Raw genomic sequence first — 72,089 nt, forward strand, 5'->3', positions numbered from 1 at the left:
ATAAATGCATTCTCACCCTACTGGTCCCCTAGCACTCTTGATAGGAATTCTTGGGCCACAATGTAACATTCTGCCTGTCCTGTAAAAAGAAGTGCCTGGTGAATCTACCCAGAAACCCCACATGAAAATCATCTGCTGGGCCCTCGAGGGAACCCCAATTTAAAGGGTGCGCTAGCCACTAGAGCTGTGTCTGACAGAGCATGAGCCCCGAAAGCGTGTCAGCCACACAGAGAGTGGGTCCCATTACCAGCATGTGAGAAAGGCCATGGCCCAAGTCCATCATCTCTACACATCCTTGGTATTCAGGCACCTGTCCCCAGACCTTTGCTGGAAACACTGCCAATGAGGGTACCTGAGGAACAATACAGAACTCTTCTTTCCCATGGCAGGAAAACTGGCTGTTGGAATGGGTGTCCAACCCTCAAAGTAGGAGAAAGTTGCATGGACAATAAGATCATGCACACTCCTGGGGGCTGGCCTGGGCACAAACAGGCATTGTGACCCTCAGCCTGAACATGCTTTCAAACAAGCCCTCTCAGTTGCACTAGCAGGATCCTGCATTGCTTGCCTGGTACGCCCTAGGCCCAAATCCTAACATATGGTGGGATTTTGCAGGGGCCCAGACCCAGAGCTGGTCTCAGGAATCCCTGTTTTGCGGCACCCTTAAGATGGAAAAGAGCACTCTTCCCTTCTTTGAAAAAGACACCAATCTATGGAGAGCCACCAGGATCCTTAGAGAGGAAAAGTCTCCCATGGACCAATGAGACCACACTTGCATTCCCAACCCATAATGGACATGCAATCCAGATAGAAAACCTTGTGCTACTGCCTTTCAATAACCCTATTTACTTTTCCTGACGTGTTTCCCTCTAGGTCTATGCATTGGGCCTGCGACCACAACTCCACTAACCCTAACCCGAATTTTTGTATGCAGCCTTCAGTCCCAAAACCATGGTTCTCATGCCCTCCAGGATGGGGTCTCTGGAGCCACACCACAGGACTGTGCCTGCCATCTGCAAAGAAATCGTGCCCGTCACATTTGCCCAAACCTTCCAGATTAGGAGAAAGCAGCAAGGCCCTAATCTCACCCCTATATCAGTGGCCATTCTGGATGGAAATGCACAGTCTAAAAACATCTGATCAGCTACATCCAGGCAGACAGCCAAGTTAATGTTCCTGAGTCAGAAGATTAAACCTGACATGCCCCTAGGACCACACTGGAACCCTCGATTAGGTTTTCAGGAATCTGTCCTCAGGGGCCTGTTCTGGAATACCAAGCTACGATACACAAGCTCCTGTGGGCCACACAGGAGAACATCTCCTATCCCCAGAAGGAAACCATGCTCTTCGAACTGTGCCAATCCTTCAGGGTAGGAGAATCCTGTATGGCACCTTACCCTCCAGCACATTTGAATATCTCCCTGGTAAAAAAAACCATCATTGTGGCCTTTCTGCAAGACATTCAGTGTCAACTCAAGGCCTTGGTACTTCGTCCCAGAGCCACGAGAACGAACCTGTCAGGTTCCTCAGCTGCAATGCTCAATGGAGGTGTGCGTTCCAGGCATCCATGTGGGAGAGATCTGCTACCCAGACTTTCCACATGGGGAACCCTGGAGCAAACAAAGCAGACTCCGTCTGTCTAGTAGAAGGAAAACTTTCTGTTTGGAGCATCTCACAAGCCTCACAAGTGTGGGAAATCCTACAGGGCCTCTTGACACCACCCCTCCATTTGTTGGTCATCATAGACACAAACTTCAGTGTGTGCAAATATCTGTCATCCGCCCTTACTCATGCCCTGGATATCTCGAATAAGACTGTGCACATTGGAACTGTCTTCCACCTGGCACTGAATAAAACCGTGGCTTGGGTTTACAATTCCATCCTCACCGGAGGAATTCTGGAGCCACAATGCAGCATTCTGTCTTCCCCATAGAAAGAATATGTGTCTGGTGAGACTGCCAGAAAATCCCACATGAGGATCTGTCTGCTCAGCCCTCAAGGGAACCCCAATTTATAGGTACACTGGTCACTACTGCTGTGTCTGACAGAGCCTGAGCCCCGACCTCTTGTCAGCCACCCAGAGAGCCCGGCCCATATCCATCATGTGAGACCAGAGAGGGCCCATGTCCGTCATCTCTGCCCATCCTTAGTATTCAGTCATCTGTCCCCAGACCTTTGCTGGAATCCCTGCCAATGGGGGAACCTGAAGCAAAATAGAAAAATCCTATTTCCCCAAGGCAGGTAACGTGGCTTTTGGGATGGGTTTCCAACCCTCGGAGTGGGAACCAGGTGCATGGCCAAAGAGACCACACTCACTCCTGAGGGCCGCACTGGGGACAAACTGGCATTGTAACCCTCAGCTTGAGCATGCTTTCAAGTGAGCCCTCTCAGTTCCTCCACCAGGCCGCCATTTGTATTCCCGTCCTCCGGAACTCTACGGAAAGCGCTCAGGGAACAAAAGCTCCTGAAAGCAAAGCCGAGCGGATCACTCAGCCTGGCCCCTGGTAAGGGCGGTGCAATTCCGCCTGGAGCAAAGACACTTAAGAATCACTACACCAGGCCCCTCCCTGAGAAGATCAACAAGAAATCCAGCCAAGACCAAGTTTACCTACCAAGGAGTGCAGTTTCAATACCAAGGAGAGCAGCAGAATTCCAGAGGAGGAGAAAAAACCACGGAACTCATGGCTTTCTCCCTGTGATTTTTTAGTCTTGCAGTTAATTTAATTTTTTTCTTTTTCATTTTTTTTCTCTTCTTCTGCTAAATTTTTTTTACTTTTACCCTTTTCTTTTTTAACGTTTTTTAACTAGTTTATCTAATATATATATTTTTTTTCTTTTTTATACTTTTCTTTATTCGTTTCCTTTTTTTAAATTCTTTTTTTTTGAACCTCTTTTTATCCCCAAATCAGAAGAGAACCCAATCTCTTCAATCTTTTTTTTAATTCTTTTTAAAATTCTTGATTGAATTTTTAATTCAATCTCTTTTTTTAATTCTTTTTTTTTCTTTCTTTCTTTTTGAACCTCTTTTTATCCCCAAATCAGAGGAGATCCCAATCAGAAGAGATTGGGAGATCCCAATCAGAGGAGATCCCAATCAGAGGAGATCCCTCACCCAATCGTGATTTGGGATCTCTTCTGATTTGGTTAAAGCATATTTTCCTGGGATTGTTGCCACCCTTTTAGTATTTTACTTGCTCCTTCATATACTCTTAGCTGGACAAAATGACAAGGCGGAAAAATTCACAACAAAAAAAAGAACAAGAGGCAGTATCGAAGGCTAGGGACCTAATCAATACAGACATTGGTAATATGTCAGATCTAGAGTTCAAAATGACAATTCTCAAGGTTCTAGCCGGGCTTGAAAAAGGTATGGAAGATATTAGAGAAACCCTCTCCAGAGATATAAAAGCCCTTTCTGAAGAAATAAAAGAACTAAAATGTAACCAAGTTGAAATCAAAAGCTATTAATGAGGTGCAATCAAAAATGGAGGCTCTCAATGCTAGGATAAATGAGGCAGAAGAAAGAATTAGCGATATAGAAGACCAAATGACAGAGAATAAAGAAGCTGAGCAAAAGAGGGACAAACAGCTACTGGACCATGAGGGGAGAATTCGAGAGATAAGTGACACCATAAGACGAAACAACATTAGAATAATTGGGATTCCAGAAGAAGAAGAAGAAAGAGGGGAGCAGAAGGTATACTGGAGAGAATTATTGGGGAGAATTTCCCCAATATGGCAAAGGGAACGAGCATCAAAATTCAGGAGGTTCAGAGAATGCCCCTCATAATCAATAAGAATAGGCCCACACCCCGTCACCTAATAGTAAAATTTACAAGCCTTAGTGACAAAGAGAAAATCCTGAAAGCAGCCCGGGAAAAGAAGTCTGTAACATACAATGGTAAAAGTATTAGATTGGCAGCTGATTTATCCACAGAGACCTGGCAGGCCAGAAAGAGCTGGCATGATATTTTCAGAGCACTAAACGAGAAAAACATGCAGCCAAGAATACTATATCCAGCTAGGCTATCATTGAAAATAGAAGGAGAGATTAAAAGCTTCCAGGACAAACAAAAACTGAAAGAATTTGCAAACACCAAACCAGCTCTACAGGAAATACTGAAAGGGGTCCTCTAAGCAAAGAGAGAGCCTACAAGTGGTAGATCAGAAAGGAACAGAGACAATATACAGTAACAGTCACCTTACAGGCAATACAATGGCACTAAAATCATATCTCTCAATAGTTACCCTGAATGTTAATGGGCTAAATGCCCCAATCAAAAGACACAGGGTACCAGAATGGATAAAAAAACAAAACCCATCTATATGTTGCCTCCAAGAAACTCATTTTAAGCCCGAAGACACCTCCAGATTTAAAGTGAGGGGGTGGAAAACAATTTAGCATGCTAATGGACATCAGAAAAAAGCAGGAGTGGCAATCCTTATATCAGATCAATTAGATTTTAAGCCAAAGACTATAATAAGAGATGAGGAAGGACACTATATCATACTCAAAGGGTCTGTCCAATAAGAAGATCTAACAATTTTAAATATCTATGCCCCCAATGTGGGAGCAGCCAACTATATAAACCAATTAATAAGAAAATCAAAGAAACACATCAACAATAATACAATAATAGTAGGGGACTTTAACACTCCCCTCACTGAAATGGACAGATCATCCAAGCAAAAGATCAACAGGGAAATAAAGGCCTTAAATGATACACTGGACGAGATGGACATCACAGATATATTCAGAACATTTCATCCCAAAGCAACAGAATACACATTCTTCTCTAGTGCACATGGAACATTCTCCAGAATAGATCACATCCTCGGTCCTAAATCAGGACTCAACCGATATCAAAAGATTGGGATCATTCCCTGCTATTTTCAGACCACAATGCTCTGAAGTTAGAACTCAACCACAAGAGGAAGTTTGGAAAGAACCCCAAAACATGGAGACTACACAGCATCCTTCTAAAGAATGAATGGGTCAACCGGGAAATTAAAGAAGAATTGAAAAAAATCATGGAAACAAATGATAATGAAAATACAACGGTTCAAAATCTGTGGGACACAACAAAGGCAGTCCTGAGAGGAAAATATATACCGGTACAAGCTTTTCTCAAGAAACAAGAAAGGTCTCAGGTACACAACCTAACCCTACACCTAAAGGAGCTGGAGAAAGAACAAGAAAGAAACCCTAAGCCCAGCAGGAGAAGAGAAATCATAAAGATCAGAGCAGAAATCAATGAAATAGAAACCAAAAAAAACAATAGAACAAATCAACGAAACTAGGAGCTGGTTCTTTGAAAGAATTAATAAAATTGATAAACCCCTGGCCAGACTTATCAAAAAGAAAAGAGAAAGGACTCAAATAAATAAAATCATGAATGAAAGAGGAGAGATCAAAACTAAAACCAAAGAAATACAAACTATTATAAGAACATACTATGAGCAACTCTACGCCAACAAATTTGACAATCTGGAAGAAATGGATGCATTCCTAGAAACATATAAGCTACCAAAATTGAACCAGGAAGAAATAGAAAGCCTGAACAGACCCATAACCAGTAAGGAGATTGAAACAGTCATTAAAAGTCTCCAAACAAACAAAAGCCCAGGGCCAGATGGCTTCCCGGGGGAATTCTACCAAACATTTAAAGAAGAACTAATTCCTATTCTCCTGAAACTGTTCCGAAAAATAGAAATGGAAGGAAAACTCCCAAACTCATTTTATGAGGCCAGCATCACCTTGATCCCAAAACCAGACAAGGATCCCATCAAAAAAGAGAGCTATAGACCAATATCCTTGATGAACACAGATGCGAAAATTCTCACCAAAATACTAGCCAATAGGATTCAACAGTACATTAAAAGGATTATTCACCACGACCAAGTGGGATTTATCCCAGGGCTGCAAGGTTGGTTCAACATCCGCAAATCAGTCAACGTGATACAACACATCAATAAAAGAAAGAACAAGAACCATATGATACTCTCAATAGATGCTGAAAAAGCATTTGACAAAGTACAGCATCCCTTCCTGATCAAAACTCTTCAAAGTGTGGGGATAGAGGGCACATACCTCAATATCATCAAAGCCATCTATGAAAAACCCACCGCAAATATCATTCTCAATGGATAAAAACTGAAAGCTTTTCCACTAAGGTCAGGAACACGGCAGGGATGTCCATTATCACCACTGCTATTCAACATAGTACTAGAAGTCCTAGCCTCAGCAATCAGACAGCAAAAGGAAATTAAAGGCATCCAAATCGGCAAAGAAGAAGTCAAATTATCACTCTTCGCACATGATATGATACTCTATGTGGAAAACCCAAAAGACTCCACTCCAAAACTGCTAGAGCTTGTACAGGAATTTAATAAAGTGTCAGGATATAAATCAGTTGCATTTATCTACACCAACAACAAGACAGAAGAAAGAGAAATTAAGGAGTCAATCCCATTTACAATTGCACCCCAAACCATAAAATACCTAGGAATAAACCTAACCAAAGAGGCTAAGAATCTATACTCAGAAAACTATAAAGTACTCATGAAAGAAATTGAGGAAGACACAAAGAAATGGAAAAATGTTCCATGCTCCTGGATTGGAAGAATAAATATTGTGAAAATGTCTATGCTACCTAAAGCAATCTACACATTTAATGCAATTCCTATCAAAGTACCATCCATCTTTTTCTAAGAAATGGAACAAATAATTTTAAAATTTATATGGAACCAGAAAAGACCTCGAATAGCCAAAGGGATATTGAAAAACAAAGCCAAAGTTGGTGGCATCACAATTCCGGACTTCAAGCTCTATTACAAAGCTGTCATCATCAAGACAGCATGGTACTGGCACAAAAACAGACACATAGATCAATGGAACAGAATAGAGAGCCCAGAAACAGACCCTCAACTCTATGGTCAACTAATCTTTGACAAAGCAGGAAAGAATGTCCAATGGAAAAAAGACAGCCTCTTTAATAAATGGTGTTGGGAAAATTGGACAGCCACGTGCAGAAAAATGAAATTGGACCATTTCCTTACACCACACACAAAAATAGATTCAAAATGGATTAAGGACCTCTATGTGAGAAAGGAATCCATCAAAATCCTTGAGGAGAACACAGGCAGCAACCTCTTCGACCTCAGCCGCAGCAACATCTTCCTAGGAACATCGCCAAAGGCAAGGGAAGCAAGGGCAAAAATGAACTATTGGGATATCATCAAGATCAAAAGCTTTTGCACAGCAAAGGAAACAGTTAACAAAATCAAAAGACAACTGACAGAATGGGAGAAGATATTTGCAAACGACATATCAGATAAAGGACTAGTGTCCAAAATCTATAAAGAACTTAACAAACTCAACACCCAAAGAACAAATAATCCAATCAAGAAATGGGCAGAGGACATGAACAGACGTTTCTGCAAAGAAGACATCCAGATGGCCAACAGACACATGAAAAAGTGCTCCATATCACTCGGCATCAGGGAAATACAAATCAAAACCACAATGAGATATCACCTCACACCAGTCAGAACGGCTAAAATCAACAAGTCAGGAAATGACAGATGCTGGCGAGGATGCGGAGAAAGGGGAACCCTCCTACACTGTTGGTGGGAATGCAAGCTGGTGCAACCACTTGGAAAACAGCATGGAGGTTCCTCAAAATGTTGAAAATAGAACTGCCCTATGACCCAGCAATTGCACTACTGGGTATTTACCCTAAAGATACAAACGTAGTGATCCAAAGGGGCACGTGCACCCGAATGTTTATAGCAGCAATGTCCACAATAGCCAAACTATGGAAAGAACCTAGATGTCCATCAACAGATGAATAGATCAAGAAGATGTGGTATATATACACAATGGAATACTATGCAGCCATCAAAAGAAATGAAATCTTGCCATTTGCGACAACATGGATGGAACTAGAGCGTATCATGCTTAGTGAAATAAGTCAAGCGGAGAAAGACAACTATCATATGATCTCCCTGATATGAGGAAGTGGTGATGCAACATGGGGGCTTAAGTGGGTAGGAGAAGAATCCATGAAACAAGATGGGATAGGGAGGGAGGCAAACCATAAGTGACTCTTAATCTCACGAAACAAACTGTGGGTTGCTGGGGGGAGGGGGGTTGGGAGAAGGGGGGTAGGGTTATGGACATTGGGGAGGGTATGTGCTTTTGGGTAAATTGGAAGGGGAGGTGAACCATGAGAGACTATGGACTCTGAAAAACAATCTGAGGGGTTTGAAGTGGCGGGGGGGTGGGAGGTTGGGGTACCAGGTGGTGGGTATTATAGAGGGCACGGCTTGCATGGAGCACTGGGTGTGGTGAAAAAATAATGAATACTGTTTTTCTGAAAATAAATAAATTGGAGAAAAAAAAAGAATTATTAAATCATACCCCATGGTCAAAATTCTATCAATAAATGCAGTCCTACAGATATCACTCATTTCCAAAATTATATAGTTCAGTATATTTTCCCCCTACACACCTTTCCCCCTTCATACATCTGTCATACAGTTAGCTTGTCTTGTCACATTCTGCATTCCATCCTGGGTTCCCATAACCTCCTATAAGACTTTTTATAACTTTGCATACATTTAACTTCACTTTTTGTGCTGAAATTATGGTGCATTTGACAGATGCATAATGTCTTGTATCTACTACAAGATCCACAGTGGAATGAAGAGTAATTTTGCTTCCCTAAAAACGCTTCACCCATTCATTCCTCTCTCCTTACCCTGAACTCCTGGTAAACACTAATTATTCTATTGTTTTTGTAGTTTTGACTTTCCCAGAATGTCATATAGCTGTAATCATATACTATATACCCTTTCCAAACTGGCTTCTTTCACTTACCAGTATCTATTTAAGCTGTGTGTGGGGAGGGGGCTTCATAGTTCACTTATTTTTACTGCTGTCAGTATTCAATTTTATGGATGTACCAAAATTTATCTACTTACCTAATAAAGGACACTTTGGCTGATTCCTTTTTGGGGCAATTATAAGTAAAGCTGCTACAAACATTCATTTGTAACCTTTTATGTGGACATGTTTTAAAATCAGCTGGATAAATACTTAGGAGTATGATTTGGGAACTCTGATAAGAGTTGTATAGTTTCGTAAGAAGTCTCCAAACTATCTTTTAAAGTAGCTTTATTTTTATTTTATTTTTATTATTTTTCATTTCCACAAGCAATGAGAGTTCCTATTGTTATACATCCTTGCCAGAAATTAGCATTGTCAGGTTTTATATTATTTTTTATTTTAGTCACCCTAATAGGTGTGTAGTGGTATCTCCATGTTGCTTTAATGTGAAAATTTCCAATGACAAATGAGACTGAGCCTCTTTTCATATGTTTATTTGCATCAGGATATTTCTTTGGTGAGGTTTCTATTAAGATCATTTGCCCTGTTTTAATTGGCTTGCTCACTTTCTTATTGTTGAGCATTCAAATTATTTAAAAATTCCCCTGAGACTTCTTTCAGCTTCATGGCTTATTTAGAAATACATTGTTTAATTTCCAAATATCTGGAGATCTTCCAGATATCTTCTTTTTATTGATTTCTAATATAATTCTGTATTGATCTGAGAACGTATATTTGGGATCGTGTCTGTTCTTTTAAATTTGATCGTTTGTTTTGTGACCCAGAATATGGCCTACGTTGGTGAATGTTCCATGTGCACATAACAAGGACATGTATTCTTAACTTCTTTGGTGAAGTGATAAATGCCAATTAGGTCAAGATTGATAGTGTTGTTCAGATCATTTATATCCTCACTGATTGTTTTTTATTATTTTTTCTATCCGTAAGTATGAAAGAATGTTGGAGTCACCAGTGATGATTGTGGATTTGTCTATTTGTCCTCTCAGACTCATCAGATTTTGCTTCAAGTACTGGGAAGGGCTGATGTTAGGTAGGTATACCTTTAGGACTTTTAGGTGCACTTGAAGAACTTACTCCTTTAGCATTATGTAATGTTCTACTTTAAGTTTGATAATATTTCTTATTCTGAAGTAAACTTTGACTGAATTTAACATAACAACTTCAGCTGTGGTTCTTTTGTGGGAAAGATAGGTGACACCATGCATGGTACATGCTTTTACTTTTAACCTATCGACGTCTAGTCTACGGCCATACCACCCTGAACGTGCCCGATCTCGTCTGATCTCGGAAGCTAAGCAGGGTCGGGCCTGGTTAGTACTTGGATGGGAAACCTATCGACATCTATATTTAAAGTGAGTCTCCTATAGCCAACATATAACTGAGTCTTGTCTCTGTATCCAACTTAACAATCCTGGCCTTTTAACTGATCTATTTAAAGTGCTTATAGTTATGATTGGATTAAAAGCTACTATCTTGCTAGCTGTTTTTTATTTGCTCTTTTTTCTTTTTTCCTTTGGTTCATTTTCTGCCTTCTCTAAGTTACTAGGCATTTGTATCATTCCGTTTTATCTCTTATTTATACCTCTCTTTTTAACAATGGATAATTAATTTATGAAAATAGTTGATTAAAGCATCTGCATTAGTAACTTCCATCTCTACTCCAGGCTCAATGCAGGCAGAAGTAATGCACTTTACAGTTTCAGAAGGACTGTACAAGTCAAAGATTTTCATCTGGAAATGCTGCCATATCTTAGGTCCTTCGCCACAGGTTTTTTCAGTGATTCCCAGTCTTGGTGGGCATCCAAGCAGTTCTTTCATTTTAAGGTTCTTTCCTTTGCACCTCTGGTCAAGTCAGCACACATCTCCAGGGCACACATCTCTAGGGATTTTATATCGTGGATGGTTACGGGCGATTCTAACTCAGTGAACCACCACCTCTGGTTCCACATGTCTTTCCAGTATCCTTCAAACCATGAATGCCTGGGCGCCTGCGTGGCTCAGTCTGTTGAGTGGCTGCCTTCTGCTCCAGTCCTGATCCCAGGGTTTTGGGACAGAGTCCTGCATCAGGCTCCCTGCTGGGAGAGGCTGCTTCTCCCTCAGTCTTCCCCACTCTGTTTCCTCGCCTCTGCTCCTGCTCTCTCCCTGTGAATTCCTAGAGGAATGTCCTTTGAGAGAGTGGGACTTCTTATACACACATGTCTTCAGCCTCCAGGAACTTCACATTCCCATTCAGCCTTTAGCAATTCATTAAAAATATCTGACTTGGTCTTTTTTTTGGCCTAAAAAGAGTCTGACAATATCTTTCTTGGAAAACGCTTGTCTCTCCCTATATTTCAGGACAGTTGTGTTTGCCCGGCAATCTCAATTCTCTCATGGGTTCAGGAAAAGTCATTAATTTCCAGCTTCTCATTTTTTTCCCCTTCTTTCTCCTGTTGCTTGGGTAGGAGTGATAGTCTGTTCAACACTTTTCATCTTCCAGCTGAATTAAGAAGTCTTCTTCTAGACAGAGGCAACTTGACCCATCTCACATATTTTTCATAAAAGAGTAAGTATATGGTAAAGAGACAAGTTTCTAAAAAGAAAAAAACAACAACAACTTGTTTCCAGTTCCTGCCACGTAATTGATTAACCAGGAGTATGACTTCAAATAAGAAAAATGAACTGATAAGACTCATTAGGCCTGCCCACCACCCCAAAAGGATCAAAATAATATAACCATGTGAAAGTGATCTGAAAAGGAAAGAAAAAAAAAGATATGGGATAAATGCAGAGTATGAGCTTATGTCTTATTCTTTAGTTGAAGGTTATGTATTTAAAAATAAAATAAGTGTTTTACATCTGGCCATATAAAGATTCATTCAGATCAGTTCAGCAACATCATTGACCACCTACTACCTGCCAAACACTGTCGTAATCATTATGTTATCTGAGGAATGAACAGGAGACAATCTGTGCCCTCGAGGAGTTTTTAATCCAGCAAAGAAGACAAATAATGTGCTTAATATGATTTGATTCAATCATTTAATTATAAATATCTGAAACAAGGATCTGCCCATTTCATTTTTAGAAGAAAACTGAATAACACACTATATGAATATAAAAATAATTTTTTACAATCGGATTATTCCACATAGGAACACTGCTTTAAATTAGAAGAAAATGACAACTGATTTCTCAAAATGTCCCTTGATTACAACTTCATTAAGTGGACAAAAACCCTTTTTACAATGACAGGAATATTTTACTCTTTAAATAATTAATTTGTATCTCAGACATTGTAGTAAAATGCTTTACAGAGTTAAAATTTTCATCACCATCTTACTTTAATTAATACTTTAAACAGAAAGATTTTTATTTATTACTTAGGTAGCTCTTTAAATGACTTCTTCTCTTTTTCAGTAAGTCATTTATAATTGAGGGGTTTCCAAAGCTGAACAGTTAGATGCAAAAACATGTGTTCGGAGTTGAGACAGAAATGGCAAATGGCCACATTCTTAAGATCATGTAATTGAGTCAAATAGGGAATTCAATACCTCAGCAGATGACAAGTTCAAGGATGACCCTGTTTTAGCAAAAGCTAAGTTGGAACACATGAAACCATCTGATTTTGAGTTTTCATGTGAATCGTTTTGGAGCACAAGGATTAATGAATGTATGAGAATGTGTCCTTGGATTAGAACGCATTCCTACAGAATGAGAATAAGAAACATGAGAAATATTAAAAAGAAAACAAATACAGCATTGTTAATTTCTTATTATGTGACTAAAAGACTTGAAGCAAAGGATTTGTGTGACTTCAGTGGTAGGTTACTTTCCCACAATGCACCTGCATGCAAAAGACAACTGTAAATAGTGTATGATTCTGTTCAGAGTCAGAAATATTCACATGCTGCCACCAAACATAGCTCAGTCTTCTGCATACAACTGCTGGGTTTGTCCTCTGGAACTAACAAGATTAAAAATTCAAATCTGCTTGTGCTTTGAACTAAAAGTAGAATTATCTAAAAACAGATATCTATATCTATGCATATAGATATATTAAAGACATAAACTGCACAATTTGGGAGGATTTTGGATTGTTAACAAATGTCTGAGATTAACTTAACTGTGTAATTTAAAACTCAATTGGTACATGGAAGACTCTGCCTTCAGTTCATGTGGATTATGTCACCAAATGTAATAATAGATTATGAGCTAAATAAATAATACAAGTAATTTAGATCCTACTCTGTTTATAACAAAGACAAGTAAAAAGTCTGTGAAAATTGTGAACTTTTCTATGGTTCTGGGTCAACCTGAACAAGAGTACCAGCTGTTCTATTAGATAATGTCTTGGATAAAGTCACTCCTGAATGAAATTTTTCACACTTTGTAGTAATAATGCATCACTATTGAAATGAAAAAAAAATGATGGCAAATATCTGAGATAGTTCAGAAATGAATTCTCTTCCATGACTGAATTTATCTTCTAAGCCAGCAAAGAATTAATAAGCATTTTGCCAAACTCCATGATTCTGCAACAGTTTACAAAATTAACAACACAGTATTGGTACAGTGAGAACATGTATCCAAAGTGTGAGAGGAGTTTATCTACTGTGATTTTATCTACTGTGATCTTACCTCCCACTTTCAGAATAAATAAAAATAAATGAAGAGCTTCTTTTAAGTTTCAGAACTATTTGACAATATCTTAGAAAAATTAGGGAGGTCACCCAAAACAGGCTGATTCGGGAATCGTTTCTTGTCCCTTCTTCTGAAAGCATCATTCTTTCATCTTCCAAACATGTATCAATTGGTGAGTGAGAAGAAAGGAAGAATACTCTTAGCCATGATGAAAACACAGGTGAGAATGTTAATGAATTTATTCTGCCAGCACCTGCTCTTACAGTAGTAATGACATTTTAAAATATGTATTTTGTGCACCAAAACATGCTTGTGCAGCCAAAACATGCTTACCAGTTGAAATGGTTAGATATATAAATGAGAGGTTATTTTTAGATTTTCTTTTTATACTGCAGATTTTCTTTTTAGATGGTATCAAATCACAAAATAGTTTGTAAATGTCCTTCAGCCAAGTCATAATGATTGCTGGGGTCGAAGTAGCATCGTTGAAGTTTTGCTAACAGTAAATCATGTTCTTTATTCGAACTATGGCTTTACCATGATTTGAATTATGCCAGAATTCTGTTCTAGGCCATTTGAAATCAAACATGAAAATATTAATTTCTTGCAACCAAGACATCTCATACCACAATATGATATGCATGGCTACTATACAGTAATAGCCGAGCAACATTTTTTAAGCAGAGAGCAGTTAGTGTTCTTTTCCGAGGCAGATGTTTTCCAGATTTGCTATTGTCATTCATTAAGAAAGTAAGAAGTCTGTGAGTTATGATAATGTGAGGTACGATATTATATATGCCATCTCATCCATAAAACACCACAGATTTTCTCGGCTAATTCTTTCTTTTGCTTGCTTTAATTGGTTCAGTATGACTGTTTTTCCGTTAGTGTAGAAATACTTATTTTGTCTGTGTGACAAAATATACTCAGAGAAAATAGGTAGGTAATGGGAATGTTGGTAAAATGGAAAGGAAGTAGATATTTTAGCTAACATGACTCACTATGTATTTAAAAATTATCCTGGTTTAAAGTAATTATAAAGGGAAATAATTCTGTGTATTTTATGAGATATTTAGCTCATATAATTTAATTTGGTGAACAATGTGTATATTTTAAGGAATTCAAAGCACTGTACAAACACTAGCCAATGAGCACTTCCATTTAAGAGAATAAAGGAGGTCTTGCTGTGTCCATAGTTTACTGGAGTAAACACAGTTCGCATGGCTTAATAGTGACAATGAAGTACTTAATGAGATAGAACAAAACTTGATTTTTTTCTCTCCTAGAAATTGAGTTTAATGCCTGAATTATCAGAAAAATAATGTGGTAATATACCACTGGCTGACTATAATTTTCAACCCAATATATGCCTTCTTAAAGCAATGTCCTTACCTAGATTGATCTTAAAATTTAAAGATAATAAGATTATAATACCTTGTTTAATAATCTATTGTGGATCTGATTGATAATACCACCAATTTAAAAATTATAATAATTCACCATCTTTCTTTGTTTCATTTCTTCCAAATATTTGAGTTGAAATATCCTTACTAAAAATAGAGATTTTCAATAATTACTATTAAAAATATACCTTCTAAAAATTTATTGAATCTATAGAGGTCATTAAGTGGTGGGAGAGGTTTCTATTTTCCCACAGAAGTGGAGCATGATATCTGTGCAGGGCTCCCAGCTGGCCTGCTGCTCAGAAGAGAAATTGCAAACCCACATTCCAGATTGCCTCAATATTGCAACATGAGATGACTGAATGAGGTAAAAACATAAATATCTTAAGAGATGATCAATGAAAATAAAATGATGACTATTTTACCAAACTTTCAATGGGAAGCCTTTAAAAGGACTATCTTTTTCAACCAACTGAACAATGATGGCAAGACCCATATACCACTCATAACACTTCAGTAATAGTATGCAAAACACTGAAAGAACATTAGGCTTTATCATGCAGAAGACTCATAATTCATTAACAACACCTCCTACACATAACTTTCAGCAGCAGCACTTAGAAATTTATATACCAAATGCAGACTTGGCTGAGGGTATAAATAACAATGGCTCCCAGAGTTTAGTAATTCCAAGTATGAGTATTATGCAGGTCTCTCCTTTTTTCCATTATACTAGACCCATAAAATTTATTTCCATCTCAGACAGCCAGCATGTACGGCCAATTTGTTATGATTATAATGACATAAAGAGAGGAGGGGGGGTAATAGCTCAAGTCAAGGGACTTCGAAAATGTAGAACAACCCCCTTTGCCCTGACGTCAATACCAAGGGAATTCTGATGCTGACTGGGGATCCCAGATGTCACGGATGAGATTTCCATGCAGATGAATTGTTGCGCTCTCAAGTGGCTTTTCTAATGCCCTTCAATGACACCCGATGCTGAACTGTACTCAGCCCCGATCTGAGTGTAGTTTGTGGCAAGGGCTATGGTGAACTGAGAAAGGCCATGCTGAAAAAGAACGGAAGCCCTCAACACAGATGCTGAATTTGTTACCTTTTGGTGACACTGGTCCTCTACAAAATAAATGATTCTGGCCCAGGCAGATTGATATTATCTGTAACAATCTACGATAATGTTAGCTCTGGAACCAAGAAGAGGCAGCTAGAGTTCATGAATTAACTTGTGACCACCCAAAATTCCTCCACACAGTGAGAGTTAATGGATGCACACAAAATCTCAGCATACTTAATCATCTGTCACAATTGAGAGAGATTCCTTGGCAGAAAGAAAACATATAATCAAAAGATAAATCCAACCACAACTTAGTGAATAACTACTAAGTACCAAACATTGTCCTAGGACACCTCACACAAATTACTTCACTTGATTCTCAATGTCTATGAGAAAAGTTTTATTATTCCCTATTTTACAAGTAACCTCAGTAATCACAGCTAGGGAACAATGAAGCTCTTCTTAGACAGGTTTGTCCAACCCTAAAGCTGGAGCTCTTCCCACTGCTATCCCACCTTGTGGTAGATTAAAGACGGCCACAGATACCTTCCTACTCTTTGTCATTGAAACATGGAGTCTAATTGTCTAATTCCTTTCCCCCAGAAGCTGAGTTGGCCTCAGTAACTTACTTGACCAATAAAATGAGGTGAAAAGGCCATTGTTTGACTTCTGGGTCTAGGTTATAAGAAGCCTTGCAGCTTACATCCAAGACCTCTTGGGGCTATAACTCGTGAAGTCTCCAGCCACTGTGAAAGAATACATAAAGGAACTGAGAGACTAAATGGGAAGGGGTCCCAATTGAAACCAGCCTTCCAGTCACCCCACCAAGATGTCAGACATAAACCATCTTGACCTGCCCCAACCAGGCCAGCCAACGGTTGGACATCTCCAACTGACCCTGGTTGATGCCTTGTAAAGAAGAGGAGTCATCCAGCAGATCCCCAAATTCCTGACAGACAACATTATCAAATATGATAAGATGATGTTGCTATATAAGCGCAAAGTTTTGGGGTGGCTCATTACACAGCAATAAATAACTGCAAGAAGATTTCTTCTCTGTTATTACCATGCTGTGAACCTAATGACAGTCTTGGGTAAGAAAAATAACCTAATATTATTGAAAAAATAGAATATTCTCCTGATCTTCGATAGACAGAATATGATTCTTTGTTTTCTTATTCAGGTTGGGATATACCTGGGTAATTAAAGAGAAAAAAGGAAGAAGAGGAGAAAAGAAACATGTTACACACATGAGGTACCAAAGAGAAAGTATATTTGGATTCTTTTGACTTTAGGTGATGGAAATCTTAATTAAAATGCTTTAAACAAAAACAAAGGGAAGTACAGAATGTATTGGCCCATGTAAGTGAAAATTGTAGTAGAATGTTGATCTTGGCTGTGTCTGATTAAGATGCTCAAAAATATAATAAAAAATAGGTTTCTCCCTCTTTCAGACTAGTATTTTCCTCTGGAAAATATTTTTTCCTCTTGGCTGCCTTTATTCTGAAGCCAACTCCTTCCTCATGGTGACAAGATGGTCAACAGTAGCTCTAAGTTTATATTATACCATCTCAGCTACGAACTCTCCAGCAAAGGGAATCCTCATTTGTAAGAGGTCCAGGAAAGGGTTGCCATTTGCCTAGATTAGACCACATGCCCTCCACTGAATCAGTTCCTGTGGTCATGGAAATGAAATGTTCTGTCTGGTCAGGTTTTAGTCAGCAGATTATCCATTAGCATTGGGGGTAGATCAACTGCATTTTTACCAGATGGACTGAGAGTATTGCTTCCCAAAGGATCCCTGTGTATTATTTCTATCATAAGGACTGGAGGGTAAATACTACAGAGAAGAAAATGCACCTTCCAAAGGGCAGTGAGAAGGAAATACCTATTCCCTTTTCACATAATTAAAATCATGTTAATGACTTGACTTTATCTTGATTATCTAAAGCATAGCTATAATTTAATATTTGAACAAAATTGCTTTAAACAAAATTATGATCTTCATCTCCACCACATCCATTTTGGTTTTCCCTCTCCTCTTTAAGAACACATTCTCCCTGTTCCCCAGAGTACTCAGTGGTCTTATGCTGCTCTCTGGTAGCCCATGGCCTCTCACCCTGCTGGCAAGTGGCCCGTTTTCTGAACCTAATCTTTCTAAGAACTAGACAACTGCCATCAACTAGTTGAGCCAGTCACCGACTTGTTCTTGGCTCCTTCATACTGTAAAATGAAGGGACTGGGCAAGTAGCTTTTAATGTAACTTATTTAAACAATTTCCTCAGACTTTTCAATAAGACAAACTCTATAATAGCAAACCCTAATCCATCTGCATATCTCATTGCCCTCCTTGGATGAGAGGAGGGGACTCTCTTTCTCTCTCATAAATCTATTGAGTGGCAAACTTCCAGTCTCTTCTTCACTTTGGAGAGAGATGATAACACTCCCAAACTCCTTCTCCCTTTTCTTGTCCCTCCCTTCAGGTGGGAGAGGTGCTAATCTGTTTGGTGGGAGCCTTTTTCCAAGCTTGATGAGATCACAGATCACTGCTCATCTGTGGCATGACATCTAGTTCTCCTTGACAGATCTGTACTCATGCAGTGAGATCCCTCTCCTACTCTGATGCAAGCCATAGCACTTCCTGCCTCTCAGTAAAAAAAACCCACTTCCAGAGAGCCTGTTCCACTCAGGAGGGATGCTTGCCATTCTCTCTGCATCCCAGTCCCTCCGGCCCTCCAGAAGCAGTCTGTGAACTTTCAGTAAGTAGACTGGAAGACTCTGCAGCAGACTCAGCTCTCTTTGCAAATACAGAGTTTTTTTATTTGGGTGAGGTAGGAGGGGACCTGACCTTGGCCTCAGGTCTGAGCCACATCCTCCAATCTAGGTTTCCCAGAGCCATGACTTTAATTCACTACTTCTCTGCCTCAAATGATGATACTTTGGACTCTCACTTTGCTAGCGATTCTTCTCTCCACAGGTGAGAACCTCACAGGGAGAAGTAATTTTTAGCTCTCGTCTCATGCATTCTTATCATTTCGTTCTCAGACTGCCTTAGGGTGCTGCCAGGCAGGGGCTGTTCATTTCATTTTACAGCCAAGAAAATAGAGATTTAGAAAGTTAAGTGACTCATTCACGGCCTAGTGAGTTAGTGGCAGAATGCAACTAAGACGAAAAGAATCTCAGAGTCAGAGGCACTAACATTCTCCCAGAAGAATAACTCAATCAGCAGTTACCACCTACCCCTTGTACCACTCTAGCAAGAAACTTTTATGAAAACTTAAGAATTCTAATCTGTATGTACTATACTGGGTATAGGCAAAAAGAAAATCATGGAGATAACCAAGTATCATAATGTCAGGTGCATGATTTAATTGCTAAGCTACTGTAACACTGTGACCATGCAGATCACAAAAATAACACATTGCAGATGTTTTATCCATGTAGATCTGAGCAAACATTATGGAACTCCATGCCATGGTGAATATGTGTAAGTGTATTGGTTCTGTTGTTTTTAAGAACCTCATTGGATAGGATATTGGATATCATTAGAGATTATGCAGGCCTGAAAGCCTGTCAAATTGAGGCAGTATATGCACCTGCAGCCAGCCGTCCACCGCCACAGCCGTTCTGGCAGCTGTCTGTGTTCCCACCCTCCCCCACATAACTGGGAATATCAAGCCACATACAACTATGTCTGCCGATGCACAAAGAAGAAACAAGGTGACAGAGAGTAAATGGGAAAACCTTAGCGACCTCACTACTTCTAATACTAAACCAAGATATTCTGAACCCTGTAAAGCGAAGTAATGAAATATTTTTGGAAATGATACACTGAACGTATTTGGTATAGGAGTGGACTCTTTCAAGAGGAAAATTTTCCCACAATCTCATTATCTCAAATTAGTATCTAAGTATATCTCTGAATGTTAAGCAAAAGAGGTGGAGAAAGAACTAACAGAAGACTATTCTCTAGTATTCCCTGTCCTATACTAGGAAGTGGTATGAGGTTAAAAAGAAAAAAAAAAAAACCCAACAAAACCTATTTCTACTATTTCTTGGTTTCATAAGTAGTTTTTTAATTTTACTTTATGTGGGGGGGTGCAGAGAAAGAAAAATCTTGGATATTTTGTATGACATCTGGGTTGCTTTGTTCTGGGTTTACAATAAAGTAAGGGGCAGTAAAAATAAATTCCACAGTCCGTGGTTGCAACCAGGTTATAGAAGGAATAAGAGAATTCTGGAAAGCATGATGAGCACCTACCATAGACTAGGTCTGTGATTGTGTTTGGTCATCATTCCAGAATGTAGGTGCTCATCATGCTTTTGCTGAAAGAATGAACTTAAATTAACCGGGTTCATTACAGATTTATTGATTGAATGTCTGCTGAATGACTAATGTTACTTGGTGGAAGTGGTAGACTCGTGCTTATATGTAAAAGTATTTGGGAGATAAAAATATAAGAAGCTAAATATTTTCTGTTTGCTTTTATACACCTATGGATTTTTAAGATTTTATTTATTTGACAGAGAGAGGTCACAAGTAGGCAGAGAGGCAGGCAGAGAGAGAGGAGGAAGCAGGCTCCCTGCTGAGCAGAGAGCCCGATGCGAGACTCGATCCCAGGACCCTGAGATCATGACCTGAGCCGAAGGCAGCGGCTCAACCCACTGAGCCACCCAGGCGCCCCCCTATGGATCGTTTTATAAAAGTATTAGAGAACATCAAGTTGTCATCATCGTAGATGCAAATAGCTAAGCCCATCTCTTCCTCTAAGTAGCTTTCCCTCTTGGATAGGAGGAATAATCTTTCAACCACCAGATCCTACACCAGATCCTCTCAAGAGAATGATTCAGTTCTTGTCATGGAAAGTGTCACCACAGAGAAGTGACTGAGGAAGATGGAGAAGTAAAAACGCAGATGCCCAGGAGGAGTGTATTTACTTATGAGGCTGTGTTAAACAAGCAATGTGAAGAAAATATTTTGAATCCCAAAAACTAGCTGTTCTTTGGGTTCCACTGCTCTGTCTGATTCTTGCACCAAGGGGAGCTGAAAACTTCAGAAAATACTGAATGTGAATTCCTCAACATATGTGGTACCTATTAACATTCTCCTTCTTACATATGAACAGGAGAACTGGTACTTAATTTATTGAACCTGTAATTGGATCTAATGATATACATAATGCATATCAAAATTCAGTGGGAAAGGGGATGATGTCAGCAAAAATGACAAATTAAGGACCTTCAAAAATTCTCCGCTCCATAAAAGCAATGAGAAAACTCATCAAAATTGTCAGAGTCAATATTTTCAGAATACTAGAAATTAACCAAAGGCTCCCAGCAAGCTTGGTAGTAGTTTTTAAAGAAAAACAGCTGAATCTTGGTAAGAATAGTGTGATTTGTGCCATGTTAATTTGTCCTATTCCCATACCTCCTCTCTAATTCTACAGTAGCCTTGAAAATGAACAGCTCAATACCACAGTGAAAACTGCTGTGGGAAGAAAAATGTGGTGGGGCTCCTTTAAAGCTTCATTGTAAGAGAACTGTGATTATTTTACCTGTTAGCTCCTGGAAGACACTAACTGAAAAGATATCTTTATTTAACCTGACTCAGAGGTCACTTGGTGCAAAAAGTCTCTTCTCCAGGCACATTGTCAAAAACAATTATAGGCAATTGTTTAACTCTGAACCTAAAGTAGTAAATAGGAGTGGGGGGAAATAATAGGCTAATCAAAAATTTAAAAGGGAAAATCTGGGGAATGAGAATTTCACAGGGGCTTTGAAAAGCTCTGAGCTATTTTTGGGAATTAAAAAACTCACAAACACAGATAGATCTGTGCACATTCCCAAACTGTGCACATGATTAGGAAACATCTGAAAGGCCTAAACTCTCACCTCTAGCTGACCTAGAGGTTCTGTGCAAGCAGAAAGTGAAGGCCAAGGCAAAATTGTAAATTATCTGACTAAGCATTGAAATAGTTTTCCAACACACAGAGAAAGCCCCCCAGCAAAGACAGGGAGAGTTAATGGTTCATGCATTTAAGTAAATCTCTGTACAACTATTAGTGGACCACTCTGCTAACCAAGTGTAAACTTAGGTGGTCACACATGAATTCACAGAACTGGTACAGAAAGGTCACTAAATAGACAAAAACGACATGACAACAGTGAAACCTGGCAAGGAGGAAGAATTTGATTTCCAAAATTGCCACATTGTATTATTTTAAACTTTCACTTGCTTGCAAAAAATTATGAGGCACGAATTGCATGGAGTACTGGGTGTGGTGAAAAAAAATAATGAATACTGTTTTTCTGAAAATAAATAAATTGGAAAAAAAATTATGAGGCAGCACCAGTTTGCATTCCCACCAACAGTGTAGAGGGTTCCCTTTTCTCCACATCCTTGTCAACATCTGTTGTTTCCTGAGTTGTTAATTTTAGCCATTCTAACTGGTGTGAGGTGGTATCTCATTGTGGTTTTAATTTGTATTTCCCTGATGATGAGTGATGAGCATTTTTTTTTCATGTGTCTGTTAGCCAGTTCTATGTCCTCTTTGGAGAAATGTCTGTTCATGTATTCTGCCCATTTCTTGACTGGACTTTCTGTTTTTTGGGTGTTGAGTTTGATAAGTTCTTTACAGACTTTGAGTACTAGCCCTTTAACTGATATGTCCTTTACAATTATTTTCTCCCATTCTGTAGGTTGCCTTTTAGTTGATCATTTCCTTTGCTGCATAGAAGCTTTTTTATTTTGATGAAGTCTCAATAGTTCATTTTTGCTTTTGTTTCCCTTTCCTCTGGAGATGTGTCTAGTAAGAAGTTGCTCCAGCTGAGGCTGAAGAGGTTGCTGCTTGTGTTCTCCTCTAGTATTTTGATGAATTCCTTTATCAAATTTAGGTCTTGCATCCATTTTGAATTTATTTTTGTGGGTGATGTAATAAAGTGATCCAGTTTCATTCTTTGAATGTTGTTGTACAGTTTTCCCAACACCATTTGTTGAGGAGACTGTTTTTTTTTTTTTTATGTTGGATATTCCTGATTTGTCAAAGACAAGTTGGCCATAGAATTAAGAGTCCATTTCTGAGTTCTCTATTTTGTTCCATTGATCTATGTGTCTGTTTTTGTGCCAGTACCATACTGTCTTGATGATTACAGCTTTGTAATACAGCTTGAAGTCTGGAATTGTGATGCCTCCAGCTTTGGTTTTCTTTTTCAGGATCGCTTTTGCTGTTTGGGGTCTTTTCTGTTTTCATACAAATAAGGCTAAAACAGAAGTACCCTATGACCAAGCAATGATACTAGTAGGCATTTATCCAAAAGATAAAAAAAACAGTGATTTGAAGGGTACACGAACACCAATGTTTACAGCAGCAATGTCCACAGTAACCAAAACATAGAAAGAGCCCAAATGTCCATGAAGTGATGAATGGATAAAGAAGATGTGGCATATATATATATATATACACAATGAGATATTACTCAGCCACCAAAAATAATGAAATCTTGCCATTTGCCACAACATGGGACAGAAGTAGAATGAATAAGTCAGTCAGAGAAAGAAAAATACTGTATGATTTCACTCATATGTGGAACTTGAGAAATGAAACTGATGAAGATAGGGGAAAGGAAGAAAAAATAAGATAAACATGGAGTGAGACGAACCATAATAGACTCTTAACTACAGGGAACAAACTGAGGGTTGCTGGAGGGGAATGGGGCAGGGATAGGGTAATGGGGTGATGGGCATTAAGGAGAGCACCTGATATAATGAGCACTGAATGTTATATGCAACTGATGATCACTAAATACTACCCCTGAAACTAAAAATCATCATCACTGTCATCATGACTATGAGGCATGCAGAGAAGGAATAAAGTATGGCCCATACAAGGAGAGGAAAAATCTACCAGGGAGGGAGGGAGAAATCACAAGTAGGCAGAGAGGCAGGCAGAGAGAGAGGGGAAAGCAGACTCTCCGCTGAGCAGAGAGCCCGATGCAGGACTTGATCTCAGGACCCTGAGATCATGACCCGAGCCAAAGGCAGAGGCTTAGCCCACTGAGCCACCCAGGAGCCCATATTAACTATTTTAAATATGTGCAAAAAACTTTAGTCTAAAGGCCAAAGAAAATATGAGAATGATGTCTCACCAAATAAAGAATGCCAATAGGAACAGAAATTATAAAAAGAAAGCAAAGGAAATTCTGGAATTGAAAAATACATGAATTAAAATGAAAAATTCACTACAGTAATTTCAACAGGAGATTTGAGCAACCAAAAGAAAGAATCTAAAACAGGGTCCCAAAATACATGAAGCAGAAACTCTAAGAATTAAAGCAGTAGTTATCATATTTAACAATAATAGTTGGAACTTTAATATCTCATTTCTAATAATAGGACTAGAAAGAAAATCAATCAAAAAAAATAGAATACTTGAACAATACTATAAACGTCACAGACTTCACAGACATCTATAGAACTCTGCATACAACAATAGCAGAATACACAGTCTTCTCAAGTGCACACAGAACATTCTCCAGTATAGAACATAGGTTACATCATAAAAGAAGTCTCAATAAACTTAAAAGGATTGAAATAATAGAAATTGTCTCTCCAGAAATAGAAGGACATTTGAGAATTCAAAAATATTTAGAAATTAAGCAATACACACCTTTAAAAAAAAGTAAAAGAAGGGGTGCCTGTATTGTTCAGTGGGTTAAGTCTCTGCCTTCAGCTCGGGTCATGATCTAAGGGTCCTGGGATCGAGCCCCACATCGGGCTCTCTGCTCAGCAAGGAGCCTGCTTCCTCCTCTCTCTCTCTCTGCCTGCCTTTCTGCCTACTTGTGATCTCTGTCTGTCAAATAAATAAATAAATAAAATCTTAAAAAAAGAAGAGTAAAAGAAGAATCACAAAGGAAATTAGAAAATGTTATACTTACATATGATGTGATACACATAACACATAATAAATAAATACCTATGGGGGGGAAAAACTGAAGACACAACAAACCAAAACATAAGGAATACAACTAACAACAGTGCTTGAAGGAAATTTATATCTGTTGTATTAATCAGGGTCCTCCAGAGGAACAAAGCCAATAGGATATATATAGGAGGAGATTTATTACAGGAAATGGCTCACAGGATTACAGAGGCTAAAAAGTTCCCGGGTCTGACATCTGCAAGATGGAGAATCAGAAAAGCTAGTGTTATAATTCAGCCTGAATCTGAAGACCTAAGATAGAGGCCAGCTCATGTACAAAGGCAAGAGAAGACAGATACCTCAACTCAAGCAGAGAAAGTGAATCTGCCCTTACTCTACCTTTTTGTTCTCCATTCACCGAAAGGATTGGATGATGCCTGTCCATGTTGGTGAAGGAAATGTTTTTTTATGCAGTCTACTGATTCAAATACTAACCTGGAGATACCTTCCCAGACATGACCAGAAAAAAATGTTTTCCCAGCTATCTGGGAATCCTTAAGTTCAAACTGATACATAAAATTATCTACCATGCCTGTAAATGCCTATATTAGGAAAAAAAAAAAACTTCAAACCAGTAATATAACCTTCCACCTTAAGAAACTAAAAAAGAATAAACTATACTAAATACAAGCAGAAGGAAGAAAACAATGATTAATATGGAAATAAATAAAACAAAATAAAAAATAGTCAACAAAATAAAAACTTGGTGCTTTGAAAAAATCAACAAAATTAAACATTTACCTAGAATGACTGAAAAGAAGGGACAACACTCAAGTTACTCAAATCAGGAATTAAAGAGGGAACAATACTACTAACTTTATAACATGATAAAAAAGGAATTAAAAGGGAATGCTATGGACAACTGTATGCCAACAAATTAGGTAATCTAGATAAACAAATTCAGCTAAAGACACAGACTATCAAACTGCCTCAAGAAGAAATAAAATTTTAGGGGCACCTGGGTGACTCAGTCAGTTAAGCATCTGTCTTTGGCTTGGGCCAAGATCTCAGGGTCCTGGGATCAAGCCCCACATCGGGCTCCCAGCTCAGCAGGGAGCCTGCTTCTGCCTCTCCCCCTGCTCTCTCTGTCTCTCTCTCTCTCTGTCTCTCTCAAATGAATAAATGAAAAAGGTCTTTAAAATAAAAGAAGAAATAAAATTTCTGAATAGATCTGTAGCAAGAGACTGAATTAGTAGTCAAAATATTTTCCAAAGAGAAATTTTCCAAAGAGAAAAGCCAATGAATTCACTGATGAATTCTGTTAAGCATTTAAAGAATAATTAACAATAATCCTTCACAAACTCTCAAAACACAGAAGAGGAGAGAATCCTTCCTAACTCATTCTGTAATGCCAGTATTATCCTGATACCAAAAACAGAAAGTATAATAAAGAAAAATATCTCTTATGAATACACAAATATCCTTAGTAAAATACAGCAAACCAAATCCAGCAACATATAAAAAAGGATAATGCATCATGACCAACTGGGATTTATCCCAACAATGTAAGGTTGGCTTAATATCCCAAGGTCAGTTAATGTAATATATCAATTTTCAATAGAATAAAGTATAAAACCACCAATCATCTCGATAGCTGCAGAAAAAGCATTTTGCAAAATCCAACACCACTTCAGGATGAAACATTAAATAAACTAGGAATAGATATGTACTTCCTTTTTCCCCAAGTTTTTATTTAAACCTCAGTTAACATACAGTGTAATATTAGTTTCAGGTATAGAATTCAGTGATTCATCACTTAGACACATCACCCAGTGCTCGTCACAAGTGCTTCCTCAATAACCATCACCCATTTAACCCATCCCTCTGCCTTCCTCCTTTCCAGCAACCCTCGGTTTGTTCTGTATAGTTGAGAGTCTGTTTTCGGGTTTCCCTCTCTCTCTTTTTTTCCCCCTATGTCCATCTGTTTTGCTTCTTAAATTTCACATATGAATTCAATAGGGGAAAGAACTGTTTTTTCAACAAATGTTGCTGGAATAAGTGGATATCCACATGAAGAAGAAGAAGAAGAGGAGGAGGAGAAGGAGGAAGAGGAGGAGGAGGATGAAGGAGAACAGGAAGAAGAAGAAGAGGAAGAGGAAGAGGAGGAAGAAGAAGAAGAAGAAGAAGAAAAAGAAGTAGCAGTAGTAGTTAAATCCTTACCTCACACCACACACAAAAATAACTGAAAACCAACCACATAAAATCTAAAACTATAAAACTCTTAGAATAAAATTCAGAGGTAAATCTTTGTAACCACAGATTAGACAAACATTTCTTAGACATGATACTCAAAGCCTCACAAAGAAAAAAAACATAACTAGACTTTGTCAAAGTTAGAAACTCTTGTGCTTTAAAGGACACTATCACATGAAAAAACAACCCACAGAATTGGAGAAAATATTTCCAAATCATATATTTATCCAAAATAAATAAAGTAAACTTATAATTCAGTAAGAAGACCAACAATCTGATTTAAAAATGGACAAAGAACTCAAATAGCTATTTCTCCAAAGAAGACACATGGATGGCCAACAAGTACATAAGAAGATGCTGAACATCACTAGTCATTAGGGAAATGCAAATCAAAACCACAATGAGACATCACTTCACAAGCACTAGGATGAATATAATCAAAACAAAAACCAGTAAAATGTATTGGTGAGGATGAGAAATTGGAAACTTTCTATATTGCTTCTGTAAATATAAAATGGTATAGCTGCTTTGGAATACAATATGATAGATTCTCAAAAAGTTAAATATAGACTTACTATATGACTCAGCATTTCCACTCTGCAATATATACCCAAGACACTTGAAACCATGTTCATACAAACCTTCTACACAAACTTTCATAGGATCATTATTCCTAATAGCCAAAAAATGGAAACAAACCAAATGTCCATCCATTGATGAATAGATAAGCAAAATTTGGTATGTAAAGACAATGGAATATTATCTAGCCATATAAAAATGAAATACTATTATATGTTAAACATGGATAAACCTTGAAAAACATCATACTTAGTGAAATAAACCAGGCCACAAATATGTGTGGTTTATAATTTGCATAGATGATTCCATTTATGTAATAATGTCAAGAATAGGCAAATAAACAGAGACAGAAAGATTAGTGACTTCCAGGATGTAGGGAGTGACTTCTAATTGTTACAGGATTTCATTTAGGGATGATAAAAACGGCTGGTAGATTCATAATGGTAATGTTTGTACAACTTTGTGAATGTACTAAAAATCACGGAATTGGACATTTGTAAAGACTGAATTTTGTGGTATGAGAATTATAATTCTATTAAAGGAAAATATTCAGTGGTTATAATCATCCAAGCAATGTGAGAAAAATTTCCAATTAAAATTTATATTTTTCAACCAAGTTGCCTAATATTAAAAGCAAATATCAAGTCAATGTGTTGATATTTTATAGTTACTTGGGACATTTTCCTCCCTGGCTAGATTAAGTTTTCCATGACATCTAAAGTAAGGACTTTTAGTCCTTTCAGGAACTATGAGATTCACTATTTCTTCATAATTTAAATATTCCAAATTTAAGCACAGAGTGTCTAGCATATTATTCTGCTTACTGAATTTTCTAGGATTAGCATTCTTTATCCAAAAGCAGTTTATGCAATGTAGGCTAGCAGGCTAGAGATAGAGGGAAGAAGTGGAGTTCAAGTCTGAAGGCAATCTCCTGGCAGAACTCACTATTCCTCTGGTGAGGTCAGTCTTTTTCTATTAAGACAGTCATCGGATTAGATAAGTCCTACTCACAATACAGAGAATAATCTGTTTTAATCAAAATCTACTGATTTAAATGTTAAGCTCACCTAAAAAAAAAAAAAAAACCAACAAAACGAAACAAAACAAAACAAAACAAAAACTTTCACAAAGACATCTAAAACAATGTTTGACTAAATATCTGCATATTGTGGCTTAGCCAAGCTGACATATAAAATTTCGTCATGGGCATAATATGGTAAGCGTGCTAGGCTCCTGTTCTGGAATTCTGAGTTCCCCTTCAACTATCTCTGTTATTCTCAGAAGGGACTTCACCTCTCTAAACCTCAACACCTTTATTGTAAAATGTGAGGAGATATTGAAATTATGTATGCAGAATAATAAGAGTTGTGGGGGGCCAATCTGACCTACCCTTTCTTTCCCCCCCCCTTAAACTGTATATCACATGCCAGTGAGATTTTTTTCGCATTGTACTCTGTCATTGACACCCTCAAGACTTGTTCAACAGAGTGTTACTTCATTTTTGTAAATCCTTCCCTCTTCACTTAACCCCAAAGGAAAAAAATTATAAGTATACCTTCATTTTGTCTCTCTCTTGCATACCATGCATCTCCAACTATAGAACCTTCATCTAAATGTCTATAAGTATCTCCCCTAAACACCATGTTCCTAAATTGCCTCACTACCTCATCAAAACCTAATGAACCTATTAATGGTTGATTCTTGCAAGTTCTTGTTACAAAGGATGTAAACAGGCAATCTTGTTATCAAGATTCAATTATTTCTACTGAAAACCACTATGTATCAACTACTATGTAGATTACTTCACAGTTGTTAATGGATATAAATGCTCATCAGCCAACCTCATTAAGGCTCCTTACACTCCCTTGAAATAATTTTCCTTACACTTAGTCAGAGCTTTCTTAAGGTCTCTAAAATGGTTACTTCTCACATTACTCACTTTTGTTCATCTGGATACCTCATGCCTACTCATCTATTTGAAGTTAATAACCTGAATTTATACTCTACTGAGAAGACGGAGACCATCCAGAAATAACCTCTTAAATTTCCCATTACTAATTTCTACTGATCTACTGTCGCACCCCACATTATTTTTTACAAAATTTTTATTTATTTATTAATGAGAGACAGAGAAAGAGAGAGAAGCAGAGGCAGAGGGAGAAGCAGGCTCCTCGCTGAGCAGGGAGCCCAATGTAGGACTTGATCCCAAAACCCCCGGGAACATGACCTGAGCTGAAGGCAGATGTTTAACCATCTGAGCCACTCAGGCATGCCCCACCAAATGATTTTTTAAAAAGATTCATTTATTTGAGAGAGAGAGAGAGCATGTGCGTGGAGTAGTGGGGCAGAAGGAGAACAGGGGGCAGTTCCAAGCAGACCCTGCACTGAGCATGGAGCCCCATAGAATGTTTGATCCCATAACCCCAAGATCACGACCCAAGATGAAACCAAGATTCTGAAGTCCAACTGACTGCACCACCCAAGTGCCCCACATCCCACATTATTTTCATCTCATTTTAGGCAGAGGGGCATATTTCTTGTTTTTCAAAGCCAACCTCTGCCCCCATTCTTTCCACCTCCTCTGGGAACTTGGCCTATCACCATTCCCTTCTGTTTCTCATATTGTTTTAGTATCTGTAATTTCTTCCTCAAAATACAACCCTACTTAAGCAACTCTCATCCTTAAAAACAAAAGGAAAATAGTTTCCACCTAAGATGTAACTCCAAAAGCTTCCACTTGTAGCCAAAATAGTTAAGACTCACCCTTCCACCTGAAACAACCACAAAACAACAAAAGCACAAGAAATAGAGGTTCTCGAAACATTGGTACAAGGCGGTGAAGGTCAGTGGACCCCAAGAGATGGGAAACAAATAAACCAAGCCCTGAAATTGTGATGGTTGCCCCAGCTATTGCCATGATGGAGGGCTAGAGGCTGAGGAGCAGAAAGGGAGAACCCAGGAAGAGTCCCTGAATGAAGACAGAACTGGGATTGCAGAGAACAAGGCAGCTAGAATTTATAGAACAGAGTACCAGGAAGAAGGGGGCCATGCACCTGGGTGGCTCAGTAGGTTAAACATCTGCCTTCAGCTCAGGTCATGATCTCCGGGTCCTGGGATCAGGTCCCACATTGGGCTCCCTGTTTAGCAGGGAGTCTGCTTCTCCCTCTACCCTTCCCTCCTGCTTGTGATCTCTCTTTCCCTTACTCTCTCTCAAGTAAATAAATAAAATTTTGAAAGAAAGAAAAGAAAAAAAAAAGAAAAGAAGAAAGCAAGGAAGGAAGGAAGGTAGGAAGGAAGAAGGAAGGGGCCACCCAGGGAGAGAATTTCGAGACCTGCAGAGGGTACCCCTGGAGGAGTCAGCTGATTGGGAAGAGCATATGAAGAAACAACCAGAGGTTGAAGGAAGAACCACCAAAAAAGATTAAAGGGAGAAGTGCCAGGTATACACACAGGGCCAGGAACAAGACCTGCTCCAGCTGGACTGGAAAATATCAAGATTCACAGGGCATTGGGTTGAGTGCTCATAAAATTCCTGCCCCAGTAGGGGGAGTGGGTTAGCCCTAAGATGAGCACTGCTCTGCTTCCTTTTACCAGTCTCAAAAGAAAGCCCAAAAAGGATTACACCATTTCCAAGTTAACTTAACTGAATCCCAGAACAAAGATGGACAGTCTTCATGGGAATACAAAGATATCCAGCACCCAACAGGGAAAATGGACAATGTCTGGCATCCAAACTAAAGTTACCAGGCATGTGAAGAAGCAGAAAAGTGTGACCCATAATTAAGACACAAAAACAACTGAAAATGACCTAGTCAGAGAGCCAGCATGCTGGTTGGGCCTGCTTCGCTTTGCCTCCTTAGAGGCTGCACCCACCAAGATGGAACCGTGCTCCAGCAACCTAATTTAAGTAGGGACCCAGGATAGTCTCCTGCCTCACATGGAACAGTTATTTTCCTCTTATCTGCAGAGGTACTCAGCTCTGAGATGCTCCTGCCTGAAGGAGACTCCGAAAAACTGCTGGGAGCTTCAACGCTAATCAACATTCCAGTTTCTGTTCCAGTCCTGGCCCACACAGGTGTTGATTGGTCTTGCTTTTGAACATGGCTATGTCTTTCTAGTCTTCTACTTTTTGTATCTTTTAAAAAATATTTTATTTATTTTTTTGTCAGAGCACAAGCAGAGGGAGCAGCAGACTCCCCACTGGGCAGAAATTCCGTTGTGGGACTCAATCCCAGGACTCTGGGATCATGCATGACCTGAGCTGAGGGCAGACACCTAACCGACTGAACTACCCATGCATCCCTATGTTTTATGTCTTAACTCTTACGACTATGAGTTTGGAGCACAAGGGAAACTTCAAAATGTGATCTTACCATACATCTCAACTAGGAATCTGCATTCATTCTGTCCTGAAACTCCTCCCCTGCTTTTCAGCGATGTTATTTTCTTTTGCTTTTCTTCTCACTTCTCGGATTACCATATTTCTTTCTGTGAATCCTCCTTCTCTGCTCACCCATTAAACTTTAAAGGGCTCCATTCTCTCCTTAGTCTATGATAAAAAGTTTAATCTGAGGTTTCAAAGGTCTGTGATCCCCTGAAAGTTTATAAAAATTCTGAGTTTTTTTTTTCAATCAGGAATAAAAGTTACAAATGGTATTTAAAGCTAGATGGCATTTTTATAAGAAGAAATCTTGTGGCTGGGATGTTTATAATAAATCAAATTCTTCAGTTATTTAGAATTAACCCTGGGGTTGTGGCAAGTATAATATATGAAAAGTAGATAGATGCATAAGGAAAACAGGAAATATTACTTAGAAGTTCACTCAGTTAATGAGAAATGTAATAGGCTTTCTGCAAGTGTTGATAGTAGGGTAAAGTACATAGGAATAAACTGAGTTGGTTAGATGAAGGGCAAATTATAGGTTGAGTGTGCCCCTCCCATAAATTATGGGTGAAAGTTAAACTGTGTTCACGTCTTTGTGGAGGTTCTCAACCATCACATGTTTAGGTAGTGCCCTTCCAAAGCTGCCTGACATTGGGGATGTCCAGATGAACAAGACGGTCTCTGCCTCCACCGGGTTTAGAGTTTAGCCTTTCATTCTCCTTTTAATTCTGTCTTCCCTAAAGGAAGTTGCCTGAATGTAGCAATCTAGGAAGGAATGGGGGCAGGGTGATGAAACAAGGCAGGAGGGTACCTGACATGGTTCTCTTTTCAACATCTTTAGGGAGTGCTGCTTGAGAATCAAACCTAAAGAAGAATGTAGCAGGATGGGTTTTTCCCCTGCAAGCTAATTGGCTCATTATCCTTGCTAATTGGGCAGAGCAGCACAAATAAGCCAACATTGGTGCGGGGGATGGTAGGGGGAGATTAAGAAAAAGTGGGCACATTTCCTAAAACACCTCCCTGTTCTCTGATCATCTATGAGAGCCCATTTTAGAATTGGAGGTCACGAGGGGCTTGGGGCTTAGGGAAACAGAGTTTGTATGTAAATAAGCAAGGCCCCTCTTTTACAGAAGAGTTGATTAAGGGTCTGGTTGACAAAGTGTACAGAATCCCTGCTCTCTGACACCACAAGTATCTATTACATGAGAACTTCCTTCTGGCGCCAGGAGGCATTTAGTTTTCACTTGGGTGTTCTACAGAGGATGAGGCACTAGGAGCGGTGATGGGAGTGGAAGGTGGGAGGGTTACTAAAATGAAAGCAGCTCTGAGTAGGGCAATGACACTATTGGGAGAGGGTGTACAAAAAAAAATGGGAGGGTAGGAGAGAGCATGGAGACAATATATGTGCTGCCAGAGAGAACAAGGATGGGAAAAAGAACATAATAACTAACCTTGAATAATGTTCTGCCGTTTCCAGGGGCGCCTGAACACTGGGCAGTCTCTGCAAGGTGGGCTATACAGGGAGAAACAGCTCCGAGGTGAGCAAGCAGCCCAAGACCACTCCACTGATGGATGCAGAATCTTCTAATGTCCATAGCGAAGAGGCACTCTTTCCAGTACAGGTCACATGGCAGGATGTTATTCTCTCCTAGGCGAACTCCACAATTAACAAGGCTTGGGACCACATACTGGAGACCAGAGCTGTGTGCTACACTTCAAGGGATGTTTTGGTAATGGAATATTTTCACACTTCCAACGAACCGCCAATAAACACTAAGAAAAATCTGGCATAGACATTTCTTAGCTTCTGCTTAAAAGTGAATGGCTATCTCAAGGGATTTTTTTTTTTTTTTAAACTAGTTTGCCCTTCAGAATGTTCCAAAGCAGTGAGGCCCAGGGAGTCTGCAAACAGGCCTCCTCCTTTGGAGGCCTTCATCACAGGGCTTTTTCTCTGGGAGCTGGTGTGCTTTAACTCTGCCAATGGAGTAGTCAAAGTCCTTTGCAGGAGATACACAGCGTTCCAGTGGCAGAAGAGTACACTTCGGTATCGGCTACCTAGAAACCACAGATACTGCTTTAAAAACAAAACAAAACTTTTCCTAAACCCACTTGCATTTTCACTTATCAAAACAATCCAAGAGGATTTTTTTTTTTTCTTCCCTCCTGACTGGCAGAGAAAATCTGGCCTCTGAATCTTATCACTTCCCCCGCCCCCTTTTTTCATTCTTAACCCAGACTTTTCAACCCTGAGCGTCCACAAACCGGATGTGTCCAGGCCGTGGCCTCTCTACACGCTAAGGTCTCCTGGGGCTCCAACGAGGCAAAACGCTTGCCGCAACTTTTGGATAAATAAACCAGCAGTGGAGGACTGGTCGTGTGGAGGGTATCAGAGAACTACTGCCATCCATTCCGAGTGTTCCCACAGGCGCCGACCGCGGAGCCGGCGGCATCCAACTGCCGGGGGCTCCTTTCCTTCCAGGGTTGGGAGTGTGGGGACATCCTGGACGACCCGGGACAAAGGCTGCGGAGGGCCTGGAGCTGGGCCCCTGGCTTCGTGCAAGAGAAGAAAGGCAGGCCAGGGCCTGGCGTAAGGGTGACCTCCCCTGCCTCCAAGTGACACCTCCCCCCGCCACGTGACCCACCTGCCACGTGATCTGCCCAGCACGTGACTCGTGCACGCTATTACCTGATCCGTCGCATCCCGGGTCTAGGCGTCCTTCTCCTTAAGTTCTGCTGGTTCGAGGGACCAAAGAGCTAGGCCACGCAGCTCAGGGTGACGTCCCCAGGGTGAGGAATCAAGTTAACGCTTCTCCAGGGCTAAGGCTTCTGTTACAAAGAGGGGCAGAAATCCCAACCGGAAGCGTTTCTCAGCGTGTTCTAGGGTTGAGTGGGTGAGACGAGGTTGAGTACACGCATCGAGGTGCCGGGAAGATGGGAGGAGTAAGGGGGAAGGTACCTACCGTCACCTGTGCTCCCCACTTTACCATGCTTTTTCCCTCAGAGTGTGTCTTCTGAGGGGAGTTGGTCTCACTAACACGGGCCACGGCAAACAGTAGACAATGTATAGTTGCAAAATGAATCCCTACAGTTTCCAAAAGAAAATAATGTGAGCTACATAGGTAATTCCAACTTTTTTAGTAGCTGCATTATAAAAACAGAAAGAAATGGCTGAAATTAGTTTTAATAACATTTCTTTTAACCCAGTATATCCGAAATGTTATCATTTTTTGATACAATTTTAAAAACCTATCTCATTTTACTAATGAGATAATTTGATATTCTCTTATTCACACTGTCTCCAATATCTGGTGCATATTATATACTGCTGTACATCACTAGCCACATTTCAAGTTCTTGTAGCTTTATGTGACTAGTGGGTCCCAACAGTGGCCAGCTGGACACTCTTTATTTTTCTAGATCAAAGGTATGGACAGTTTCTTCAGCCAACCAGATAGTTCAGGGTATCAGGAAACTTTAGTTAGCTACCACCAGGAAAGTCACATGGGGAGGGCTCTATCTGTTCAAATGCATTCCCACAATAACCATATCTTAAGCATTTACTTAGTAATGTTTTGGCTTGGTATTCACAGAACGTGGATGAAACCCCTGCTCTTCCTAAACCCTAAACCCACCTGACCTATCCAGCTTCAGACTTCCTCAATTAGTACTTACAGCAGAGTCTGAAGGGGCAGTAGCCAGAAATGGCTTACTTTCCATGTCTGTAATTATTAGCCCACCTCATTCTTCCTTTTTAGAAAATCTGAATTTTGGGTATTTTTAATATTATAAAATATTTCAAATATTTAAATATTGCATTTTAAAATATTTTATCATATTAAGTGCCTTTTCTGTGTTACATCTGAGTGTGCTTTCACAGATGCTGCAATCTCATTTAATCTTTTCATTAGCCCTGATTTTGGAATTTTATCCCACTTTTCAAATAGGGAAAGTGAAGATTGGAGAAGTGCTCTGACTTTATGGTAAGAGAACTTGGAGAAAGAAAAGGTTTCTAATGCAGGCCCATCCATTTTCGCTCAGTGAGGTCTCTTATAAGACCTTTGGGAAATGTCAGGCGATGGGCTTATGTCCTTCAAACTGTAGACGTGTGCAATTAAGGCAAATGAAACATCCTGGTTGCCATCCAAAACCCAGAACAAGTCCTGCGGCACAAATCTGGGTCAGTTCCCAATCTGATACTTAGCTGTGTGATGTTGGGAGAAACAATTCACAGTAATAAAAATTACTGGCATTTATCGATCTTCTGCGTTTGGGGCTCTGGCCCAAGCAATTGCTTATATACATACATCCTCTTCCTTATGAGGCAGATAACTCATTTTATAGATTAGGAATCTGGGCCTCAGAAAAAGTAAATTGCCAAAGGTCATACAGCCAATAAGCAGGAAGACCAGGATTGCAAGACATTATTAAATGTATTAATGTTTATTTTGTAGTGTAACTTTAAGCCCACCCACTCCCTACTGCATACTTAAAAAGCACATCTTAAAGAACTTCAAGGCCATTAATGGATACCATAAACAACTGTATATTCATGCTACAAATCTAAAAGCTTGCAACGCATGGACAGATAGGAATTGTTCTCAATATGCTTTAAAAAAATACAAAACTAAAACCTTTATTATTCATTTGCAATGTATGGTAACTTGCCAAAACAATTCAAACAGCCAAGCTCTCAGAAGAGATAAGTATACTTGTACAGTTCAGCTCATAGGGCTGTTGCATTGAGAGAGAAGGAAAAGGAAAGGCATGTTCAAAGTGTAAAGAGGTGACAAATGTCAGATATTGCAAACATGTTTAAAGCAAACTACAGTTATATACTAATATGAAATGTATTTGATGATACACTAATCTTCATCGGGAGTCTGCACCTTGAAAAAAGAGTAAAAGAATGAAAATATAACTAAAAAGACATGGAAGGAAAGGAAAGATGAAAGAAAGATAAAAGAAAATAATGAAGAGACCTGTCTTTCCTGAAGGAGAACAGAGGGAGGGAGGGGAGAAAGAAGAGAGATACAGAGGAAGGGAAAAGAATGGAAAGAAGGAAAAATAGAGCATCAAAAGAAAAGAACATAAAGGAAAAAGCTATGAAAAAGAAATAAGCATGAACTGTTGGGGTCAGTCAGTTCCTTAAGAAAAAGAAACTGGCCATGACCTGATTAGCGTTGAGGCTGGGTTCAGTTTTTTTGTGACTGTTTAGAGAAAATCTAGCACTTTCCCCACCATTAATCTTTTCTAAAGAAAGACTTTGTTCTGCACCTGTATAAACAATCCAGATTTTTAAAACCTATATGCCAGCCTCTAATGTGTGAGACTATGTATTTATACTGATAGATTCAAGTCATCAATGGATGATGCAGAAAGCTAGCCTGAGATCTCCTTTTTACATCTTTCTGCTCCCCCTCCTCATTTTTTTCTTCCCTCCTTCTCCTGGTGCACCTAAAGTCAAGTTCAAGTTCAAGCACTCCTATAAAGAACTCCATACTCAGTCCTATACTCCCTGCCTTTTCCCATCCCAGAGAGAACTGAAAATGAGGGGTATTCTTACTCAACTGATCCCAAAAGGAGCCCCTCCCCCATCTCTCAACAAAATGACAAAATACACAGGAAGAAAACCTCTGCAAATGAGGGTGACCGGGAAGGGGTATGTGAAACATCCCCCATGAGGGCGGGCTGGCCTGGGAGACTAAGGTGGAACGCTGCCTGAGTGATGAAGTCAGCCGGGGCCAGCCACCTGTTGTGGCACTTCAAGCAGGAAGCTGGGAGCATTTGTTCTGCTGAGGAGCTAGTGGAGGGAAGCTGGCCCCATGGCTTCTGCACTCTGTCCTGGGCTGACTGCACATTTGTTTCCTTGCACTTTGCTGGGTTTGGGAACCTACGAGCTTTAGGGGAAGGACAAGTAAACACATTAGCAGGGTGTAAAGATTGTTTCCTCATTGTAAAACAGAGGAATTATACCCCAACCTCATAGCCATTGATTATTTTGTTGTTTTCTTTTAATTCCTCACTGGGCAGTCATAAGGTGCCTAGCCCTGTGCCTGGCACATAGCAGGCACTCAATACCTGGCCAGTGGTGTCTGCCTCCAACATGAAGTACCATCCCTCGATGAGGTACTGCAAAGATCCTTTGGGTTAGAAAATGAGACCACAGTTTCCTTTTGTTTCCTTTGGGGCTGAGGGGAGAGGGCTTATTTTTGGTTGACATAGGACACCTTAGTTCTGGATGCTGTTTTGTCATTTTTATTTTAGAAGATTGTGCTGAGTTAGCATTCTGCATCCTGGAGTGTGCTCTTCAACACACAATCTAAAATAGTAATTAATTCCCTAGACTATAACTCAAAGAATTGGGGCAAGATCCTCTATCTAATGCGTTGTGGTATTAAAAACAAAATCAAGCATGAAATTCCCAAGACATTGGTAAACAGCAAATGTAACAGCTTGGGTGTGTGTCGGGGGAGGCGTGTCGCGACTGAAATATGGAGGAGCCAGGGATGCTAAACGTGGAGTTCAAGTCCATATTCTACTTACCAGCCTGAAGATTTGGGGTCCTTTACTTAAATACCTATCTCTGCGTTTTAGCTTGAAGTTCTGCAAAGTGGAGGTAACATTTAAGTCACAGATGTTGTTTGAAAATGGAACGAACCAGTGTAGTAAAACTTGTTTTATAAATCATAAAGCCATATTATAGGGAAAAGAGGAAGAGGAAAATGGGAGGTTCGTTAATTGTGGCGGATTGCTCGGTGTCATTTGCTTGTTTTGCTTTTACGCTTTTGTCGGACAAGCCTTGTGTAGGCCGTCATACATTACGCGTTTTGAACTTGGGAAATATAGTTCCGCTGAAAAGATGGGGAGAGAAGCAGAGGTCGCGATCCCGGGGTTTCTAAGTGTCTGGCAATCTTCGCCCTGGCTAAGACTAGTTGGGGGTGGAAGTAGAGTGGGTATGAACAAGGTCCCCTCCTTCACTCTCCCGACGCACGCTCATCTCTCACTGACAATCTGAGGGTCCGACGGACCTGGGGCCCCAAACCTCAGTGGGGAGAGACTTCCCCTTCCCCGCCCCCACCAACAGATCCCGACCGCAGAAAAGCGGTCCCCACCCCTTCCACGCCCCCGCCCCACCTCTTGCCCCCCTTTCCAACTCCCTCTGCTTGGCCCGGGTGGTTTGTTCCGAGGAGTACAAATAAATAGCCCTGTCAAAAGGCGCAGCTCGGGGCAGAGCGCGCAGAGCCTGGGCGGGGGCGCCCACTTCTCCGCTGCGCTCTCCTAGGTCAGCGGCAGGGCTCGCTCCCGCGGCCCCGGGCTTCCTACCCAGGTCTCGAGTCTTCCTCGGAGTTCGGCCCGGCCCCCGCCTCCGCCAGAGGGAGCGGAAGGCCGAGACCATTAGGTCGGCCTGGGGGCGGAAGGCGGGCGCGCGTGGGCGTGGGGGACGCAGTGATGTCCACCGGCTCGGTGAGCGACCCCGAGGAGATGGAGTTGCGGGGGCTGCAGCGGGGGTACCCGGTCCCCGCCTCCAAGAGGCCGTCCCTTCGCGGCGCCGAGGGCAGCTACATCTCTCCCAGTGACAACTCGTCCGCGGAGGAGGAAGACCCCGATGGCGAGGAAGAGCGGTGTGTCCTGGGCGCGGCCGGCGGCGCGGAAGGCTGCAAGAGGAAGCGGCCGCGTGTGGCTGGGGGCGGCGGCGGCAAGAAGCCCCTCCCGCCCAAGGGCTCGGCCGCCGACTGCAAGCAGTCGCAGCGGAACGCAGCCAACGCCCGCGAGCGCGCCCGGATGCGCGTGCTGAGCAAAGCCTTCTCCAGGCTCAAGACCAGCCTGCCTTGGGTGCCCCCCGACACTAAGCTTTCGAAGCTGGATACGCTCCGGCTGGCTTCCAGTTACATCGCGCACCTGCGGCAGCTGCTGCAGGAGGACCGCTACGAGAACGGCTACGTGCACCCGGTGAACCTGGTAGGGGCACCCGCGCGAGGCCCGCGGCGAGAGGCCGGGATATGCTCGGGGAGTTCCCGGGCACTGGCACAGTCAGCCGGCGGGGGAGGAACCTGTAAAGGGGGTTCTGGAATGGGTGGTGAGGAGTCCAGTTAATTTTCTTAAAACCAGGGGAAGGGCCAAGCCTCTTTCTCGAAGAACTTTCCACCCTTCGGTGTTTTCTTCATTCTGATCATTGTACGTGGTACTTTGCCCCGTGGCATCTCTTGGCTAATATCCTACGTGCGGGGTGTGTCTGGGTTCCATCTGCATCCACTACCCGGTTGCAGATCAAATGGCAGATCTCTCTCGCCCAGCTTTTTCCAGCTAAGAGTCTGACCTGCTCGATTTAACAAGCCCTATTTTCTGAAGGGAAGGAGGAAAGGCCCGAGCTCTATTTAAAAGCCTTTGGATTTTTAAAAAGGTTCTTGCAGAATATGAAAGGTTTCCCCAAAAGGGATTTGTCTGGAAAGTCCCTCTCCGACCTGCCAATTTTCCTGGCTTGAGAAAGAACCTATTCCAGTTCCTACTCGGAATGGAAGGCTGAGTGTGTGTGTGTGTGTGTGTGTGTGTGTGTGTGTTGGGGGGAAGGGAATTAAACAGACGAAATCCCAAACTCATGCAAGTTTCACCGAATCATCCTGAGGGCAAAGACCAGAAGGAAGCATGGACAGACGTCTCATGTCTCACACAATCAAAATTCAGAAAAATTAGAATCCTAATTTAGAGGGAGGACACCCAAATTCCCAGAACACTGATAAAATCTGAGCTACTAAAAGCCAGGGATATTCCAGGGGTCACTTAGGAGAACGGTTTCGGTTTGAGACAGTACTTGCTCCTTCAGTATCTGACGCTCTTTTGGATTTTACAGACATGGCCTTTCGTGGTGTCAGGACGACCCGACTCGGACACCAAAGAAGTTTCGGCAGCCAACAGATTATGTGGGACCACCGCTTAGATCGAACACAGTTGCTGGGATTATTGTTGAAGCGTCTGTGTTTGGGGGCGGAGAGAAAGGAGCGTGAGAACCGCATCCCCCGCTCCCGCCAGGGAATGCGGGGAAAGTTCCATCGGATTCTCCTAAATTCTCCTAGACAGCTCCCCACCCGAACTGAGAACACGACACATGGCGGGTGTCGGGATCTGTGCCCGAAGGGTTGGCCGCGCGGCTGTCATCGCAGGACGCTGAGGGCTGCGGCTGCTGCGGATCCCCGGGAGGACAGTTTGCCTCTCCAAAAAGAGCTTCCTTCTGTCAGTACAGCGCGGAACCAGATCCACCCTCGGACTTTAGCTGTAGACTAACCCGGCGCCAAACCACCTAGGAGTTAGTTTCTCGACGGAGCCAGATCTCTGTCTATGACGGCACGGCTCTGCACAGCATAGGCGCGTGCTAGGTTAGGCGATGCTTACTTAGAACGTGCTCAGGACGATTGGCTTTAAAGACAGCAGTGTTCGCGGGAGACCAACATAGGGGCGTGTTTTAAATTGCAAAGACGGGAGAGTGGCGTACTTGGGCCAGGTTTGTACCCCCACAGGGCAGCAGCCTCCTAGATGAAGGGGCTGCCCTCTGCACAGGGAGAGATGGAGACACGCTTTCAGGGACCACCCGGCCCGGGTTTGCCGGGAGCGCTCTGGGCGGTTCTGCCTCCTCGTGGCGGTCAAGGCCTTCTCTCCCCCCAGGCTCCCGCCCCTTCCTAGCCGGGCTTCTGTCTGTGCTCCTACCACCTCCCAGTCTAGACTTGAGCCTCCCACCCCCGCGCGCCCCCCCCTCAATCAAGCTCGGGTCTTCTTGGGGTCTCCGTCCAGTTCTTCCTCCACACCTCTTTGCAGCACCCCTCCTCCGGCTCCCGACCACCCCCAGCCGGCCTCCCCTACCCAAGCTCTGGTGGCCTCCTCCTGCAGCACAGCCTCCCCGTGCCCACGTTCTTCCTTGCTGGAGGAGTGCGCTGGGTGGTCCGCTGAGCGGGTTGGGTACCTAAGGACCCGGCTCAGGGGACATACGCCGCTGTCCCGAGGCTTCTCTATCACAATACTAGCAAATGTAAATAAATTTATTTTTGTATGAATAAAAAAAGGCATTGTGAAATCTGAGTGGCCCTGGGCGCTGTCCGAATGTGGTCTTTGTTGCCCTTTACCTAGTTTGGTACGGAAGTTCATTTAGAGGCGCCTTCTTGGCCCCAGACTGGGATTGGTTCTTTCTCGGCCGAACAGAGCTGATCCCATTGGGATCACTGTATTTCCAAATGTAACTCTCATTACTTTCTATTCTTCTGATTCTTCTGGAGGCCAGGGTTCCTGGAAGGCAAGAACCCAAGGCTTAGTGTGCCTGAAGAGTCTTTTGGGGCCGAGGCCACGTTGAGATTTATATGCTCGCTCTACAAAGTAATATAGGTGCGCGTCTTACATTTACACACACACACACACACACACACACACACACACACACACGATGCTTTCGCTCACATAAAGCACACTCCAGACCTTACAATTCCAAGTTTTTCAGGAACCCCTACAGCCCACACACCATTTTGGGGGTGACTCTCAGGTCTAATAGGCAGAATAAAATTATAATACAAGCGGCAAGTTGTGTTTCAGTTGAGCTTCTTTTTTGTTGTTGTTTTTCAAATAATGTTTATATAGCGTTTTTAACTTATACCACCTCATTTTCCTTGTTGTTTTCTTCCATTTTCACTGCAATTTTCTTGGGAAGTAATAACCTGGGAAATCATCATATGGTTTTTTAAAAATGCCCTTTTTTAAAAGCTGCATTCCATGTGTAGCACATTTAGAAAATTTGTGAAAGTGTGAAGGATAAAACTACCTAAACATCTGCCCAATTTGGGGTGTGTTCGTTATTTTATAAAATCAAAAGGCAGTTTTCTTGACCAGAAAGAGAAAATACAGCTGGAGTTTAGGAGGTGAGAGGGAGGTGGGGGGTGGGGGGAGTGTGATTTCCTGTTTTGAACTAAACTAAACCAAAACTCTGGAGAACTGCTTTCTGAGACCATTTTCTTAGGCTTTCTTCATAGGAGGAAGATCTGGCCCTTGGGATCTAATCTTCATGAGCAGAAGTGGGCTCAGGGCTAAGCTACTTGGTTTTTGTGGCATCAGAGTCTCCCTGGTAAAAACAAACTTGGGGGTAACTAGTGACAGGAAACCCTAGTGTGTTGGTTTAAAGGCACTTAGCTCCCCTAATAAGTTCTGGGTGGCCGGCTTATTGGGGGTGTGTTGTCTCCTGGAGGTCAGCTCTCAGACTATGTCTTTCCCAAAGCTTCCATCAAATGTGATCTTTTTCAAGGGAAGGATGCAGTGTAGTATGTTATTAAGGTGAACCGAATGTCTACAGAACCCCACCTGAAAGTGAATCTCTGCTGCCCACAGGCTAGTGGCCATGTGCAACCCCTTTCAGCCTCAGTTTTAGTATCTACAAAATGGGAGTAGTAATAGTTCCTCCCTGGGAAAATTGCCATCAGGCTAAATGTGATAATATTTAAGCAACCCTTCTGGTAGGCAGTAAGCAGCACCCTAAATGTTGACTCCTATAAAATGGGAGAGACATGTTTTGATGAAGGGGGCACTTTATGCATGTGAGGTATTTCAGGACTCCAGTCTTTAAGATTGGGGTGGCCCAGGTTTAAAATGCCTGGGTTAGAATGTAAAATAGAAGTATCCCGCAAAAGCAGACCAGACAAAGGAGGGGGAGATGACTATATTTGTAGTAAGTACAGATAAGGAGAAACATTTGGTGAAACAAAAAAATTATTGGGCAAATTTTCATAAGTAAAAAAAATATTTAAATACTTCTTTGTATAATTATATCCTCTTAGGGCACTGCAGGGGTCAATGTTCCTGCCCCTGCTTTGTCCCCACTCCCCAAACTGAAGTGGCTCTCTTCACTGAGTCCCACATGCAGAGGCTTGTATCCTGAAAACTCATTTTTATTGCTACTTTATAATCCTATAATTTGTAAAGAAGAAAAAAAATTTTTACAAGTTATTTTCGCTCCCCAGTTTTTGTAAAGAGTCCAATGTCAAGAATTATGAGATTTAAAAAGAAGAAGAAAAAACGAGGCCAATTTCTAGTAAGTTTCAGTGAATCCAGGTAAATTGCTCAAGCTTCTGGGCAAAGGTAGCTCTTGGGAAAGGCTGGAAGCACCTTGACCCAGCCTTTTCTTGATTAACCATGACCATCATGCATGCTGAGAGGTAGAAAGGCATCCCATTCCTTATTTTCTTTTTCCTCCATTTTCCTGTAGGAATTTGGGTTGAAGAAATAGGAGTTGGGGTTGAGAACAGAGGAGGTTAAGAAAAAAAAGAAAGTCTCTCTTTTAGTTATTTCAATTTGATTACACTGCTGTATGAGAGAAGTGGAGGGGGAAAAAGTCCAAGAAATATAATGTAAAAGGTACTGAATAGCAAATAAAAATGAGTAAATTGAAAAAGACTCTTCAGGTGGCTTTTTGAGAGACAAAGCATTATTATTAGTGATACTGACTCAATCAAAGAGAACAAAAAATCCCCTTTCACAGGCTCTTCCTAAGATGAATATTTTAAAAGAAATGCTTTCAGCACTGTAATCTTGAAACACTTGGGCGTTTCTCTTGGTTGTGGAGTTGAATTGATTTTGTGCGTATTTTTTTGCACTGGGCTTCTAGTTACAACTTCCCTTGAGCCCAATGGCTTTTTCAACAGATAGTGACATTTACCATCACAATTTACAAAAGAGATTTTTTAAATAGGTACAGGTTTTTCCCCCCATGATAAATGCTTCATAAGAAAAAAAAAAAAAGTCTCCCTTCCATAAAAAGAACTGAATGTTACACATCTTATTTTAATAGGTGATAGGTAAATAGTAGCTTGGCTACTAATTTTGAAAAAAAATTAAAGTAATAGCTGAGAAAGTCAGTTTAGCAATGTTTGGAAGAGAAAAAACACAATTTTCAAAATATTTTAGTTATTTATTTGACACAAAGAGAGAGAGAGCACAAACAGGGAAGCAGCAGGCAGAGGGAGAGGGAGAAGCAGGCTCCCCACTGAGTAAGGAGCCTCATGTGGGCTTGATCCCAGGGTCCTGGGATTATGACCTGAGCTGAAGGCAGATGCTTAACCACCTGAGCCACCCAGGTGCCCCGGAAAAACATATAAATTAATAACTGACTTCTTACTGCCAAGCATCTGACTTCTGGAAAAAGTCTCTAGAAGTTACAGGCTAGCTCTTTGTAACTGAGAACATAGCCACTTTCCTTGACACTTCTGCTTACCCACTGAGGGCACCCCATGCTTCCTTGTTGCCCTCACCACCCACATTCATCTCCTCTTCTCTTTTGACCTTTGCATTATTTTTCCTTTCTTTCCCACTACAGTGATAGGTGAATCTATGATGCTAAAAAGGTCTACAAAGTCGCCAAAACCTGAAATCCACCCATAATCATGTAAACACTGGTACTACGGTAGGAGTTATAGCCAGTGATCTCAGCCCTTGCTAGTTCCATTATCACTAAGACAGGTTATGGACCAATGTCGGGATCCTTCACTGCTCATGGTAAAGAGCATTGTGGAGCAGTTACGAGCAGTGACTTTCTGTTTCGTGAAAATATGGTATCTGTATTTACTATGTCTTTTGGCAGTAGAAATGGAGAAGGGTGGGGGCAAGGAGCAAGAGGTTTTTGTGTTTTACTTTTCCTTGTGTGTTAAGAGTTTATACATTATTTTTGGAATTAAAAAAAAAACTTGTATTTTTAAAGATTGCAAAACTATGAGTCAGATGTAGCCGGTTGTAGTCTAGTCCCACAATTCTGCAGCTCGGGCACTTTACCACTGTCTTGTGAGACAAGAACAGTATATCTTACCCCACAGAAAACGGATTAAATGAGATAGTTCTACCGGGCACTTGAGAAATGCTCCATAAATGCTAATTTTTAAAAATTGCCATCTCAATTTTCCTTCTTTCCTCTAACAGTAGTTCAGGTATCCTTATTCCTCAGCTGCAAATTTGTCTCACCATTCCCCTTTGCCACTGTTGTCACCTTCCTTTTGTATGCCACATGTAATTTTCCTAATTTTATTTTATTTTTTTGCCACTAAGGAGACATTTTCATTGAATTTCCTCTTGGAAAATAGAGATCATAACACTCAGCATCAAAAATCATCTATGGGATAAAAAAAATAAACTCAGGTAGTGCACGATAGACCAATGGATTTTGATGTAATAGAGTACAAAAATTTCATTGATAATGATTTCAGATTCTACTCTGCAGCCCACGTTTCAGAAATTACACTTGTAGAGTCTTAGCGTAATATCAATGAATATCCACATGAACTGAAATTGTCATTAATAAGCTTCTTTTCTTCACAACTCCCTGTCAGTGTGAGGCTGGATTTTCTTCATATTCTTTAACCAAAACAACATACCACAACAGATTCATGCAGAAGGCAGGAGTGAGAATACAGCTGTCTTCTATTTAAGTCAGACATTGAAGACATTTGCAAACATATAAAATATTGCCACTCCTCATTAAAATGTGTTGGAGGTCATAGCTATTTTTCATTAGAAATATGTTTCGTACATTCACATGTAATTAGTTTATTGTTTTTTAAGTGAATTAAAAATGTTTTCTCTTGGTTTTGATTTCAAATTCAGTAAATACCAGCAGATATAAACTGTTTAAACAAAAGCTTTTTGGGTCTTTAGTAACTTTTTTAAAGTGTAAAGAGACCAAAGACAAGAAAAAAATCCAGAACCACTGGCCTGGGTAATTCCTCAGTTCCTTTTCCTTGACAGGATTCCGTGTGTTCTTGATCATGTGGCAATCTCAGCAGGACAGCAGCAAGTAGGTCATGTCAAGGTTGGATACAGGAACCAACATTTGATCAGAAAGATTTGTTAGATGGTTAGGATGGCGATGACCGAGACGGGCCATGCCATGCAACTGGAGCCTCGTCAGGTGAATCAGCAGGGCCAATGCTTGAACTGGTGTCATATAGGCTGCTCCCAGGATTTCTGGACCCTTTTCTGAACCCTTTTCTACCTTTCTGCCCCATTCTCAACTCTTTTAGGCCCCAGTGTTTTGTTTTGTTTTTAAAGATTTTATTTATTTATTTATTTGACAGAGATCACAAGTAGGCAGAGAGGCAGGCAGAGAGAGAGGAAGGGACACAGGCTTCCTGCTGAGTGGAGAGCCTGATGTGGGGCTGGATCCCAGGATCCTGGGATCATGACCTGAGCTGAAGGCAGAGGCTTTAACCCACTGAGCCACCCAGGCGCCCCAGACCCCTGTGTTTTAAGCCTTTGTAGCCTCAGGGCTGGATCTGGCATTCAAATGAAAGGGAAAATGATGCCCCAAATTTGTGACTGCAAAATCCCATTTCTTTCGTCCATATATTCATATTCACTGAGGGCTAGGTTAGAATCTTAGCTGGATCCTTGGCTAGATTAGAATCATTGTTCTAGTGAAGAAATTTATTTGAGGAAACCCGGGAATCATTTCCACGGATCATCAATAGTCTTTTATCTCCAAGTTTGCCAATCGGCAGACAAATATATTTATTCATGATAATATCAGCTAACTCACACAGGCGCAGCCCTGAAGTAGCTGAACGCCTCGATGCGCAAAATCTGAGTACAAAAGAAACAAAAACAAACCAACAATAACGAAAACGCTGGGAATCCTCAAATTCTTTGGAAGCAAACATCTTCAAATGCAAAGAAAGGATCCCATAAAATAAATAGTTCAGCCACATGAGGTCTAAGGGATTTGGATGGTCTTTAAGGAAACTGTTCCAAGAGCTAGGAAGTAGGGAGTGTCCTTGTGCAAAAATGACCCAAACTTCTTCAGCTAAATTCAGTTAAGGAACCTCTAAATCACAAAGGGCAGAGCTCTAAGAGGTGGAAGCCAAGGCTTTTGGTGCCTGAGGGGGACGAGGTGGCTAAACCACCTGGAGAAAAGGAGAGAGCTGCACAGGGAAGAAAGACCATCCTTTAACATTTATGAAACCCGTACACTGCTAGATGCAGGCTGTATGTTTTATCCTCAACAGAACAATTTAGATATTTCTTACCTGACACTATCCCACTGGCTGTTTCTGTGCACAAAACTCTCTGGAAATCTCTACCTTTTACGTGCTTTCATTACAGGTTTTCCCTCCACTTGTGGTGAAGAAATAGGCTGAGCTATTCTTCTCTTTTTCTGGCTCAGTCAACCTCGAGTCATACCATTACTTTGGAGACTTGGGCAGGGATGTATTTGACTCTATTCGAATAGAGGGACCCGGCACCAAAGATGGTTCCCAATGAACCAGGCCTCCATCATCCGTGTTTTTGTGTAGCGCTGGTCCTGTGATTTGCTCTAAACAGTGGTAGGTAGCAGAAGTGACTGGCAGATCCAGGTCTAAGCCTTAAGGACTAGAAGCTTCTGTTTTTCCTTATTTGGGATTCTGAGCTTCCATGTAAGAAGTCCAACAATCCAGAAGAGACCACATGAAAGAAAAGCCCTGGGACTACACACAGGAGAACGAGGGAGCCCAGCTGACAGAGAGAACTGAGGCCCCAGATGGATGATCCCGGAGGAGCCATTATGGCCAGCTGTGGACGTGTCTTAGTGGAGAGTGAAGAAGTGATTGAGAACAGCTGGCAAGGGTGAGCCATCCCTTCTAGCCCTGTCCGAAATCCTGACCCTCAGACTCCTGAGGGATGATAATATTTTTTGTCATTTTTAAAAAAGATTTTATTTATTTATTTATTTGACAGACAGAGATCACAAGTAGGCAGAGAGGCAGGCAGAGAGAGAGGGGGAAGCAGGCTCCCCGCCGAGCAGAGAGCCCGCTGTGGGGCTCGATCCCAGGACCCTGGGACCATGACCCGAGATGAAGGCAGAGGCTTTAACCCACTGAGCCACCCAGGCACCCTATTTTTTAAGCCACTAAATTTGGGATAGTTTTTTCCTCAACAGTAGATAACCAAAACATCTTGTCAAGTAAATTTTCACCTCAGATATTTATCCAAGGAACTCGCTGATCATCTGTTATGAGCCAGGACAGTGTTGGATGAAACGAAGTTGCCCTGCCTCAAGGTGCTCTAAAGGAAGACATGGACAGATGCACCAAAAATTGAACTATAGTCTGCCAAGCACCATGAGAGAAGGTGGTGCTCTGGGAGGATGGGCAGAAAACACACACCCTTGGAGAGCCGCAGAAGGCTTCCCAGAGAGCTGACAGAGGAGGTGGTCCCGGAAGAGCACTGGGCAAACCAAGAGGAGGGCTTACCAGAAAGAACAATAAACAATATTAGCCTGGTGACTGGTGTTAACATCTAGTTTTGATGAAGTTCTAGAACCTAGGTGAGGTTCGGTGGGCTGAGGTCCAGAGACGATGACCAAGAAAGAATTCTTGAGACATATTTGGTGCAAAATGGTGGTTTATTAGAGCACGGGGACAGGACCCGTGGGCAGGAAGAGCTGCTGCCCAGGGCTGTGAGGGATGGCAGGTTATGTACCCTGCCGTTGGGGGAAGGTGAGGGGAAGGAAGGTTTCAATGGAGTTTTCATATGCTAAAGAGGGCCTGCAAGGTGCCTGGAGGAGGCCTTGCCCTTGTGGCTTGATCAACTGAGGGGGAGCGGATGGCGAGGGGTGTGCAAGGAGCCAGCAAAAAACAAAAAAAAAAACAAAGCAAAGGCTTGGTCTTCAGCCAGCCTCGTGCTCCCTCATCAGTATGGCGGTGAGGAGCATGGAATTCTACCACGAGTTTTGGACCAGTGTGGGGGAAAGAGAAGATGGACTTTCATGAGTGATTGAAAATCACTGAGCCTCCATTTGCTCATTTGTAGGATGATGATATAACAGAATGTCCCTGATGGGATTGTGGTGACGGAAGGTGATGGTGGATGGCCATCCTTTAGCCCAGTGCCTGGCATGGTATGTAGTCAACAAATATTGGTTGATTAGTATCCATGTCCACATCAGCATCGCCTTGAGATGATCCCTTGTTCCCCTGGCATGATTTGAGAAAGCGCTAAGGAACACATCCCTGATGATTTTGAGTCCCTTACTTTTCCTTACATCTGAGCCTTGAACGGGGACTCTGTCTCCGCTCTCCTCTCAAGTGTTTCGTATGTTCAGAATTTTTCATTCTTCAAGGTACTGATGTAAACGACAAGCCACACATCAAGCTCGTACTGGAGTGTGAGAAGAGATTGTTGCAGTCTATTTGCACGGTCCGGACAGCTGGATAGAAAATGCGTAGATTGATTCTGTGGCCACAGGAAGATGGCGGAGTTGAAAACAGCCCCGAGGAGATGCTCTGATTCAGATGAGCCCACAGGACGCCCTCATGCTTTTCATTCCCCTGTGATCTGTCCCAGAACTGCTGCTCTGCAGGGAAATTTAAGACCCTGTGACCAGGACTGTCCAGGATTAGAATTCATAGACTCTGAGTTTCCCCTTGGCATCCAGCCCACCCAATCTGAAGGACACCAGCAGATAAGAATTTGGCACCATGACAGGGACTTCATGCAGCTGCTTTCCATGGGTACCAGCCAAGCGCTTGGGAGCCTATGGGGGGTGACAAGTAGACCTTTCTGAGGACCGGACTTGTTGGGTGGCCCTGGGTATTCACTTGCTCTTCCAACGTTGGTTTCTCACCTAAAATGAGACACCTGAATTAGAAGAAACCTTAAGACCTTTCCATTTCTAAAATGCTCCTTTTCTTAAGGGTCTTCCAAGCAGCAGCGATAACTCCTGCTATTGTTGTAAATTACAGATAGGGAGGCTTAAAGCCTGAGCAGAGGGACAAAGTCAACCTGTTAAATGTTTTAGATGAGGTCAAGCCCTTCAGGTGTCCCCGGACTTATTACACAGAATGGGGCTATTTCCATGTGATTTTAGTGTTGACCATACACTTCACCACACACCCTTCACTTCTATTATAAGTGCTCTGTTCACCATGGTACAAAAAACCCCTTCTCTCTCTCTCTCTCTTTTTAAGATTTTATATATTTATTTGACAGAGAGAGAGAGGGAACACAAGCAGGGGGAGTCAGAGAGGGAGAAGCTGGTTTCCCACTGAGCAGGGAGCCCGATGCGGGGCTCCGTCCCAGGACCCCTCCTGAACTGAAGGCAGATGCTTAACGAGTGAGCCACCCAGGTGTGCCTCAAAAAGGCTTCTTTAGGAACTAGAGAAATCAAATAAGCACAGCCATGTTGGTATTTAAGCTCTTTCCTTCTAAAGGCAGATACTCACTAGCATTAAAGAATGGTGAAACAAGATTTGTCAGAACCTCTTTTAAAAAAAAAAGATTTTATTTATTTATTTGTCAGAAAGAGAGAGAGAAAGCACAAGCAGAGCGCAAGGCAGACAAAAGGAGAAGCAGGCTCTCCGCTGAGCAGGGAGCCCAATGTGGGGCTCGATCCCAGGACCCTGAGGTCAGGACCTGAGCCAAAGACAGAGGCTTAACGACTGAGCCGCCCAGGTACCGTCCTATCAGAACTTATAATAAACATTCTATGATTGTGTTTAATTTGACCCAGAATAAAAATTAAGTTTGGAAAACATCATATCCAAATAAAAGAATCCCTCAGCAAAATACTTAACAAACGAACAATCAAAGAAGATGGCTTTTTGAGGGGTGGGGGGTAACTCTTAGAAGTCTCGGTGGGAAGTAACAAAATTTGGGGGAAAAAATTTGGTCTATTGTTTCAAGAACCTAGCAGTTTTTTCCCCCTTTTTCCTTTTTCCATGATTTCTCAAAATGTACTGTTGGTGCTTTAGAATCATCTCCTTTAAGCCTTTTGCATATCTTGAGACTTGATTCATCTGAGACTAGGTTTTAAAAGACTCCTGGCTGGTGGTGGGCAGGATGGGTAGAAGGCAGCAGGAGGACCTGGGCTGGCCAGACAAGACCGACGGAGAGCCCAGGTTGAGATAGTGATGGGGTTACAGGGTTGCATTCAAGAGACACGTTACTGCTAGCATCAGATGGACTGTGTTATACACTGGAAGTGGGTGATGAATGACAGAAAGAAATTCACATTGACTACAGGGTTTCTAACTTGGGCCAGACAGTGAACGCCAAAGTCATCATGAGTCATCATTTATCACTAAAGTTTAAAAGGGCAAGTTGAAAAGAGTACAGAATTTAGAAACTTTGCCATTCATTCAGGAACTCCACTGTCCTTTGGCTTAAGGGGATTCTTACCAAATTTTGTCTCATTATAGGGGTTCAGATTCGAAGGGGATACACTAATAACTAAAAGCTCAGAGACAAGGGCTATTTGACTCAGAGAACAAAGGGTGGAAACAATGTCCTTGCTGGGTCTTGCGTGAGCATGCCTTTTTTTTTTTTTCCTGTCGTTGGAGTACAGATGTCTTCAGAAGGGGAATTGTGGATTTTCATTTTTTATCTTTATGAAATTATCACCTCCATATGTCTGGTACAAAGCAAGTACTCAGTAAATATTTAACAAATTATTCTTAACAGAAAATAATCATCACTCTACTTTGGCTTCAATTCTGTTTCTGTTGTGAAATGATGATGATTTTGGAAAGTCCATTCTCCGGAGCAACCTGAGATAGTCATCACAGACAAGCAGGACGCTGGTATAATGAGTTACTGCTGTTTTACCAACTATGCTAATTCCTGCTACACACAGGCATGTCAGCTCTGCGCAGAATCTGGTGGTTCTCAGGATCTCTCAGACTGAAAACATGAATGAGTACAGTAAAGGACAAAAGCTTTCGAATTGCAAGAAACAAGTTAATACTGTTAGCATGCTGAGTCTCATGCTATACACTTTACAGGTCATGGTCTTTGAAATCACCCATTAGACCATTAGTAGTTCTGCTACTCTTTTAATTTACAGATAGAAACACAGGCTCGTAAAGCTCTTTTGGGACTTGCTGAGCACCCCAGAGGGCCCTAGCTCGTCGACTCAGAGTTTAAACCTGGTTCTCTCAAAGACAAATACCATATCATTTCACTCATGTGGAATTTAAGAAACAAAGCAGATGAACATAGGGGAAGGGAAGGAAAAATAAAGATGAAGACAGAGAGGGAGGCAAACCATAAGAGACACTTACCTACAAGAAACTGAGGGTTGCTGGAGGGGCGGTGGGTGGGGGAATGGGGGAATGGGTGTTGGGCATTAAGGAGGGCACTTGAATGAACACCAAGTGTTACAGGCAACTGATGAATCCCTAAATTCTACTTCTGAAACTAGTAATACACTCTATGTTAGTTCAGTTGAATTTAAATAAAAAATGTAACACACACACAAACCTGATTCTCTCTAATTGGTAGAGTTAGGGTTTAAACCTTGTTCTCTCTAGCTCAGAATCCTAACCCTTAACCAATCCTAATCTAGCACTTCCCCAAAGACTTTTTCCAGGTAGAAAGGAGGCCGGTGGGAAAATGGCACTCCCCAACAAGGATGCTCTCGCTTGGGATGTTAACTTGGGGTAATAGATGAGACACAGAGTTACATCTGGTTCTGAGTGCTCAAAATGGTATGGAAGTGACGAAGGAAGCCATGATCTGTCTGCTTGGGTGGCAGTACCAGTCAAAACAACTCAGAGAAAGTCACTTGTCCTCTATAAAGAGCTCCTTTCTTTTTGGTCTTGTTTTCCTCTTTAGCTCCTGATGATGATGACTGGAAAAATGCCAAATGTATATGTGCTGAGCTAAAAAAGCCTCACCTGGGATTTTTCTCTCACAGGATTACATATCCTGGAGAGCCCTGCAGTGGAGACAGGAAGTGGCCAAGAAAAAAAAAGCTGGAGGGGGAAAAAAAGAGGAGGGGAGAGGCACAAAAAGCCAGGACTGTGGGCTGTTCTCACCACAAGTGTCATCCCATGATTCCCATGATCGACCAACCGATCAGTTTTAGATATGTGTGATGGATACTTGGTTCACTGAGTTGAGAAAGAGACAACTTTCCACTAGAACAGGTAATTCGCTATTTTCCATCTTCAAAAGGACAGGGCAAGAGACAGTATGTCTGAATTCAGACATGGGAGAATTAAGGTAGACTTAATGAAATTGCCTGATAGAGAGTTTTTCTGATGACCTGGGATTCGGGGGTAGGACTTTGTAGAATTAGGGAGGAACCTGTGGTATAGATTTCATAGACTCAGAAAGCCCTAACATTTTAGATCCAAAAGGTGTCTCATGAATAATCAACTTTGTGTTCGTCCTAGTAGGCTAGCAATAATGAAAAAGAAAGATGAATCTAAGTGCCTATTGGGATTACCTGTCTATGGGTTGCTATGCAACAATTACAAACTGTAGTCTACAAACTGCATAACTTCATTGGAAAGGTTTATGATATGAGCATGAGAGCAAATTACAATTATAGTAATGATAGTCAAAACCAAAATAATCTACTCATTTTACAGATAAGGAAAGTGAAGCTGGATCTTCAGAAACTGGATATGGCTTTTCATCTATCTGGGATTAGAAAGAGACTCTGCTTGAAAATTTGGCTTTCATCCTTATCATTCAAGGTCATTTCCTATCTGTCTTTGACCAGCTGGTTTGTCTTCCCTTCCCTTTCATCCTTCTTCCTATGGCTTCTTCCCTGAACTGCAGAATCAATTCTACTTCATTTATATTCCTAAACATTTTATATATGTCTTCATTTTAAAAAATCTTTTAAAAATAGATGCCCAAGAATGCAAAGGTAGTTTTAACAGAAACAAATAACAAATCAATCCATGTAATATGCTACATTATAACAATGAAGGAAAAAAATCCACATTCCACATGACCACCTCAGCTGACACACAAAAAGTCATTGACAAAATCCAACAACCTTTCATGATAAATGTATAAATTCAGATGTATATATTCAGAAAACTAGAAAAAGAAGGGAACTCCCTCAACATCATGAAGTGTGTTTATGAAGAACCCTCAGCTAACATTAAACACCATGGTGAAAGACTGAGCTTTCCCCTGAGATCAGGACAAGACAAAGATGACACTTTTACCTCTGCTATTCATCATTGTACTGAAAGTTCTAGCCAGAGAAATTAGATAAGAAAAACAAATAAAAGCCATTTAAATTGGCATGGAAGACTTAAAGCTATCTCCACTTGAAGATGACATGATTCTATATATCCATGAAAGAATCTACAAGAATCCACAAAAAACTACAAGAGCTAAGAATATAGTTCAGCAAAGTTGCAAGGTACAAGAGGAACACATAAAAGTCACTTGTGTTTCTAGATACCAGAAATGAATGATCTGAAAAAAACTATTTTTTCTGTTTTCTATTTACAATATCATCCAAAAGTTTAAAGCACCCAGGAATAAGGTCAACCAAGAGGGAGAAAGACTTGTAAGCTGAAAACTATAAAACACTAAATAAATGGAAAGACATCCTGTGTTTGTGTGTTCATGAATTGGAAAACTTAATACTGTTAAGATGTTGATACAACATAAAGTAATTTATATTCAATCCATCTCTATAAAAATTCCAATGGACTTCTGTGCAGAAATAGAGAAGCCAAACCTTAAATTCACACAAATTTTCAAGGGACCTGGACCAGTCAAACAATCTTCAAAAGAAGAACCAAGTGGGAGGACTTACATTTTCCAATATCAAAACTTACCACAAAGTTACAGCAATGAAAACAGTGTAGTGCTAGCATGAGGCTATACTTATAGACCAATGGATTAGAATTGAAAATCCAGAAATAAACCTATACATCTATGGCTAATTGATTTTGACAAGGATGCCAAGACCATTCAATGGAGAAGAGTGATATTGGGACAACTGGATAACCACAGGCAAAAGAATGAAGTTGGGTCCCTACCCCACACCATATACAAAATACATGAACGATTTAAACATACTTGCAAAAAGCATTAAACTTTAAGAAGAGTAAATCTTCATGGCATTGGATTTGACAGTGGATGTAACATCTAAAGCAAGGGTAACAAAAAAATAGTTACATTAGGCTTCATCAGAATTACAAACCTTTGTACATCAAATAATATTATTAAGAAAGTGAAAAGATAACCTAAAGAATAGGAGAAGACATTTTTAAGAATGAGCAAAGGACTTGAATAGATATTTCTACAAAGAAGGTATACAAATTGATCACCAAACATATGAACAGATGCTGAACATCATTAGTTATTGGGGAAATCCAAATCCAAACCACAATGAGGTACCACTTCACACCCACTAGAATGGTAATAATAATAATAATAAGGACAATGACAACAACAAGTGTTGGTGAGAATGTGAAGAAATTGTAACCCTCCTACACTGCTGGTGGAACTGTAAAAGTGTTCAGCTGGTGTGAAAAAGTTTTATAGTTTCTTAAAAAAAGACAAAATAAGACAGAATTATCACACAGCCCCCAGAATTATCAATCCATTTTACGATTGAAAATAGGTACTCAAACAAGTCCCTGCACCCAAATGTTTATAGCAGCACTGGTCACCATAGCCCAAAACTGGAAACAACCCAGACACCCTCAGTGGATCAACTAACGGTGGCATATTCATCCAGTAGAATATTCTTCAACCATAAAAATGGAATGAATGCCACGGTGTGGATGAACCTTGAAAACATTCTGCTAAGTGCAAGAAACCAGACACAGAAGACTCACATATTGTATGATTCAATTTATATGAAATATCCAGGAGAAATCAGTCCATCGCACAAAATGTAGGTTGGTTGCTTGCCAGGGGCTGGGGAGAAGAGAAATGGGAGAAATGGCTTAAAACGGGTTTTCCTTTAGGTTGATGGAAATGTTTTGGAACTAGGTAGAGATGGTGGTTACAAAACATTGTCAGTGCACTAAACGCCACTAAATTATTCACTTTAAAATGGCTCATTTTATGCCACGTGAATTCCACCTCAAAACAATGATTTACAACAGAAAGTATTATGTGTTACCCAGCATAAAAAAGTAAGAGTGATTTTAAAGTCAGCTTCAAGGGTAGTAAATACATTTGTCAATGGACGTTTCCGCACTATATTATTTGCTTACATAACCACTGTTTCTGTTATTTTGGGAACTCTCTGCTGCTCCAGTTCTTACCACAAGATTCAATCGTAAAAATAATTGATTGGAAGGAAGCCAAACGTCTGAACTCCGGGCGACAGGGCCCTGACCTGAAAGGACGAGCTTGGCGCGCCATCTGGTGGTCAGTATCTGAGTAGCAGCCGGTACATATTAACCCCTGAGGTTAATTTCTTGCCTTTAATTAAAGTTCAGGTGCTTTTGGTCACTGGCCTTGAATACAATGATCAGGGTTAAGGCCTTATTTTAAAGTCCTCGAGTTATAAAATAACAAATACTCTGTCGTATCTTGGGTGCCCTAGGAGAAGCAGAAAGCTTACGGACTGACGCCTTGCTAGGACAGCATTCCTGGAGGGAAAGGATGAGTGAGTCTGAGAAGGAGGTAGAGCAAACCCGAGCAGGTGCGTTTCCACGCTGGCCACAGTTTTAAAAGACCAGCAGGACGTCCTCAGAAAGGCCGCAGGAGTTACAGTGTTCCCACGTGGTGGTGGTGCCCGTGGGGGTCCCGTGCAGGGCTGGAGGGAATTTCCTGCTTCCTGCTATCTTCTCCCTTTCCTCATCGTCGGGGCCTCCCACAGAGGGTCTCCTCCATGCTTGCGCTGGTCTCCAGGTGTGCGCAACCCCGCCCTCTTCCGAAGTCCGTGTCCTCCACGATGACATCTTCCACTCCCAAACCCTGTGATGCCCTCCTGGCTTCATGGTTCCCTCCATAAAGGCAGCCACAGGGCGCGATAGGTTTCCTTCCTTGGAGATGGAGCCTTTTCCTCTGCAGCCTTCAAGAAAGCAGCTGGTGGAAGGGGTCTTTCTAAAGACATAACCTTGCTGGAAGGAATCCCAAACTTCCCTGTGCACGTGTCTACATCATGCACCTTTCTCTCCTCGCCCAGCAGGGCCGCCGTTTCTTCTGTCTGGGAGCCATCTGTGGATTCTCAGATCCTGGTAGCAATTCTGCAACACTGTCAACACTACAGCTCTTCTAGAAAGAAGCTCTAGGAAGTTACCTACAGCTGTTCTACTTACTAATGAGACACAGATGTGTAGCTAGCCCTGGTGCCTTGCCATTGTCTCATATTTGCAAGCGATGTTATAATTCTTGGAGGACTTTTGGGGAGAAGTGGTTAGTTCCAGGAAGGGCCAAAGATGATCCATTTACTTTGAGTCTCCAAGTGTCCTGTGTGAGGTAAGTGGGAAAAATTATAATTATCTCCATTTTCCTGTGTTTAAAGAGAAAACACATTCTAGGGCAATTCGGTGTTCTGTTCGCTTTTTCCAACTTGGCTCTTCACTCCAGCGAAATAATAATATTGTGGATGAAAAAAAAAGCACAGAAAGGAAAATTTTTTAAAAACGTTTTAATTAATATGAGGATAGGTGAAATTGTGGTCACCGGAGATGAACACCCATTCAAGTCTGAGTCTATGCTTCCTCCTTGTGGTCAATGGTAGTATCGCAGGACTGGGGCCAGTTGGTGAGAAGGAAATGTAGTTTTTTGGGGAATCTCCTTGAAGGTCCTATGGTTGTTGTTGGCACATATTTTAATTCTTTCATTATGGCTTCACATCCCTAAACTTTCAGATTCCATTCCAGTGAAATGGAGTGAATGTGAGAGTCTCCTTGAGAGAGTTGCTGTGAGCAGATAAAGCATGAAGAAAGCTCCCTGAGGGGCTGGAGGTAAGCACAAAGGGTTAATGCCCTCAGGGGCTAAACTAGAAGAACCTGGACTAACACTCGAAACCTAAAAGGTTGTAACTGAATTCATCCAAATCTTATTCTAATTTATTTGACTGTGTTAAAAATGCACACATCCTATGGATTTTAAAATCTTTTCAAACTAGAAGGAACACATCTAAACATTGTGATTTTTATTGCTAATTTTTTAGGGAAAAGAGCCCTTCAGTAATCATTTTGAAGTTTCTGTCTTTGAATTTAAACAATTTTAAATTTTTCCTTCTGTTGTAATCTGGAGTCCTGCCTCCCAGATTTTTTGGACTTCCCAGAAGAAGAAATTAACAAAGAAAACAAAACGAAACCCGATAGGGTTGTCCATTCTAATTTCACCAGATCAGCCATTTAAAAAATTCAGTTTCTAACTATCCTCCTGATTTAAAAAGAGCAAGAGCATTTTAACACTCGGGAAAAAAAAAAAAAAAGTAGGAAGGATGTTATTTCAAAAGGAAAGGTAGTGCTTTCAGTTGGGGAACTTACCGCCCTTTTTTTCCTCTCGCTCTGATGGCCATCAGGACATTTCCCCACAGGTGGTCGGCAGCCGTGGGTGACCATTTAGAAACCACTGAGTGAAGGCAGAAGCCAGGTGAATTGGGTTATTTTCCATGTTCACCAAAACTAAGGCCGTGTGGATATGTGACAGTGTACAGAGTAAATGTGGGAGTAGTCAAAGTTTTCTCCCTCCTCGTACCTCAGTTTGCATTGCCGTGGTGATGAGCAGTCCACAGGTCTCTGGGTATCTTTCTGTATAACTCTGCCAGGCCAGAGGTCTCCTTAGACTTCAAAAACACAAAACACTCTTGGTATTTCTCCCTCTTCCTTGACCACTTTCTGTTAGCTTGTTTTGCAGACTCACCCTCTTCTACCTGTTTCTGCCCACTGGTACCCAGAGCCCAATTTAACTCCTAGGATGATCCTTGGAAGGCAGGAGGAGTTCATCACACTCATGCTAAAGATTTTTCTCTAAGCTAAGAATCAATTAGCCTGCATTTGCCCTCATGTGTTATCACAGCCACACTCTGGTGTCGTAATTGCCCTCCCTTGGATGGGCTTGAGTTGGCAGATGTCAGTCTCTGTGTGCGGTGGGGTCCTAGGAATGACATCAGGCAGAGCAGGCCCGAGGCTGCCGCCTTCTTTACTCTGTTCATGAAATCACCTCAGCTTTGTTTCTGTGGACAAGCACACTGTTTTCCGTTCTTACTGTTTTAGCTTCATTGTTTCTCACATGTTCCACTGATAATCTGTTTAGTCTCTGCTTGTACAGTTGTATCTTTTTATCCCTGACTCGTAACTTTGCGTGTGTATCCATTTAGCATTAAACTGGCAAAATTAAAATCAGCTTGTAAGTTTTCAGTTGTGGGCCCTAACTCGATTAATGTTGGACTATCCAACTATCGGGTATGAGATTATATTGGTTTCTTGAATTTGTTTCCCTGTTTGGGAGACCGAAAGAGAATGTTCCCAGGGAAGACTCAGATAGCTCAGCAGCTCCAAAGAGTAACAGAAAACAGAAGGGGCCAAATATATAACACTTCCAATATTTGAAATGGCCTGCTCAAAAAAAAAAAAAAATCCTAGGCAATGAGAATATAGTTGGCTTTTTGATAGAATATATTTGTTTCCTAGGAATGTTACAGATTATTGCAAATGTAGTGGCTTCAAAAACCAGAAATTCATTTATCTCTTACAGTTCTACAGGCTAGAATTCCAATTCAAGGTGTCAGGCCTTTGTGTTTTTCCTCCAAAAGCTTTTATTTTTTAAAAAAGATTTTATTTCTTTATTGGACAGAGAGACAGCACGAGAACAAGTAGGCAGAGGCAAGCAGAGAGGGAGTGGGAAGCAGGTTCCCTGGAGCAGAGAGCCCATGTGGCCTTGATCCCAGGACCCTGAGATCATGACCCAAGCCAAGGGGAGAGGGTTAACCCACTGAGCCACCCAGATGCCCCTCCTCCAAAAGCTTTCTGAGAGGACACTTCCTTGCCTCTTTGAGTTTCTGGTAGCTCATAGCGTTCTAGGCTCTGCCTGCATGGACACACACATGCCTCTCCCCTTCTGTGCCTTCTCATTTGTCTCTTCTAGGGCACTAAGAATTGGATTTAGGGCCCACCTGGATAACTCCGGATGATCTCATTTTGAGATCTTTAACTACATCTACAAAGATCCTTTTCTCAAGTAAGGTCACATTTGCAGATTTCAGGGAGCAGAATATGGATATATCTTTTGGGGGCACATCATTTAACCTATTGCACTGGGCCTCAAGTTCCAGGATACCAAGGAGTCTGGTTGTTGCTTCAGTTGCCTTTTTAGTCTTCCTTTGAAGCTTCCTTTATAAGCCCTTCCGTCATCAGAAATTACCCCACAGTTTCTTTTACTGTTGTACCCTCCAGCTTGCCTGATTTGGCTGGGGTTAGAGATGTCGGATTTCTTGGCATAGACAATACATTTTCTGGGTGGTCTCCAAACAAGCTGTCTGAACATGATCTTAATGCCTGATCTGTTCCCATTACTGAGCAACTGTATGGTGACAGGCAGGCAGCGCAGGTCCCGTGCTCATGATATCATTGTTTGGAGCGTCAGAAGCTGCATTTATACAGAGACCTGAAAAGTGAATGCTGCGGGTTCATGTTTTAATCTAACATAAATCATGAGCTTAGTTTCCAAAAGATCCTTTATTAGTTATGAGTTTTACAAATATCTCTGCCTCATCTGAGGATTGCTCCTTCCGCTTTAAGGATTGATGTCTTCTGATGATCAGAAGTTAGAATTTTAAGATAAGTGAACTTGTGCAGCATGCAGTGATTTCTAGAAGGCACAGAAGCAAAATTGGAGCTGATTTTTTCTTTTTTAAATGTTTTATTTATTTATTTGACAGAGAGAGATACAGCGAGAGAGGGGACACACACAGAAGGAGTGGGAGAGGGAGAAGCAGGCTTGCCGCAGAGCAGGGAGCCTGTTGCAGGGCTCGATCTCAGGACCCTGGGATCAGGACCTGAGCTGAGGGCAGACTCTCACTGACTGAACCACCCAGCCACCCCCCCCCCCCATTCTTGTTTTTTAAATGCCTTTCCTCCTTGCCTAAGATTATAACTGAGTGGCCAGTACCAACTCTTCTAGTAGGATCATTGCAGAATTGTCAAGGGCAGTCAGGTGTTTGCTCAATGGCTAGTGAGGGACCTGCAGTATTTCCACTTTGAGGACGGTGGGAATCCAGAGTACAGCACAAGCTCTAGAAATTCTACACTATAGCCTTTTCTCTTCAGATGTGGCTTGAATTGCTCATTGAGCAAATCATACTCAGCTTTAACTTGGTCAAGAGGCTTCAACCTGGGAATAATGAGGTGGATTTTCCCATTGGTTATAACCAAACTGGAAGATACCTTAAGACGAGAGGAATGCCATGACCTGACACATCAGTAAAGCTTTTCTGATTCCTTTGGATGGCAAAATGACTTTGGGAATGGATGGACAATGAGTGCACTTTCTCCATTCCGGAAAATGTTCAAATAGACATTCTGCTGAACAATTTTTTTCTTTCTTTTTTTTTTTTTAAAGTAAACTTCATGCCCAAATCATGCCCCTGAGATTGAGACCTAAGCAGAGTTTAAGAGTCAAATGCTTTACTGACTGAGTTACCCAAGCACCACTGTGCACATTTTATTTTATTTTATTTTTAAGATTTTATTTACTTATTTGACAGAAAGAGAGACAGAGCACAAGTAGGAAGAGCAGCAGGCAGAGGGAGAAGCAGACTGCCCACTGAGCAGGGAACCCAATGCGGGGTCAGGACCCCGGGGTCATGACCTGAGCTGAAGGCAGATGCTTAACCCACTGAGCCACCCAGGTACCTTTGTGTGCATTTTAAATAGATATATTATTATAGGGCAATGACAATATATCATAAACATAATTTTGGTTAAATATAAATATAAATAAATAAATATATGTGTGTATATGTACATATATATTTAAGATTTTATTTATTTATTTGAGAAAGACAGAGAAAGCACACACCAGAGACAGAGAGAAGAGAGCACAAGTTAGGGGGAGGGAGGGAGGAAGGAGAAAGATACTCAGATTCTCTTCTGAGCAGGGAGTCCCACTCAGGGCTCGATCCCAGGATCATGACCTAAGCCCAAGGCAGATGCTTAACTGACTGAGCCACCCAGGTGTCCCTTTCTGTTAAACATATACATGCATATATAATGATTAAAATTATGATGGTTGTCAAATATTGTGTGGTAGCACCATTCTAAGGGTGTTTCACAAATATGTTCATTGAATCTTTGCAATAATTTTCTGAAGTAGAATTAGGTATCCATGGTATTAAATTAAAAAAACCCAAGACTCAGAGAAGTTAAAGAAAGTGCCCACGGTCGCTATCAGGTGACCCAATTGAGATTTAAACCCAGAGCTCCCTGACTTTCAAGCTCGTGCTTTGACTACCACATTCTATTGATTTCTCCAAAGATTTTCTCCCCCAAAAGCTTTGTTTTTTGTGTAGCCTTTAGTTCAAAGGAACACTAGGGAAGAGAAAATGTTACATTTACTTGTCAATGAAGTGGTTGGGATACCTGTAGACGAAGGGGTAAAGGAAGTCCATGACTTACTCGGAAAAGAAGCAAGTCTGCCAGGCAATATTATCTTCCCACTTGTCTCTTCGTGGGTTCCTGCTCTGTGCTGGAGCCCGCTGCCTCTCCCCCTCCACTTTGCTGCCTCTTTGCATCGCTGAAGAAACCATCACTAATTTTCTTGGAGACTCCACACTTGTTAAGTGTCCCTCCCTTGCAATTAATAATCTCTATGAGCATTGGTCCCTGGAGTCCTGACATGCTTCAGTTCGAAAACTACATCCCAAGTGTTTACGAGCTATTTCCAAAAAACAGGAAATAGCATGTTTTCTCTGAACAGTTGCCCTTGAACCCATCTCCTTGCCAAAAATCACAGTGTGTGTAGTTGATATGAAGTTTAATAGATAGAGGACTATAGTTTTTGCTTCTTGATCCCAAGTTTCAATGTGTTCTCACAGGACAACTCACTGACAATGGCCACAGCCACATATGTAGCTCAGGTATTCTGTTTGTTTTTTTTTTTTTTTTTAAGATCACTGAAAGTTGGATTTGAAATCTGGAGAGAGGTTAGAAGTCCTACCTCCCTTCTCATTCTGCTTGATGGTTCATCTACAAAAGCTTACATTTTCTTTTAATCTCCTTTTGCACTAACCGTATTAGCTAATATTCCTTGAGAGTTTGTACTGTACCAAATCCTGAGCTTTGGAGGTGTGGGTTCTCAGCAGATGGGCACACTTGAAAAGATGGCCATGTACAGATTATAGTCATTTCCCCTGAATGATACAGTATGTGGCATCACCACGGAATGAACTCGCGTATTTGAGTCCAGAGCCCTCCCGTCTGACCACTCCACATAGCTGCCCCTTGTGGGATGGCACTCCACAGCATTTCTTTTCCTTATTTTTTAAAATTTTATTTTATTTTTTCAGAGTTCCAAGATTCATTGTTTATGCACCACACTGATGCTCCATGCAATTTTGCCCTCCTTAATACCCACCACCAGGCTCACGCAACCCCACCCCCACCCCCTCCAAAACCCTCAGTTTGTTTCTCAGAGTCCAATTTCTCATGGTTTGTCTCACCCTCTGGTTCCTCCCAATTCACTTTTCCTTTCTTTCCCCTAATGTCCTCCATGTTATTCCTTATGCTCTACAAGTAAGTGAAACCATATGATAATTGACTTTCTCTGCTTGACTTATTTCACTCAGCATAATCTCTTCCAGTCCCATCCATGTTGCTACAAAAGTTGGGTATTCATCCTTTCTGATGGAGGCATAATACTCCATAGTGTATATGGACCACATCTTCTTTATCCATTCGTCCATTGAAGGGCACCTTGGTTCTTTCCACAGTTTGGCGATTGTGGCCATTGTCCACAGCATTTCTTATTTGTAGTTAGGTACCCTCTGTCTGATTAGCCCAACGAAGTAGTGTCAAAGAATTTGGGTTTCTCAAGCTGCATGGATGAAAAAGAGAAAGGGCTTGGCAAGTAAGGAGCAAGCAGTGAAAGTGTTTGCTGCCCTCGTGATTTTGAGGAAGTGGCCATTAAATGACTCTGTTAGACCGAAGTATAGGGGATAGGGAAATAAATCAGGCAAGTAAATGGGAGGGGAGGCTATGGGGCTGGGCCAAGAGTAGTCCCGCTGATTCTTTCTGAGGACCTCCTTTCTCAGACTTTGAAAACAGATTTCTTACCATTTGATTTTTATTTCCAAAAAGATTTGTAGTGAATCGTTAGTTTCACTTATTCATTCATCATGCATTTTGACACAATAGTTAGATATAGGGTACCATGCTTGACATTAGGAATACCAAAGAAACTGACCATGTCCCTGGCGTAAAGGGACTCATCATCTAGGGGAGATGTTGGTTGGAATGGCAGTGTGAGGTGGTGGCAGGCAGTACAGCATGGACTGGAAGGAAATGGAGTTGTACCTGAGGTCTCCACACACAAACTGTATCATCGCAGGCAAACAGCTTATTTCCTCTAACCCTCACTATCCACATCTCTACGATTTCATGATTAGTAGTAGGAGGAGAAATAGCATGTGTAAAATATGCAACAGAATTCCTACCGTGTTATATGTACTTAAAAAATGTCAGTTGTTATTATTCCGTAAAGAACCAATCACCTTTCCTTATAAGAAGTGTTATAATAGAGGTATGTTTTAGGAAAGTGAATACCGTCATGATCATGAACGCATTCTGTGTTAGACGATTTGATCTAAGACATAAACGATTCCAAGTTTGACAGGCAAATAAGATGGGGTTGGAGATGTATTCTGGAAAGAAGCAACAGCTTATCCAGAGGCATGGAAACGGAAAAGATTGATTAAAGTGTGTTTAGGGATCAGTGAGTAGCATGGTTGGAAGGAGCAGCAAGTGAGGAAAAAGTGTGTCTGTAAAGGGAGCCTGAGGTTGGATCCTTAAAAGTCTTTTGGGGCCTTGCTAAGAAGTCTTGTCCCTTGAGATCACAGAGTGAATGAAGTTACAAACATATCTGGTACATGTCAGAATGCTGATGGCAATAATTTGGGGTTGATAGAAATTTTTAAAACCACAAAGATTATTATTTTCCAAGAGGAAAGTGCTCTCTGGCAACAAGTTTTGACTACTTGTCAAAGGATGGAATATTTTCCGTCATAAGGAAAGGAGGAGGTGGAAGTCCAGACTCTCGCTGTTCCAAATCTGTAGAGTCATTGTGTTTTCCCTTGACGAATTTGTTCTCTTTCCGTATTTGACTTCTTACCCCCCAAATACAAGAAAAATTAAATGTCCAGCCAGCAAAGTGGGAATGATATTGATGTGGTATCCTGTTTTCCTGAATTATTTCTTGAAAAGAGATAAAAAAGGACAGCTTGCTGAAAGTTGATGTTCTGGCCAAAGCACTCATGATTTTTAATTTCTTTTTAAATATTATTATTATTATTTTGGGCTAAACCCATTAACATTTTAGCACTTGCAGTGCTTCTACTGTAGTTATTAGCTCATATCAAACAGTATCTTGGATCTTAAATGACTTGCAAATGAAATAGCAATTTGGGAGGTTAAAACAAAATAGTCGCATGAGCACAACATAACATTGATTTTCTGCACAAAGTAACCTCCCACTAAGGACTAGGAGTCACTGATTCTCCTGGAGTATTGGCATCAACAAGGACAGACCAACTTCCCTTCTTGTTGATCAGCACTAGAGTCTGTTCTGGCTTTAAGACGTGAGAGGCAATCATTGAAAAATAAAAGAATGAAATTTCTTTTAATGAGATGGCTTTGAGAACAGGGTTTTTTTGTTGTTGTTGTTAAATTTTCAGCTTAAATTAAGGTTTATGGAGCTCCATTTTTTTTTTTTTTTGTAGAAAGCGAGAATGCCAGCAGGGATATGGGTAGGGGCAGAGCATGAGGGAGAGAGAGAATCTCAAGCAGACTTCCTACTGAGCATAGAGCTCTCTGCGGGGCTTCGTCTCATGACCCTGAGATCATGACCTGAGCTGAAATCAAAGAGTTGGCCGCTTAACCTACTAGGCCATCCAGGGGCCCCAGTGCAACTCCTTTTTTGCATTAAATATAAATTGTTTTAGGCCTCATTGAAAAAAACTTCCTGAAATGTGTGTGGCCAGCTTGTGAATTGCATGTTTGAAGGTACAGGCGAATTGTGCAGAGTGCTTGAGAGTCACTTTATTGTACCCGGAAGCTCATTTTATTGAGCTATAGACCCAAATGATGGAAGGGCAGGCAATCGTCTTGTCTGTGCATCTCAAGATGTGCCAAGAAATGTTTCTTCTCCTTGTTATTGACTGAACTTGTCCCCCACAAAATTCACATACTGAAGCTTTAACCCTCAATGTGTCTATACTTGGAGATCAGGCCTTTATGGAGGTAATTAAGGTTACATGAGGTTATAGGGTGAGATCTCCTCCAGGAGGACTCAAGTCTTTATGAGAAGAAGAGACACCAGCGTGCCCTCTCTTCAGGCACACATGGAGGAAAGGCCATGTGAGAACATAGCCAGGAACAGAGGCCTTTCCAGAAACCAGCCCTGCAGGCACCTTGTTCATGGACTTCCGGCTTCTAGAACTGTGAGAAAATAGATGCCTATTGGTGAAGTGGCCCAGTCTGTGGGATTTGTTGTAGCAGCGCCACCGGACTAATACCGTTCCTCTTACTATGGTTATGATGAAGAAGGAAAACTATTTGCTGAGCAATTACTATGTGCCAGCCTTTGTGCTTTTGGTGCTTGGCAGATGTTATTTAATTGGGATCATGGTTCTGTGGTGGACACTTGTCTCATCTGTTGGCTCTTTCTTCTGACAGGAAAGTAAGAAAAATTCTCTGGCTGGTGTCTCTGACGTCCCATTACATAAGATTTTGTCATTCAAGGGATCATTATCAAATAAAAATGGTTAAATCATCTCACTGACTTAACCCACTAGTATGACTCTCCAGATTCTGCCCTTTAACGCAATAAGCTTATCATGTAGAGAGCATGAATCCTGCCCCTTACTGTCCTTTTTTATGAGGTGTATCTGATGCAGGGGTTGTGTTGCTGAATCAGACCTGAAGCTGTAGAAGCTTGTTTTTTACAGCAGAGGGCAGCCCAAGCCTATGAAAGGACTAGATTTCCCCGGGAGCTTCCCATCCACCCACCCCCATACCCTTCTCAGTTCAAAAATATTCTGATCATTTTCTCGCTTCTTTCTCAGACAGTTTGTCTGAAAATTCATTGCCAAAATGCAAAATTGTGTTATTAGAGGATTCTCAGTAGAAAATCATCTTGAAAACAAGTATTTTTGATAAAACGGAACCTGCCAGGGAGCTCTGGACATGGCCCTTCCCTGGAGAATCATTCTCTGTTATTACAGAATGATAAATCCTATTTGGTTTTGTTTTATTTATTTTTTTGCCACAGGCTTTTTTTTATTATTATGAGAAAATTCAAACATGTAGAAAAGCCCAGGAGACCCGAGAGCAGATAAAGAAGAGTACCCACCCCTTGGTTATATGAAGTAAGTTCTATTAGGTTTTAATTTGCATTTTCGAAGCACTTGCCAACTTGTCCTATTTACTAACGAGATCCGAACAAACATGGTGAATGAAGGAGACATGGAGCGGATGCCAGAAGTTTGGAATTGTCACCTCATACCTATCTTGAACTTACTGAAAGCTCACGAAAACATTTACTTACATAGATAATAAAGATCATTGCTGGGTCATAAACATGGGGACTGGTAACCCTGATTCTGCATCGAAGCCTCCGACTCCCCACCTATGACATGTGGACTAATAACGGTGCCCACCCCATAGGGTGATAGGGGTTCAAGTTGAATTGCATATGAAGCATTTAGCCGAGCATCTGGCACATAATAAACGTACAAGGTCATTATTCACTTCCTTGGATTTTGTTCAACTTTTTCATGTTTGAAATGAGGGATTTAGAGGAGATCACTAAGTCTACTATCAATCGAAAAGGCTAAATTGTATGTGTGCCTAACTTTTTATTGTTCATCTCCTGATTGGATTGGAGGTATTGGAGTGGAGAGAATCCTATATTGTTGTGTCAGGCACAAAAGAAAACAGTGATAGCACATGGTATAAATCTGCTTTATCTGCCTGGTAGTGAACAATCTCCAGGGCAAAAATAACTGGTGACTCTCTTTATCGTGTTTTCTCATGTATTTTCTCCTCCATGATTTTTTCAAGAGTAAGAAGTATATTGTATTTTTGTCTTCAACTCAATTCAGTTAGAGTCATTTATTGGGTGCCTAAAATGTATAAGGCACTTGTTAGCCACTGTAGGGAAAGATAAATGAGACACAAACTCTCCCAGTAGCAGAAGATAAGATACAGTTACAAATATCCACAATGTAAGAAAGACTGTGATGGATGCTCCAAGCAAAATGTACCCTGAAGGGATAGAGAAAAGTACTAATTGAGACTCTGTAAAAATGAGCCTTCAAAGTGCATAGAATTTGAGTAAGATGAGAAGTAGTGGGCATGGCATATAGTCAGGAACATTCTAGATGGAGAGAAGCGTTCAGAATTTGGCAAGGCCATATTTGTGGCCTGGACTGGTTAAAGCAGGGATTTCAGGATGGAATGCAGCACGAGATAGATATGAAAAGAAGTTGGAGCTGGACTGTGGAGGGCTTTGAATGCCAAGTTAAAGACTTAAAGCTTTATGAGGAATTCTGAGATCAGAACTTACTTGAAGAAGCAGTTCCGGAAATGGAGGTGGAGAGAAAATAGGAATGGGAGACTACATCAGCTAGTGACTTCAGTGGTTTATTCAGAGGGGTTACAGACCTGAATTATAGCAAGGGTGACAGAAACAGGATCTGAGTGTCAGAGAATCTCAATCACTTATTCATTCATTCATTCCACTTTTGTAAAACACCTGCTCTGACCAGGTACCTGCTTCATATGGGGAGCTCAAAGTGAAATCAGAGGATCCCTGATAGGTAAGGGGGAAGATCATGTTCTCACTGCTTCAGTTTTGAAAGTTGCTTGTATGGTGATGAGAACAGTGTGGCAAGTGAGGAAACCAGAGAAGAGAAGGATAATAATGCCATTAACAGAGATAGTCAACATTGGGGAAGAGGCCAATTTAAGGGAGGAAGATGAGATCATGTTGGAAAGGAATTCAGCATGTAAATCTCAGTAAGTGAACGAATACATGCCCAAGAATGGAAGAATGCTTTAACGCATGAAGGAATGGATGGAGGCGTGGGAACTTTGCCACCCTCCATGAGTTGAGTACCTACATATTCTCTCATCAGTCGTGCTTTATGATTAAATCTCTGAGCATAGCAGTCTCTCAACATTCTAAAACATTTTTATAATAAAGGGCAAAAAAAGAAGGAAAGCAGAATTAGGAGCTCAGTGTTAATTAACTCTATAGACCTATATGTCAAAGTTCAGAATGATAGGATTGGCTGCCAAAATGTCACATTTGCAAACAGAGATATTCACTTTATGTTTTTATAATCTCTTCCAACATTTTTCTCATGTTCACATCACAGTTCAGTTGCTCTGGACTTACTTGTTCTTTTTTTCAGTATTTTGACTTTTCTCAAAACTCTGATGTTATGACAATTCTCTGTATATTTTTGTATGTGTGTATGTGTGTGTGTGAGAAAGAGAGACAGACTTCATGTGGACTGCTTCTTTTAACTGCCTGACTCATTCTCACAGAAAGTTTCTCTATAAAATATTTGCTAAATCACATTTGTCTTATTATGCTAACCTCTAATTTATATAATCATCAATGTGGGCTTTCCATCAGGAGTCCTAGAGGTGAAGAATGAAGCTTCCAGCCATGTCGTACCACCCTGACCTTTACTGAGTCAAATCTAAGGATTCGAGGATTAAAAGGATTGAGCCGAACAATGACCACAGACACAGAATGGCATTCACTTTTGGGAGCTCAAGTTCCCAGAACAGCACAGGTTGTCCAATTATAGTCTCAGAAGACTTCTTAGTCAAGGAGCAAGCCTGAGCCCTCCACCATCGGTCTTGGAGCATCACATCCTACCCTCACGGTGGATTTTGAGGCCCTTTCCCATGGAATAATTCAGGCCTAGAAGCTACTATATGGCATTGGTGGGACCCAGGTCAGTGCACTGACCAACCTGATGGGAAGTCAAACTGAGAAGCTTTGGAGAATGACAGAGAATCTGAGAGCATTAAACTCATGTCCAGATAGCCTCATGCAAAGACTATGGTGTTTCCCATAATTTAGTTTCAGATAGAGGAGCTGTAGAGTTATGTCATCTAAACATCTATCCCAGAGGGAAGCTGAAGATAAGGTCTCTGCACTGGATGATAGGTGGCTCTGAAAAGTGATCTTGTCATGGTTTGTTCCCCTGGGAACAGGATTCCCTGGCCACTTGCATGATTTAAAAAACATGCTTATCCCAGGAGAAAAGGACAACAGGGCAAGAGACCTCTGTGGACCCTTACTCTCATGGTTGTGTAATTGGAGAGTCATTACCCTGCTCCTACATGGTTCTGGCTTGACTCTGCGAGACTGAGTTCCAGACCATTAAGGATCTGGGCTTTCTCTGTAGGTGGCATTGATTGTGCAGGATTGAAGCTGGGGAATCTATAGCCCCTCAGTCTGTATCTATGTGGCCAACTGGTGTCCAATGTTCTTTGAATCTCAGTTCTGGCATATTTTGTTGGACACAAAGTTTTTACCTACTGTTAACATACAAGGGATTCCCAGAGAACATTCTAGTAGATGGAGACCATTACTTTTATAGAGGGGCAGCCTGGCATGAAAATAGAAATTAGAAAAATCTCTGGCACACAGTAGATTTGAGTAAGCAATACCTAGATTCCAGCTCCGTTTCCCACCAAATTATCAATGTGTTACAGACTAAGTCATGTGACCTCTCTGGGTTTCCATCTCTACATTCATAAAATGAAATCGTTAGAAGAGTTTTTCAAAGTGTACTTCACAGATAACCTGCATCAAAAGTTTCACAATGCTTGTTATAATGCAGAATTCTGGCCTTTCCTCTGATACATGGATCAGAGCCTCCAAAAGTAGGCTGGGAGAATGAATTTTTACTAGCTCCCTGGGCCTTTCATTTTTTAAAAATTTTGTTTATTTATTTGAGAGAGACAATGAGAGAGGGAGAGAGAGTATAAAAGCG

The 72,089-nt window shown here is 41.2% G+C and overlaps 1 protein-coding gene and 1 pseudogene across 1 annotated transcript; one reads left to right on the plus strand and one right to left on the minus strand.

Annotated features, from left to right (window-relative positions):
- Nucleotides 1–10,501: 10,501 nt before the first annotated feature.
- On the minus strand, nucleotides 10,502–39,539 carry LOC122905331 (annotated as a pseudogene).
- Nucleotides 39,540–39,592: 53 nt separating this feature from the next.
- On the plus strand, nucleotides 39,593–42,211 carry MSC (musculin). Its single transcript, XM_044244466.1, has 2 exons — nucleotides 39,593–40,102; nucleotides 40,992–42,211. Exons 1-2 carry the CDS (start codon nucleotides 39,593–39,595, stop codon nucleotides 41,076–41,078), a joined length of 597 nt encoding a protein of 198 aa, XP_044100401.1. The 3' UTR covers nucleotides 41,079–42,211.
- The last annotated feature ends 29,878 nt before the right edge of the window (nucleotides 42,212–72,089 follow it).

This window comes from Neovison vison, chromosome 4 (assembly GCF_020171115.1).
Source record: "Neovison vison isolate M4711 chromosome 4, ASM_NN_V1, whole genome shotgun sequence".
Lineage (NCBI taxonomy): Eukaryota > Metazoa > Chordata > Mammalia > Carnivora > Mustelidae > Neogale > Neogale vison.

Excerpts from the sequence above, each read along its gene's own strand:
- MSC (XM_044244466.1), top strand. The coding sequence starts at position 39,593 with ATGTCCACCGGCTCGGTGAGCGACCCCGAGGAGATGGAGTTGCGGGGG. Across the intron at positions 40,103-40,991 it reads ACGTGCACCCGGTGAACCTG|ACATGGCCTTTCGTGGTGTC; the intron begins GTAGGGGCACCC and ends TGGATTTTACAG.